General features: G+C 39.9%; 1 protein-coding gene and 1 long non-coding RNA gene across 2 annotated transcripts, besides 2 other annotated features; one reads left to right on the plus strand and one right to left on the minus strand.

Moving 5' to 3' along the window:
* Positions 6,034 to 30,648, minus strand: NDP (norrin cystine knot growth factor NDP). Its single transcript, NM_000266.4, has 3 exons — positions 30,562 to 30,648; positions 15,730 to 16,110; positions 6,034 to 7,284 (listed from the first exon to the last, which is right to left on the minus strand). The coding sequence occupies exons 2-3, from the start codon at positions 15,901 to 15,903 to the stop codon at positions 7,057 to 7,059; spliced, it is 402 nt and encodes a 133-aa protein (NP_000257.1). The 5' UTR covers positions 15,904 to 16,110; positions 30,562 to 30,648; the 3' UTR covers positions 6,034 to 7,056.
* Positions 6,667 to 7,184: an enhancer, noted in NCBI's record as "H3K4me1 hESC enhancer chrX:43808655-43809172 (GRCh37/hg19 assembly coordinates)". NCBI's record gives its function as "activates a minimal SCP1, AML or CMV promoter by ChIP-STARR-seq in primed H9 embryonic stem cells {active_cell/tissue: H9 hESC(primed)}" and the evidence as "EXISTENCE:reporter gene assay evidence [ECO:0000049][PMID:30033119]".
* Positions 6,990 to 28,810, plus strand: NDP-AS1 (NDP antisense RNA 1). Its single transcript, NR_046631.1, has 6 exons — positions 6,990 to 7,338; positions 10,577 to 10,660; positions 11,774 to 11,806; positions 18,043 to 18,152; positions 26,718 to 26,878; positions 28,703 to 28,810. It is a non-coding gene; the product is annotated as an NDP antisense RNA 1 (long non-coding RNA).
* Positions 7,185 to 7,701: an enhancer, noted in NCBI's record as "H3K4me1 hESC enhancer chrX:43809173-43809689 (GRCh37/hg19 assembly coordinates)". NCBI's record gives its function as "activates a minimal SCP1, AML or CMV promoter by ChIP-STARR-seq in primed H9 embryonic stem cells {active_cell/tissue: H9 hESC(primed)}" and the evidence as "EXISTENCE:reporter gene assay evidence [ECO:0000049][PMID:30033119]".

The following is a 72,089-nucleotide window of genomic DNA, read 5'->3' on the forward strand; positions in this document are numbered from 1 at the left end:
GTTCTTCCATCAGACTACTACCAGAACATACTTCAGAATGGGCTAACTCACATGTTAAAGAGGAATCGTTAAAGCTGAGGTTGGGGGAGGGGGGGGCGGTGCACAGTATTTTCGAGAATAATTGGATGATGAGAGGAAGAGAAGGTCATACATTTACTTAAGAGTGAAATAACTTCCTGAGAAAAATGTTCAGAAACTCGCACATTTCATTGCTTTAGTTGTTCTAATCTAAGCCTGATTCAGACGTGTAGTTGGGCACATGAAATAATCTCATAGGTGTTTTCTGCCACTACTATGAATGTTATTTGTTTTGTTTTGTTTTTGTTTTTTGAGACAGAGTCTTGCTCTGTCACCCAGGCTGGAGTGCAGTGATGCAATCTTGGCTCACTGCAACCTCTGCCTCCTGGGTTCAAGTGATTCTCCTGCCTCAGCTTCCTGAGTAGCTGATATTACAGGCGCACACCACCATGCCTGGCTGATTTTTGTATTTTTAGTAGGGACGGGGTTTCATTATGTTGGCCAGGCTGGTCTTGAACTCCTGACCTCAAGAGATCCACCCACCTCGGCCTCCCAAAGTGTTGGGATTACAGATGTGAGCCACCATGCCGGCCCATAATTCGAAGGAAGAACGCAAGCTAAAAATTAAGCTATAAAATAGCAACCAGCTCTAATTTTTTTCTATTAATTTAGTGCTATAACCTTAGAAAATGAAAACTTTTTACTGTAGAGTAATATAACAAGAAATGTCAAGAATGCATAATTTTTGCTGGAAAAAAAATGGTGGGGGGGGACAGTCAGAATAACATTCACCTTAGGCAAAGCTGTATTTGACAAGTTACAACTTGTTCAAACTATGACTCCATAATGACAATGGCAACTAATACTCATGAGTGCTTACCAGGTTCCAGGCATGGCTCTATTTCTCTATTTCTCATCATATGTTAACTCATTTAATCTTCAAAATGGTACCATGAAGTACAGTATATACATATTGTCCTTTTCCTTGACTTACAGATGTGGAATCTGAGGCACACAGAGGCTAAATAACTTGCGCAAACTCACATGGTTAATAAACAGCAGAGCAGGAACCTGTAAACTCTGGCAATCTAGCCCCAGAGTTCATGCTCTTTACAATGAAGACAAGTATAAATTGGCAAGTAATAGTGGACAAAGAGTCAGAGAAATTCACAATGTGTTGGTTTCAACAACAGTAAAGAACAGTTTTGGGTGGTCCATGGAAAACTGTCATGCAAGAAAAATCACAAACAATATTGGCCAGCGGTGTGAACATCATTTGGGAAGTCAGGAGACAGAGGATCAAAAACCTCTATAAAGTGAGAGAGTTGGACTATATGCCTTCCACGTTCCTTCTCAAACTAGCAATTTTGTTAGTGCTGTGGTTTCTTGTGGCTTCTTCCAACAATGGTTACCTAAAGAGTTATGAATTGCAAACGGAGTTGTGAAACCTAATAAGGGAAAGAGAAGGAGACTGTCCCAATGCAAAAGGGGAAATAATTTGATATATTAGGATTATGGGGGAAAAAAAAAAAACCACACTGCTAGAGCAGACCAAAGATTGAAGAGAACACATTGTTAAGAATTTAATGATTGAAGAGAACACATTGTTAAGAATTTAGCTATTTAAAACCACAGCAGGGTTTATAATGTCAGATCTTACAAGGATAGAACTTGCCTCTCTTAAAATTTATTTCCAGAGCATGTATGGATGCACAGATACTTTATCTACACTTTGTGATGATGATGGCAGTATTAGTGTTGGTGATCATTTTGAAGATAATGAAGAACTCTGGGATATTTTCAAAAAGCCAAAGTGATTGAGAACCATAAGCACTTATTCATACCATCTGTAAAGTGCGGGTAATATTAACCTCAAGGGCTTTGGGGAAGATTAAATGAGAGAAAGCAGGGAAAAAGCTAAACACAGTGTCTGCTCCATTATATGCTATTATTCAAGGGTAGCAATGATGATAGAGGGTTTTTTTTGTTTTTTGTTTTTTTGTTTTGCTTTGTTTTGTTTTGTTTTGCTTTGTTTTGAGGCTCGCTATTTTGCCCAGACTGGCCTTGAACTCTTGGGCTCAGGCTATCCTCCCATCTCAGCCTCCCAGGTAGCTGGGACTGCAGCACCAGACCCAGCCTCTGATAGAGTTTTAAATTCACAAGCATGGCTTTGTTTCACATACAATTTTTGAACATATTTATTTTCTTCAGAAATTCATATTAGAATAGGTTGTAAAGGTCTGTTGGGTCAGACCCTGTATACTTTATGTCAACAAGCTCCTCACATTCTGGGATCATAGTTTGCTAATGACAATTGGCAGATACCTACACAAGATGGTTTGGTGGTCCTTTTCTTTGTCCACATGCTTTAGAAAAAAGAAAAAGACGGTTTTTGGAATAACAAAGAAGACATAGACTTTGAGGTCAGAAAGTGACCTCAGGTTTCTTTTCTGTGAAACTTTTGTAATAATTAACTTATTCCATAAAGATATAGAATCTTTTGAGAACCAAGTGAGATACTATCTGTGGAAGTGCGATACAAATGCTAATGTTATTATTAAAAGTCATATCGCCTTATGTTAAAATGGTTGCTTTCAAACTAAGAACACCAGATTGTCTCTTTGTAGGTTACCTCTATATGTCATTAGCGCACTTATTATAGTCATCTCTCACTCTCTCAGTCTGTGCACATATTAAAAGCAAGGATAGGACTTTTTGATCTCAGTATCTCCAGCATTTAGTATTCTAGCTGACACATAGGAGGCACTGTCACATATTCTTAAACCATGCATTTAAGGAAGCAAAAACATTGATTTGAACCTTTAAATATTATGAGCCACACAATGAGACTAGATGGCTTAGATCCAAAATGAATGAATTTCTTTCTTTTTACAGATCCATAAATATATAAAATTTACTGTTGCAGGCTTGGTTCTCAAGAGTCACATACTGAGTTAAAGTTTGTGGTGCAGGATATTTATTAGGGATCAGCATCCATAGAAGACAAGTGGGGAAGCAAGCTTAGGTAGAAAGAGGAGTGCTCATTAGAGTTGTCCTTCACTGGGCCAAGATAGCCAGGCCTTTATACCCTGGCCTTCGTCAATCACTGGATATGAGCCATTCTGGAAGAGCATGTCCTTGGGCAAGGTGACTCCTTGCAGCTGAGGCCGTTCCTGAAGGGGTTGACAGCTGAGGCAACCCCTTTTTAAGGGGGATCTGGCTGGTGCATCTCTATGTTTGCCATAGTCATCAAATTTAAAATGTTCTGTGCCCCACATGAGAAGACGGCATAGAGCACAGGATGACTTTAATCAATGAGACATTTGAAATTAGATTTATAATTGAATAAAAGAAAAGGCTTGTACTGTCATAGATTTATGGTAGAATATACCAAAAATTAATGTACTGAAGACTTACAGAAAAACAAAAGGCTCTAACATTGATTTGTTGGCATGTGATGCCAATTTCTTATGAAATGCTGTCTTTTAGCAGGTGTTGCTGAGTACCTTTTTGTGCGTTGAAACAAGCAAAGAGTTCCTCCCAGAGTGTAATGATGCAGTGATGGGAAGAACTCTTCCCAGATTCAAGTCTCTCTACTGTTCTAGCTCCTGAAGAGAACAGGTGTGTCTGTCCACCAGGAGGTGTCTGTACCCTAGAGTCATGACGAGTGCAGCATCAGCGGGATATGGCTTCCCTTTCTGATCTAAGCTTTCTCACCCCTACCCACCCCTCAGCCCCAATACATTTGGTGTTTCATCTTGGGCAGCTCTCTTGCTCAAGTGTATAGGTTTCAGTGGTGCCCAAAGAAGTGAACAAAAGCAAACCCATACCTTAATTTATTCAAGGTCACAAAGAAGAAATCAACTTACTCAGTTTCCCAGTCATAACGTGTATGCGACCTGCTCTACCTAACACAAAATAATGTGTTGGGTGGACTAGCAAACACAGGAGTTTAGAAGAAAATCAACCACTATTTCCTCAGGACCTAGAAAGGTTGATTTGTCCTTCATTTTGAGCTTCTGGGGATAGTTCAGGAGCTTATGTGTATTAAGATTTAAGGTATTGGTCTGTAAAACTGGGATGTCAAGAAAATCAATTAAGTTCATAAACCTATCTTCCACTGCAGTACTAACTCATTATTATTAAATGCTTAAAAATGATGAGGGCAAGATCAGTTTACAGGAGGCTTGCCCTCCACCATTATAGATTATCAGACAGATTTCTAAGAGGTAAGCTACTAAAATTATAACATACTTTAATTTTCTCATGCATAGTAAATGGGGAAGCAAATGAACACTTCTTAGACATTCCAGGAGTAATGTTTTTAACTGATCAATGTTTTCATTTGGTTGTCTCTCAATCCTTAGGGGTAGACACCAAAATAAGGCTAAATATGTTTAATTTTTAAAAGATAGAAAACAAATTCCATAGTAACTTAATATCCAGTAATGTCTGAAATCTCTCAGTTCCCAAGGCTATTTTTAGGTCTTTAGGGAAAATATAACTATTTTTCCCCTTTCTCAGCCTTGCTATTCCCCTAAACTTTACCCTGTCTCGCCACACTCTAAGATCCTGAAAGGAGCCAGGCTCCTTTCACTGGTGGCAGGAAGGAAATTAAAGCAGTCAGGGTTGTGAGGAGCAGGAAGCGTGGGTTCGAGTTCCAAATCCAAGAGTGTCTGTGACTTTCAGCCAGTTCCTGGATTTCTACAGGCCTCCATTTGCTCATGTATTTAAGGAGAGAAGAGGATGTATGCTTTCTAATAGTTCTTCCAAGGCCACTGTCCTGTGATTCTTTAATGCTCCAAGTATATTCTGCTCATTTCCATGGGGGAAACTTTGTCAATAGACCATGTAATGGGATTTGAAGGGACTATTTTCTATGGCTTCCAGAGAATTTGGAAGATATGAGTCATATAACTGCCCCCTGTAGTCCCAAATTGGTAGAAGGAAATAAAGACTAGAGTTTAGGGTATAGATTATAGATTCTCAAAGAAAATTGAGTTTTTAAGGCCCAGAAAATACTTTTTAAGGCTGGAAGTATTATTTTTCACTTTTTGATTAGCAACATGAAAGAACAGTCATAAATGTGACCAACAGTTAATACTTTCATTATCAGTTAAAAATTATAACCATTTAACTTTCAGTATTAAATTTAATTCCATTTATGACAAAATTCTTCATGTAATGGTCCAAACTGCCATTTCGCATTTGCCTTCAGAATGAGGAGAACCTCCAATTTAGGAGACTGGCTGGCTGTGTCACCACAGAGATTAAGATCAAGGTCAAGATTTAATAGCATTAGTTTCATTCTGTTTCAAAGCCATGAATACAAGTATAACCCTGCTGGCTTTCTTAAGAATGTGTGAAAGCTGTGCCAAAGAGTGTTCAAAACCATTATCTCTACTGGAAAAGTAATTCACAGGTTGGCTGTACTAACAGTGGGGGAGTTAATATCATCTCTAGTTAACCAGGACAAGGTTGCCCTGGAAACTGAATTGCCAAGTCTGGATTTGTATTGAGATACCTAAGAGGGACATAGCACTGTGCTAACATCATGAGTATTCTTGTAATGCCCAGTAATATCATTCGATCCTGAGCACTGCACAGTCAATGGCACAGAAATGTTGTTAACTATTTGTCCTTCTGCTGGTTCTTCCAACTTCACTTATGGATATTTATTTTCTTCTGAGAAAAGTGAAGAAATTAAAAAGGAGGGGACTCCTCTGTTTCATTCCATAGCTTCCAAGGAAGCCAAAATGCATTAGATTTTGTGTTTATTCAATGGGCTAAAATCTAAAACTCAGAGTCAAATTTAATAAGCCCTCAACACCTTGTTACATTGATTTCAAAAAAATGTTCCCACAATGCATTCTGGAACCCCATTTCTGTCTCCTTTTTTTTTTTTTTGACTCTTTTACTATATCATAGGAGATGCTCAAGCACTAGCTACATGTATGTTCTAGTCCACATGATAGTAGGATATCAAGTAGGAAAAAAATACTTAAACAGTCAAAATTTTGAATATACTCTTTTTATTTCAAAACGTGGGAATAACTCAAAATTTGAGCCTCCAGGACCAAAACACATTTGAACCAAACGTTCAGAAGACAAGCCAGGCCACCATTTTGGCAACATGTTTCACATGGACAAGTGGATATTAGAGAATGATGCCCGTGACACGGCTAAAGCTATAGCACACCCACAAATAGATTCATACTTGGTTGTCTAATTTGCATGCATGAGTATGGTGCATTCTCCATGCCACTAGTACATATATGCCTTTTCCAGAGTCAGTGCAGGATCCGTATTTGTGCAAGTCTTTAAAAGTCTGCTCCCTTACAAAATTTTACCATAATTTATCTGAGACAGCCTTCCTGTGACAAATTCTTTATGCTGCTTTTACTTTCAAAAAGTCATTTCTGAATAATAATTATAGCTGTCAAGAGTTCCAGCATCACATAAAAGAATCTGTTTGTTAGTTATTTTAATGTCAGTTCGCTGGCTGTGAGTAAACGTAGCTAAACATATCCACATGCTTGGTATCTGGACTTTGAAATCGGTAACCTTTAGCAGCAATGGCAACCTTAGACCAAAATGACAAGGTAAAAAAAAACATCAACAATAACAGAAGATGTCCCAGGAAAAGCTGGGCTTTTCTACTTTCCAAAGTAAATTCTTCCCCAGCGTGCACCAAACACTGACAGCCTGACACGCTTGTGTATGAGGGCCCACTTTTTCCCACTAATGCTGAATTGTTGGAAACCCAAACAGCATTGAGAGCCAAGGGGGAAAATGCCTGAATCTGAAAATGAACCAAAAGAAATTGTACCAGAGAAAGGAGATGGGAACTGCAAAGAAGTTCCCAGAGTATCTCTCTCTGTCAACAAGCATGTAGAGTCTTTATTACTAGAATATGCAGAGTCCCGGGAGAATTGTTGCATCCTTTTTTGCCTTAACTCTTTTCTTGCCAGTCTTTCCCTGGCTGGTCGAACTGCCTCTACAGTTGTCCCATCCAGAAGCCACACACAGCAGCGGGCCTCAGGAATTGCATTCCTCGCAGTGACAGGAGAGGATGTACCGGTAGGTGGCAGTGAGTCGCATGCCCCCTGAGCATCGCAGCCGCAGTGCCTTCAGCTTGGAAGTCTGGGGCCGGCAGCAGTGACAGGAGGAACGGAAGGGTTGCTTGAGGACAGTGCTGAACGACACCAAAGGCTCGGAGCGTGACGCCTGGCTGCAGTGCCCCTCGCACCTGGCCAGGAGCACCATCTGGGGAAAGAAAAGGAGGTGGTTACTCTGTGGGCATGCCACAACCTTAGCCAGGTAAAACAGCATCTTTTGAAAGACCCTCACACTCGTTGCCAATTCCTGCTAGATTAGACCAGTGGCTCAATGCATGTTGCATTTTTTTTAAGTCAACACCCAGGCCTCATTCAGATCGATTGAATTAAAATCCTTGGAGATAGGGACCAGGCTTTCATGGTTTTCAAAGCTTCTTAGGTGATTTCTAAGTGTACTGAGGGTTTAGAACCACTGAATGACGCCCATCACTGTGATGTGCGAGTAAAAACCAAAGAACAAAAGAAATTTCTCCTGACAGGTAGTGGTCTACCACTGGCCCAATGCATTGCAATTCTACCAGTAGCAAAATGCAGAAAGTCAATCCAAATTGAAACCAAGAAGTAAATTAAAATGACTACCAAAAAAAAAAAAAAAAAAAAGAAATTGATTTGTGCAGGAAATAGCTAAAGAACAGGAATATAGTTTCTGAATAAGAAAATAGGATAGCCTGAGTAATGCTTAGGAAGAAATATTCTGGGTGCTGCAATTTGGGACAAGAGAATGAAGTAGAGACAGGGCATGTCTGGGGCCCTGAAATCACACTTCTGGGTTTATATGTTGAAGGAGCCTGGGATTTATGTAATTGCATCCGCATCTTCAGAGTCATTTGCGGCAAATATTAGGATGTACCCATTCTGATAATCTCTATTTCCAAAGATTGGGCTGGAATAACGGAGGCTATGTGTTCTTTATAGTAGCTCTTAATCTGGCTTTAGCAAACAGACACCTTTAAGAATCTGATGAAAACTACCAAAGTTATCCCCAGAAAAATGTACATAAGCACACACACAATTTGCATACAGCTTAACGGAATGGAAAAAAGGATCATTTATGTATCCCATACAAAACTCCTGGTATCCTGGGAGTGGGAGTAATAGGTGGGTAGGGTGGGACAGCTTGACTCATTAAGCTGCATAATCCTAATATCAAGGTGGGGAGGGGAATGGAGAATCTGAGATTATTGGTCCCATGGTTATGTAAGAGGTTTTGCTTGGTGAATTTCATGTTAAGTGATGGAGAAAAAAATCCCCTGGGCCAGGTGTATTGTCTCATGCCTATAATCCCAACACTTTGGAGTCTGAGGCAGGAGGATCACTTGACCCCAGGAGTTTGAGACCAGCCTGGGCAACATAGCATGACCGTGTCTCTAAAAAAAAAAATAAAAAGTTAACCAGGCGTGGTGATGTGCACCTGTAGTCCCAGCTACTTTGGCAGCTGAGGCAGGAGGATCACTTGAACCCAGGAATTAGAGGCTGCAGGAAGCTATGATCAAGCCACTGTACTCCAGCATGAGTGACAGAGCAAGGCCCTGTCTCAAAAAGAAAAGAAAAGAAAAGAAAAATTTGTCCTATAATTCCAGAACCAACAGCAAGATCATAAAAAGTGAAACTGTTCAAATGAAAGATTAAAAGATACATATATATGCATGAAACCTTTTGACGTTTACCTTACAATATTGTAGGAATTCGCAGTTATTATTAAAGACTCACCAGCTATTATCTCTGACATCATCCTGTAGGGCAGAATTAAACACCCAAGGTTTACAAGAAAAAAATAGCCAGTCCATCTTTCCAAAAGGGAGAAAAGATGAATTCTGGTAATTATAGATTATTGGCATAGTTATCTGAGAATATACTGGGGCTAAATCCAACAATCACTTAGCAACCACCAAGGCAATATGAAATACTAGAAAAAAAAAACAGCAGGGCTTAGGGAAGAATAAGTTGGACTAGACCAGTGAATTTATTTTCTCTGAATGATCGCAGAGGCAGAGAGAAAATAGCAGCTGTAAGCTGTTTTGATTTTTTTAAAGCTTTTGATTCTATCCTACCTGCTCTTCATTTTGACAGGCAAAGTAAACTATCAGAAATGATTGTTTGTTTGTTTTGTTTTGTTTTTAGAGACAGAGTCTTGCTATGTTGTCCAGGCTGCAGTGCAGTGGTTATTCACAGGCATGATCATAGCACACTACAGCCTTAAACTCCTGAGCTCAAGGGATCCTCCTGCCTCAGCCTCCTGTGTAGCCAGGACTACAGGCATGTACCACTGTGCCTGGCTCTGAAATGGGTTTTGAGAGACTATGCCATAGGTCAGTAGTACACAGGCTAGTCCCTAATTCCCACCCCCATTTCTCTAATGAGAGAGAGAGTCCAAGATCTTCCTTAGTCTGTTCTCCCCCCATCTCCCTGTATGTGGGAAGAGCTGCTTGATACCTCACCTTGGAGTAGTGTTAAATTTGCTAATCTCTCATCTAGATCATCTATTAGGTTGACTAAGCAGTTATTCACAGAGTCACCTTCCGTGATGGAGTCTTCAGAGGTGCAGTTTCAGTCTGGGTGGACAAAGTAAATCTGTGCCAACGAACTTAACTCAGAAGGGCCAACAATGATATGGGACATAATATCCAAGTGATGTATACACAGGTGAACCAAACGTAGGCCTAACTGACTGGGCCATTAGCACTGTCCATAAAATGACCAAGTCAACAGCGTAGGGCCATTTGTAAATGAGCTCATCTGATTGCAATCTCACTAAAAGTTTTCAGGATGTCCAGCTCCACCCCCAGCCCACTCTGAAGGACAAGAACTCCAGGCACTGAAGGACGTGGGGCCACCTCCAATGGGCTGGGCCCCTCTTCCTTGGGAGCTGGACTGTTTGTGCAAGAAGAATGCACAGACATGTACAATAAATGCCTTCAGTAGTTCAGAATAAAATCCAAAATCTTGAAGAGGAGTCAAGGCCCTTCATGACCCAGGTTTCACATGTATTTCCAGTCTTACTTACAACTATTCTCATCACTCTACTACCCACTCCCTACTCCAGTCAAACTTAACTACTTAGGAGTCCAAGAAAGTGCCCTGAATTCTCCTGCCTCTTGCCTTTGCTTATGTCTTCTGTCTCCCAAATATGTCCTTTCCACCTTGCTCTGCCTAATAAAATCCCACCTATCTATTCTCTGTAGCCAAATTCAAATGCTCTTTCCTGGAAGAAAAGACTATGAAGCAATTATTGAACCATTGATGTTCTCAACACACACACACACACACACACACACACACACTCCTAGAAGGAAATCTATCTCTGTTTTGTGTGTTGAAGTGGTAAAGCAGAAGTTTGAAAGATAAGATCCTTAAGGGATGGAAGGAATAACCATCTGCTCTCCTGGTTTACTCTCAATACTTCACATTTTAGCTTCTGCCATGCCTTACTTGTGTTTCAGCACTTGAACATCTCCTGATCTCTTCCGGATCAGAGCTTCTCAGACTGGAATGTGCGTGTGAATCATCTAGGATCTTGTTAAAAGGCAAGTTCTGATTGAGTAGTTCTGGCCTAGAGCCTGAGATTCTGCATTTCCCATCAGATTCCAGTTGATGTCAGTCCTACTGGGCTGGTGCCCACACTTTGAGTAGCAGGTCTCTGGACCCATTCAAGTTTGAGGGCTGTGCTCTAGATGAATCACTAGATAACCATCATTTCGCTAATAAGAACATTTATTGAGCACTTGCAATGTGAGTTATTTCATCCTTACAACAACCCTACAAGAAAGTACTGTTATGATCTACACTATTAGGACAGATAAGGAAACTCAAGCTTTAGAGAGTTCCAGTAACTTGCCCAAACTCACATAGGTGGTAAAATGCAGAGCTGGAATCAAACCAAGGTCTATCTGAAACCAAAGCCCTGACCTAAACCAGTATAATACCTGCCTCCTGATACCATGTTTTCCTCAAGCATATGCCAACTCACAGACTTCCTTATCTACATTGATTTGCCTCAGAAACCCCTGACCATATCCATAGACATACAAGTCTAACTTTTTCTTGTGGGCTTCTTGGGACATTAGCTTCACCATCCCCAAGCTTATGCAGAGCTGAATCTTCCAAGAGCCTTGACTGACCAGATGTCACCATTAGCATCAGAATAAAGACCCACCTGTCCCACCCTAGAAGAGCATTTTTGCGATTTTACTCCGACAGAGTGGAAAAGTATTTTGCCTTTTTCGCAGCAGTGAACACTATGCACCCTTATTTCCATGGCACCTCTTGAAACACCCTCTATAACCTCAGGAACAAGATTCACCCATGCTTCTTCTCCCATTCTTTCCCCACGGGCAGCCTCATAACTCCGCTCATCTTCAGGGACCCAGGTCAACCTCCAAAAGATCTGTGCTAGGCTGAGGGCACCAAGAAAATTGCAACCAGGGAACAAAGCAGCAGAGAGATGGTGGGGGCTTTGAAAGGGTGGATGGGAACTCAGCTCACTCCAACTAGAAACTGGTCCCTTCACTCCGGTCATGAATCAAACAGATACAAACTGATCTTTGTGCACAGAACACCCCTCCTCCCTCTCTCCCCATTTTCTTGTAAGCATCATGAAGGCAAAAAAATTGTCTCTTTTTTCTTTCTTTCCACTTTAGAGTCTCCAGCACCTTCCACAGCACCTGGACATGGTAGGCACTCAGTATAAATTTGTTCCTTTTAAAAAAATCAAATTATATCTCTCAAGAAGTCTATTGTATTATAAACACAATTTTCCTGACTCCCTCCATTTCTCCTATCACACCATGAGCTTGGTGGGTAGCAGTAGAAGATGGCTTGGGGGTCCTGTTAGGAAGCTGTTAGGACTCAGCCCTTAGCATACCAGGTCCTCTTTTCCTAGGTTTTGTCTCCCAAACCTCTTCCTCCTTATCCTTTGTTGTTGCTCTTCCAGTTCCCCACCTGCTCCTGTGGCCCTTACCGGTTCAGATAGTCATGCCCTGGTTCCATGCCCTGGCCTGGGGCCAGCATCCCCCACTCCTCACCCAACTGAGACTTTCCAGGTCTTCCCTGCCAGTTTGCTTTCCCACCCTCCATTCCTGAAATCCCCTCCCTGGCCCAAGTCCAAAACTCATCCCCCTCCAGCCCCTCCTTCCTCCACTCATCTGGGAAGGAAGGTTAGACAGATATCGGGGCTGTTTCTCTTTTACTTTTATCCTCCCTGTTAGCACCCAGCACAGTGGCTTACATTTACTTTGCTCTTCTGCCCCACCCTGTGCTTAACAAGAACTACAATAAGGTTCATTTTCCTAATCTTTTAAGGCTATAGGAGATCCCAGCAGTTATTGAGATCTCAGTTGTGACTGAAATAGAAAATTGAGTCTAAACACCTGCTTAGTTTATAACTTTATCATCAAGATCATAATATCTTCTATTAAATGGCTATTATGTGCTGGACACCGCTGGATGCTTTACAAATCACCAACACCCATACCCATACCCTCAGGTAGACAGCTCTATTTTGCATGGGAAGAAACTGAGGCACAAAGAAGGAAGTTACTGAACTTCCTCAAAGTCACTCATTCGGCAAGCCATGGAGCTGGAATTGGAAACCAGGTCTCTCTCACTTCAAAGCCTGGCATGCCTCAGTTCTCATAGAGATTCCACCAGGCAGTCTGTTTCCACTATCAACTGGTCTTTTGCCTGTTTGCTCTACAGCCTTTACTCCAAATTTTAGAGAAACTTAGTCTTCCATGAAGATTATAAATGAACCTGCTACTCCCAGGATCTTTTGTACCCAAACCCAGGAGGTGCCACCACTTAAAACTATCAGGCACATCCTAATCTGTGGCCACACTGTCCTCTTTGGTGGGCCACTGTGGCCAGTCTTTTCTGCCTGACTCCCTCTCAGTCCTTTCCGGAATTGCTAGGAGATGGGCAGCAGGGACCTAGGACTGGCCAGCTGCAAGTTCAGGGCTGGGATGAACAGTCTCATTGAAAGCTCCCAGAAAGGCTTTCACTATTATTTATTTTTTCTAGAAACATTGCTGAGTATAAATTATTACTGCCAGCAGATCAGAAGCAGAGCCTGAACTTCTATGTGATGGCTCCTACATTCTACTTGTGTTCCTCCAATATGAAGATCCAAGTAGTGGGAAGATGAATGCTGTAAGGCAGACATTGCCACTCCCTGGCTATATGATATCAAGCAATCTAATTATTTTGGGCTTCAGTTTTCCTTACCAGGATAATGGGAATAATAATGCCTGCCATCACAGGTTTCTTGGCAATGATTATAATATACAATATGAGGTGCCTGACACATATATTAGGTGTTCAAGCAGGTACACTCCCTTCCCTGAGCCTGGGTCACATTCTCCCTTTCTTGCCTTTACAAGGCCAGATAATGGATAAATGTGAGTCAGAAAGCATTAACAATTGGCAGGCAAACAGTAGGCACATGTTTAATAAATAATGACCCTTGAACATGATGTCAAGGGATAATTTTTATAGAGACAAAAAAATCTATCCCAGTCTTTTCTTTGTAAAAAGAAGCTAGGGTAGATTGTTGTTGCCTCTTTTCTAGACATAGGCTAAATGTTTTATCCAAGTCTCTAAAGGCAAACAATTTCATTAAGTGAGACCCATTAGAGAAAAGATCAGCCCGAGAATGTAAGAGTTAAGAATTATAGAACATTTCCAAATGAAAACAGTTTTGCTCCTGGATACATAGAGAAAAATCTAACCTAGAAAAGGTCTGGGTAGTTGAGATTTTGCCAGGCATATTTTATGGCCAGGGAAGAAAGGTTTATAATTGCAAGCACCATTTACATAAAACTATTGCTATATTTGGGATAGTTTGGGATGTTTGAAAACAGATTGTTCCCATGAAATTACAAACATTTCTCCTGCTATCACAATTTTGCGCTGTTATTTGCCATGGCTTTCTGGAAGAAACAAAGGTGAATAACAGTACACTAAAGTCTGTTTCTAAGACTCATGCTCAGAATTCACATGTGAATTTCTTCGGTTTGAGTTCATGATGTCTCTTCTTTGACCTTCGCTAGATTAATGTGATTGTTGCCAAAGTACTCCTCCATCATTTTGTCCAGTCTTTCCAGATTGTTTTCTAGTTTTTATAGATGCTCCTATTTCTTTGTTCCTTTCTATCATCATAGTGACACTTTCTTTGAAATAATTTTAATTCCTTTTTTTAAAAAAGAATCACGATTATGGAGGACAACTCAATACGGAAAGAAATTATCCATGGAATAAAATCACTAAATATTCATGCTGTCTGTTTCTGAAGGGGGAGGGAAGGAGAAACTAATAATTGCTGCAGTCAACCTTACATGGGCCCACAATTTCTGAGCAATCACACTTGTAAAAGCACTTCTCATGTTTTTTCTCAATTTGTTTTAGTTTCCCTTTCCTAAGAAGGAATTGTGGCCCTGCAAAAATTTATGTTCATCTATTTACTCCATTTTTTTTTGGTTCTACAAGCACAAATAAGAGCCAGAAAGTTTTTATTAAGTGGAAAATCTCTATTTTTTCCCACAGTCATAGATCTTATTAATATAATGGTTAAAATGATTTAACTCGAATTCTGATCCTCCTAAACTAAAATGAATCATCATCACTGAGCTATAATCAGAGAAATTAATGGAAATTTTCAAGGCATACAAAAGTCATAATGTTTTTGAATGGAGAGTGGAGGGATTGGCTTATATGGTCTTAATTCTGGTGATTGATACTATAAAAAATTCTTAATTATACTGGTAATTTCAAAAATTACTTGCCATACGAGAATGTTTAAGTGATTTTCATCTCAAAACTAAATGTAAAAATCTCTGAGGTTGGGCTAAACAAATTATTATTTACCAAGTGTGGACAAATTTCATTCATTGTGCCTGTTTAGGGGCAGTGACAGTCGTGAGATCTCGTATGTTCCACCCTACAATGTGCCTCCCTTCTGGGTGGTCCATGTAGCTGGCCACTCTTGGTGGCCTTTTAAGCATGATATTCCCTTGCACACCACTGAGGCACGGACTGCCTCTGCAAGAAACATGCATCCTTTTCCAAATGAGAACGATTTGGATAAGCAATGTAAAAATGATAAATGATCATATTGCCATCTTATCTTTTGAAATCATTTGAACAGAAATGTAGCACCTGAAGAAAGGCTCAGACCACAAAGCCAGTTATTTCACCAAGAATCTCTTTAAAGAGCCCTCCAAGAAGTATGTTCCACTGCTCAATCGCATTCTTTGCATTCTCTTCCTCTTTATTGATGATGGAGCTAGAGAGTTATGATGACTTGTAAACTCCATTTTTCTTTTTTGGAAAAGCACACTACCACTCATAAACATCACAGCCAGGGACAAAGGACACCTGTCCCACTGGATGGGTGTGCACATGATTGATTAGGCACTTTTACTGATAACAGTGCAAAGCACGGGGGGAAATTCTAAAAGCCTCATTCTCCCACAAGCCCTGTGGGCCAGCCACATCACTTAAGTTTGGGCTATGATCTTAGTTCTCCATCCCCTGACAAAGAAATATGGCTTCTTGCCTGTTTCTGAGGGAAATGCTCTCCTCACAGAGACCTTGGTCTTACCTTTGAGCTACACTTGTACAATGGGTGACTGATAGAATCCACATAGTGGTGCCTCATGCAGCGTCGAGGGTCCGAGTCCATTATGAATGAGCTGTCCGTTTTACTGTCTGTATCTCCCATTATCACCAGCAGGGAGAGCATAGAAAAGGATGCAGCTAGTACATGTTTTCTCATTGTTGTAAGGAAAAACTTCTCTAGAAGAACAGCAGAGGGAGGCAGAGGACAAAAAATTGGAAATGGCTTCACCTCCTAGGATCCAGTCCCGTTCAAGGAAAGGGCAGGATCGGGCTGAAGCTTTCTGGTTGTCATTGTCCTTTATGTGCTGGAGTTTTGTCTTACTCTTTGCACTTGCAATCCATCATCACAGTATCTGCTGCACAGCTGGAATGAAAACAGAAATTACTTTCCCCAGAATTATTTACCCAGAACCACTAATGGAACCCAGGAGGTATTAAGTAGAATTTTTCCATGTTATTTTGAGAGGAGAATATTGGTTTCTAGAGCGTCATTAGCAAAGGCTGTCATCCATTCCACCCCAACTCCCATAGCTTATGCTACATATTTATAACCATTTGGAGGTGGACACAATGGTTTAATGGAAGCACATGTTGACTTTAATTGCTGAAGTCCATGTTCCTAGGGCCAAGAATAGTTTGAACCCATGTTAAAGATTAAACATGTTGTTCTGGCAACAACGTAACCGAATTGGGTGGTCTCATCTTTGTCCTTGGTTGGTCGGGGCGGGAGGGTCTATTCAGTTTCTCAGCAAGCTTTGGTGTCAGCGTCAGCTTACAGGGCTAGAGAGGAGGCAGGTCAGCACTAATGAACACAAGCCATGTCCCACAGGGAAGCACATTTTCCATTTCCAAGTCCATACTCACCCACCCACCTAATTTTCCACTTCTGTGCTCTAGGCTCATCCTGTTTTTGTTTTAAGCCCCATAGCACCCAGCACTGATGACAAACTGCATCTGAAATACACATTATGCTAACTGGCCTCCAGCATGGTTAAGGTATCACACGCGTATTTGCCAACAGAGTCACATTTCTGCAGAGCCTTTGTAGCCTGGGCACATGGTGTAATTCGAAAAAGAAAGCAGTTGTTGGAACAGACTTACCATTAAAATAGGATCATATTATACCGGTTTTTCTGAAATTTGCTTTGTTCTTTTGACCATACCTCTTGGACAAAGGACTGGGGTCCAGAGATCTCTCCAGATTACCTCACTAACTCCCCAGGCATAGCCAACACTGGTGCCTTCTTTTTTTTAACCACAACAGAAGACAGAAAGTATCAAAAATATTTTCAAACATTTAGGAAAATTGGGAGGGCCTGCTATTACATCCAAAACAAAAGGAACATGATAATTAAAGCTTCGGGAAAACTTTCAAAGGTATTTCAGATAAAAGTTTGATCATTTTGTTCATAGGCAACATTTTCCTTAACTTCCTACTCATGAACAGTCTGAATAAACAGGGCAAAGTGTTGATAAAATCAAGATTAGGAGTTCAAGTTGGCATAAGCCAATTTATTTTGCACTAATAGAATGGCATCAGACCCATTTAGCCTCAATTAGCTGTCTTGGAAGTGTGAGGTAGGGGATCCTAAGTGGAAAGGGGTGTGTGAGATAGGGCTGTTTCAGAGCACAGAATCCCTGGCAATAGCAAAGCCTCAGCACATGTGCCTCAGGGAAGTCCTATAAATTGCAGGAAGGGCAAGGACCAGTAATGAGGGAACCCACCTGGACTTGAGTCCTGGCACTGCCATTAATTAGCTGGGGAAGCCTTACACAAGTCATTCAACCTCCTCTAGCCCAAGTTTCCTCATCTGTAGAGGGAAGGAGTTGACAGAGATGGCATCTGCTGTCCCTTTGTGTTCTAAAATGCCACCACTTGATAACTATGGATTCAGTTACTATCATCTCCATATGCAGACAGTGAGCCCAAAGTTGACGAGACCATATTCCAGCACAACTTTGCACCACTTTATGTTCATGCTAATAGCAACATCTCATTGAAATAAATCAAACCTGTGCCCAAAGTTTCAAATCTGCAAAGGATGCAGAAGAGCATGTTTGTTTTCTTTTCATCTGCATAATCTGGGTTTTCCTATACACGTTACCCTGAAAATTACCAAGACAACAACTCAAAGAGCCAGAACTTTCTTGGGGTCCACTTTCAGAGGATGAAATATTACTGACCATTTCCCAAGTTTCACTGTGACTAAATTATCCCAAGTGGTTATCTGTCTCTTTGAAGCCTTAATTAGTGTCAGAAAGAGAATTGATTAGATTTCACTGCTTCGGTCTACAGATATTTCCCCCAGGAGTCAATGGCAAAAGGATGAAGAGAGAAGCAGACATTCCAGTCCTGGCCCTTCTTCTGCACTGCCAGCAACTTCTCTTCAGAGCCATGGCCAGGAGGTATGGTTAAATGAGCAAAGCAAATTAAAGAACATCATGTACAGCATGATGGCAAAAACAAGCTACATCAATAACAAAACCCTATACATGTGTATGCATCGTTGTATTTATTGGCATTTCCACTTTCTCCACAGAAAAAGGAAATATAAAGGGCCCTTAAAGATAGAAGAGAATTTAAGAGAATAAAAGTCTCATTTAAGAGAATGAAAATTAAAGTACTTTGAAATACATTGTTCAACCAATCAGATTTACAAAGATTCCGAAGTCTGATCATGCACCCTATTGGCAAGGCTGTGGGAAAACAAGTCCATTTTGGAGAAAGTTCAGTATAAATTGGTCCAAACTCTGTAGAGGCCAATCTGGCAATACCTTTTAAAAATGCAAATGTATATAATTTAGACCCAGCAATTCCACTTCTGTGAATTATCCTACATGTGAAATCACATGAGCACATGGCTGAAATAGCATAAAATTGGAAACAGCATGAAATATCCATTAATAGGGGACTGGTTAATTATATTCTAAAATGTTCACACAACAATATACTAACCAACTATATATGGAAGGATGCAGAAACTCTATGTATTGATTTGAGTTAAAATGGAGAGAGATAAAAACACATATTTGTATAGCAAAGCTCTGAAAGGATACCCAAGAAACTAACAAAATTAGTTACCTGTGGTAGTTGAGGGACAGGCATGAGAGAAAGACTTTTCACTATATATCTTTTCGTATTTTTAGATTTTTGAGCTTGTGAATGTATACTTTATTTAAAATTTCATTAAAAAATAAGGCTTTCTCTTTTAAAAGCTCAGCTTAAATATGGTAACTAAGTTAATGGATGTTTACTGTTTGTGCCAGTTTGAGTATTTTAAAAATATTATATTTTTATTTCTTATAATTACGGGAAGGCATGCTAGTCTCTTAGTCAAATACTCTTCCAGGGCGACCACATAGTTCTTGTACATTACTGCCACCTAGTAGCACCATCCTGAATTGCAAGCACAGTTTAAAATTTTTTCCTAAAAATGAATAAAACACTTTGCAAGCAGATATTATGACATTTACACAGATAAAGAGATAGTTAATGTCACATACAATGTAACTTGATCATCTGGCTTTCTCTTTAGAGATGGTGAGCTGAACCCAGAAGTAATATTAAAGAATGAAAGATTGACAGGAAATGTTGCTTTACCATTAATTCTAAGAAACAGATTTTTCATTTCAACACACTCAGAAAACGTGAGAGTTGTTGCCCAGTTTTTATCTTAAATTCTGAAATAAGAATGTAAGCAACAATGTAAATATGCCACAAAACTCACAGAACCCTCAAAACAAAAACAAAAAGGTAAGATTCTGAAAACATAACCTGGGATTTTTTTTTTTTTTTTTGCCTTGAGTGTTCAAATTGAATGAACCAACACTGTTGTATTGAAGAAGAAATGAAAACAAAGCTTAAGAAAAGAGCAATGCTAAGTCAAGTTGTCAACATTGTGTTGCTCAGGGTGTGCATAGGTGAGAATGTGCAAAGTATGGGAGTGGGAGGAAGACCTCACAAAGAGGAAAATCAGGAATTAAGAAAATGTACACCACTGAGATCACCACTTTCTGGCAGCCTAGAATTATCTCTGCCTTGTAGCAGCTTCTGTTGTTTTCTCAAAACTAAATTAATTCCAGTTTGCCTTAATTTTTTAAGACGTGTCATAAAATCAAATGCTGCCTACGAAGACTTAGAACCTTGGCCCAGGCAATAATGGATTGAACAAGAGAATGACTCTCTTGCTGAACTCAGTAGCCCTGTGGCCACGCTATGCTCTGGATACAGTCTCTGAGACATGGACTTGGCCGACGTACAGAGCCCACATTCTAATAGCTCCAATGTGGAGCCTCTGCCGGCAGGAGAGGCACGTAGGCTGGCGTGCCCGACTTTGGAGCTACCTTCCAAATGATACCAGTGGAAAAGAACAACTGGTGCCCAGATTTCCCCACCTGTCATCCTCAGGGAAATAATATAGCAGAGCTTACAGCGGGCCCAGCCTCCTGGGTGAGAGATGGTGTTGTGCCCACAGATCAGCTCACTCTTGGGCTGACCTTCTGGCTGGCAGAGGGTAAAGTGCTGGTTTCACGCAAGTTATCTCAGCAACAGGCTAAGTGGTATGTGCCAAGAATGGCCTTATTCTTGCCTTGCTTGCCAGGCACAGGAGGGTGGTGCTTCAGTATCCATATTTCCCCCTAGGCTGTTTTCAATACTAATGTATACTGATATTCCCTTCTGTGGCTTCTTTCAACAAATATTTTTTAACATGTATTTATTGAGCACCTACTGTGTGTCTCCTTTTGCTCTAGCAGATAAGAGATAGGGTCAGGGGAAAAATATAGTTCCTATCCTCGATCCCTCTTCTAGCTCACTGACTCTGCAGGCAGAGTCTTGGCCTGTTGTTTTCCTGGATGGTTTTTAGACACATTGATAAACTCTCTGAACATCTAATTTGTATCCAGTATTCATTGCATCATTTCTAAGAAGACCAAGTTAAGCAAATAAAATATAATGACCTTGGAATGGAGTCAGTATATCAGCCAGAATTACTTGATATTTATTGTAATTTTTTAAAAAATTATGGTATGAAGCATAAATAAAGTGAAGATAGTAGAACATAAAGCCTCTATCAAAGAAATTGCAAAAACATCAAAGATTTATAAGTGGAAGAAAGCTTGCTAGATAACCCTAGATAAAACTTCATACAGTACTAGGATCAGAAAAGCAAGAAACTCTAGGTCTAATTTAGAAAGTGTGAAGTGTTAAGTAGCCCCTTCCCAGGAACTCAAAGGATTCCAATTGGATCTAGTCAACTAGATGCCTTGGAGAATAAGTCAAATGCCTCTTCCCAAGGCAGTTAATTTATAAACTGTAAACAGCATGTTGGATTTTATAAAGCATCCTGTGCGTTCAATGAATGGTTTTTAATATTCCTAGCTGGCAGCACATCAGTAGCAGCCAAGGAGCCAAGCCTGGGCTGACCCAGAGGCAGCGGCACTGACTGCAAATGCTGCTAGGCCTCCAGCCTGCCAACTCCAGGTATCTCCAAGGATGGGCAGGCAAAAGGTCAGTGGGGAGGAAGCAGTTCTTGCTCCTTTCATCTCAGAGATAGGCACATTTCATGTGTCTAATCCAGTGCAGGGGTGGTGGGGGGGTGAGGGAATAAAGACAGCAATGACCGTCCCCAGAGTGCTACCTTAGGAGAAAAAAGACAACATTCTTGTGATTAAATAATAGTCCTCCAGTCTGTGATAGGACTCTGTGTTCTCCCAACCTGCACTACTAGCCAAGTGTAGCCAAGCTCAGCAGTGGGGGTGATGGAGGAAGAAAAGAGATGGGAGAAACAAAAAGGATGGAGGAATATGGCCAGGGAAAGAGGCAATGAATTACAATCCTGGGGTAAATAGGAGTGCTAAACTGAAGGACTAGAAATATAAATAATTTGGAGGGTGGGGAGATGAGCCAACTGTCAAATGCCCCCACCTATATGTATGTCCTTGGCTTGAAAAGTTTTACTGTCTGAGGAGGGACTGGAGTGGGAGGACTCGACCTTGAGCCTGACTGAAGCTTAAAATCCTGACTTTTTTTTTCAGGCATTGTCAGGAACTCCAGAAAAACATCTCATTGTTATCCAAACTCCCACTTACCTACAGCTTTCATCTTTTCCTCCCTAGACCCATTGGTCGCCTATGTTGTTAGTGTTCCGTGTCCCTATACTGATTTGAAAGAAATATGGGATAACAATTTCACTGCATTCTGAAACTGATCCTCAAGCCCTGAGTCCTACCCTCCCATCATTGGCTGTGTGATCTTGAACAAGTCACTTGCCTTTTCTAGGACTCAATTTCCTCATCTGCAAAATGAACAGATTGGTCTAAATGCTTTTATGTGTCTATCCATTTCTAACAGTCTCCAACTCTACCCAAGCTTCTCAGAGTACAGCCCCTGCCTTGGGGCTACATATTCCCCAAAGCAATCCTACAAAAAGAGTTCCCTTCTTACTTAAGGAGTTAATGATTGCAAAAAACTTCTAAGGTGGTGTCTGATCCAACACTGAAGCCCAAGCTATAAGTATTTGCCCCTTGATGAAGCTATATTGGTGGCCTGAAATAAAAACAGCCGTTAATAACCATTTGACTGAGTGCTTGCCATGTACTAAATAGTTTCTAAATTAATAATATCCTGTTAATCATAGGAAGTGGGCCAAGTGCAGCGGCTCATGCCTGTAAACCCAGCACTTTAGAAGGCAGTGTTGGGAGGATCACTTAAGCCCAGGAGTTCAAGATCATCCTGGGTAACACAGGGAGACTTCATCTCTACAAAAATAATAAAAAAATACTAGCCAGGCATGGTGGTACACGCTTGTCATCCCAGCTACTTGGGAGGTTGAGGTGGGAGGATCACCTGAGCATGGGTGGTTGAGCCTACAGTGGGCTGTGATCGCATCACTGCACTCCAGCCTGGGCATCAGAGTGAGACCCTGTCTCAAAAAAACAAAAGTTAACAGTAATATCAATAATAATAATAATAATTTGAAGTAGTGAGGATATTTAACCAGTTACTATTTCTCTTAAAACTGTCTTAAAATTTGTGGGGTTTCTGTCCAGTACCCACCAAAGCATAAACGGGGAGAGAAGAAAGGCTAATATTAATAAATCATGCTAGGATTAGACTTCTTGCATTTGATAATGACAATATAGGCTGAGTTCCACCCTCTTGCACCTTTCTTTTGAAAGACGCTTATTTCTTAACTGAGCTTGAGCCACAGATCCTCGTGCCCTAATGGGACAATCTCTGATACTCTGGTTCAGGATAGAAGAGAAAGATTGATTAGAAAAGTTGTCTTCTCTGCAAGTAGAATCAGTAGTCTTGGGGTCAAGAGCGAGGCCCTGTGCTTGGTAAAGTATCTACTACAGAGCTTCTCTGCTAGGGGAGGTACATTCCAGAAGCCCTGGGCTGAGACTTACGTCTAAAAGAGTTGACCACTTGGTATGGCACTTGGATCCTGTGCTGAGTATCTGTGGGCTTCTATGGCCCACAGATAATCAGAAAAGAGTCATTCTGAAGAATGGAAAGACTCATTCTGAGTTTTTAACAGTTGACATAACTAATTGACTTTTAGAATACAAATCTTGCATAAATTGGAAATGACCAAGTCAGGTTACCCAAGTGTCAGGAGGTACTTTTCTGTTGAAGTCTTTTCCTCTAGGGATTTGATTATTTCTGTAAATCCAGCTACCCAAATAAAAGCTGTGACTGAGATGGGGATGAGCTGTCAGAAAATGCTTAGGGGTGGCCTTTCTATAGTGCCACAAATCAACAGTAGCCCTAAACACAGAGTCCTCTTCTATCCTTTCTTCAATGGGGAATTAAAGTAGGGAGAGAGCAGGTCATGGGAGAAGTAACAAAAGAGGAGGAGGAGGAGGAAGGATTCATTTTGAAGTTCAAAATCTGCCACTGCCCTTTCAATTTTTTCAAATAGCACAATTTCAGTCAGGGAAGGATCCCTTCATTTCACCCACTCCCTCCCAGGAAGGGGATTTTTTATGAGGAATGAGACACACTCTACTGCTCACCTTACATAAGACCCTTTAGAAGGAAAATAGGAGAGTTCCGAGACACCCAACTCAGAGGACTCAGTCTTGCCAAAATGCATGAATGTACATTCTCCCTGTGGAAAAGAAAAGGTGCCAGGTGTTCTGGGGATACCTGTGCTGAAACAACTAAACACTTGTTCTGCTGCTGTACTGCTGGCTGTGGTATGGCCTCAGGAGGAGAGGTGACCAATGTTAGCTCAGGGTACAGGCTCTCTTTTACCCTAGAGCCAAATGAGCATGTTGGCCTTTCTTCAAAGAGTGCAGCAAAGTGTTTCCAAAGCTGCGTTTGAACCTCCTCACCCGCAACAACACTTTGGAATGGTGGGTAGTGATCTCACCTAACAGCTGTAGAGCCCTTAGTTAGGAATGGGGCATAAACAATAGGAGCAACTCAGTCTTTCCATTCCCCATTCAATTTGCCTTTTCTGCCCAATGGTGGGATTTGAATACTGAATTCAATCCCGTTGCAATCCGGAATGCTCCTAGACTCAGACATATGTCAAAGGGGCAAGGTTCTCATAAAAATCACATAAAAATACGTGTCCCTATATTGCTGATAACCCTGAACTTGTTGGGGTGGTGGTTTTCTGCTTGTCTTGATTTGCTTAAACCATGCATGCTGCAGCTATGTCTATGTCTTTTGACTGCCAGCTTCCCTGTAACAATACTATTCTGCTGCCTTTGGATTCCACATCTCAAAAGAAAAATTTAAATTCTGAAAAGGAGTAATTTTTCATAATTTGGTGGGGGGCAGTGAAATCACAGCAATGCAATGAGCCCTAAAATATCCTCTCAAGTTTTAAAGAAAAATTGGACTTTGATTAAGGATTGGATTTCTTTGATTCTTTACATCCTTTATAGTTTGTGGATACAAATTATATTTGTACCCACATAATTAGGTACAAATGTGTGTACCTCCATTTTACTTCGAGTTGAAGATAGGGGATGTTTTTTCACTTGAGGAGTTGACCTCCTTTTCAGGTAAAGACAGCAACTTCAAACACCTTCCTGGGAGGGAGAGTGGGTGAAATAAAGGGATCCTTCCCTTTCTGAAATTGTGATATTTGAAAATATTGAAAGGGCAGCAGCAGATTTTGAACATCAAAAATAATCCTTCTTACTTCTCTTTTGTTACTTCTCCCCTGACCTGCTCTCTCCCTATTTTTATTCCCTACTGATGAAAGGATGGAAGAGGACTCCACGTTTAGGGCTGTTGTTGGTTTGTGGCACTGTAGAAAGGCCACCCTTGAGCATTTTCTGACAGCTTATCAACTTTCTTGAATGTCTTAGCCTGTTGCCCTTTCATTTTTAAAGGATACTGCAATTGGTTGGATCATGGCTTAAAAGAAAAAGTTGGGATTGATCCAGGCCTTGGAAGAGAGCAAATTGTCTGAAAAATTCTTAGCTTTTGTGGAAAAAAAAAAGAAAAAAGAAAAGACAAAAATGTTATCTGTTGCAAATCTTATACCCAGTTTAAAGCTACTAGTCAATGTTTATGTCCAGATTTTGCCATGAGGGTGAAATGGACCCCAACTGGATGAATTCCTGATTATGAGCACTGGGGATATGTCGCCAACGGAAGTTACCCATTCTTTGAATTTTCTGAGTCAGCACTCTTCCTAACAAGAAAGTAGTTGCTTCAGATTGCAAACCCCATCCAGGGTTTCACGTTCTTACTGTTGAAAATGGGTCTGGGGGTAAGACTCTAGTGACATATCCTTGACCATCAGGCTCTGAGAACCTCTGATGAAGGGGACAGTGCACATGAATGGTGACAAGCAAATGACTGCCAGAGACACAAGAAAAAAGCTTTGCAGATGCAAGGGAAGCTGGCATCAGAAATAATGCCATCGGCACAATCTTCCTCAACAACTCAACTGTGTGGGTGTGTGAATTTGCAGCATGCAACCTGCACAGCCAAGAGAGTACTGATTCCAGTTCCAGCCTCCCCTGCCCTGCTGCACACACATAGGGGTTTCGGAAGGATTTCCCACCCTTTGTTTTCTCCTGAAATTAAACACAGAAGTTCATGATTGCTGACCTGATGGGCGAGGAGTGGATACTACCAGCTGGAACATTGCCACTGGCAGGGGCAGACAAGAAAACAGGAATGCTCTTAATGTCCTCCCAAAGAAAACCTTTGATGGACAAAAGAGTGGTTGTATTTTTACCCTCTCCCTTCATGCTGCCAGGCGTCTTTAAATAGATCCTCTAGCCTAGGGACTTGTATGGAATAATTCATATTAAAACCCAAGAAGTGGTAGTGGAGGGGAATTGGTTCTTTCTTCTCTTTCTTTCCCTTTCTTCCTTTCTTTTTTTCTTCTTGTCAGGCTAACAGGGAAAGACTCATTTTAATTCAGCTGCTTTAAATTTTTCCTTTTGGGTCCTTTAATGAATTTTAGCTAATTTGAAAAAGACGACCAAAGCCCCCAGAAAAAGAAAAGGAATAGGAAGCCGCCTGGTGGCTTGCTGTTTAATACCTTTTGGTCCCAGGGACATTAGCAGCATCTTTTAAGGATGTCACAGGGAGGTTTACATTGAGGCTCTTAAATGGGAATCTCTAATTGAGAGGTCCACTTCCTTCCATTTGCAACTCATCAACGAAACTGTTGTTCTGCTCTTAAGAGACAGAAAGAAAGAAAGAAAAAATCCCGCCCCATCTCCAAAGCCCCATGCATTTTTTAGTTCGGATCAACCCAGAATATATTTCTCCCCTCTTTCTTTCACTAAATGGGTTTCATAAAGACATTCGGGTCTGTGCTGGCCAAATTAGAAGTCCTGTCTCTCTTTCTTTCTGTTTGGGGAGGGAGGGATGTGGGAAGGACAGACCGGGAAAGGGGGCAGGGAAGGGGCCAAGGATCCAGAGGGCTTTGTTTCAAGCCGCTTGTCTCTCCCCCGAAACAGAGAATAACCACATTTCTCTTAATGTAGGCCGAAGTGCATCCAGGCATTCCCATAGCGCTCCCACCCCAAGGCCTTTGCCGGAGATGTTCGGGTCACTGTGATGGTATGCTCGTTCCTGCCAACCCGGTCACTCCAGCCCCGCTCTCGGCAGCCCAAAGGGCAGCTAAGCCATGTGGCTGCTCCTCTCTGTGAGTGGATTCAGGCTCGGGACTACAAAAAGCCCCCCAGTCCTATCAGCCCGGCAGAGCTGGTGCCAAGAATGACATCCTGGGAATACTATGGAGATGGGGAGATCCCATGGGCTGTTCTCCCCGGATGGAACAGGACCCAAGCTGTCTGGAAAACAGGCAGAGCAAAGAGCCAGCTGACAAAGGAAGGAGCTCAGGCGAAGGGAAAAGGGGGCGGGCTGGGAGCAGTGGTGAGCAAAAGAAAAGAAAAGCCACATGCCACCCAGGAAGATTCCAGGACTGGCGGGAGGAGGTGGAGGAGGAAGGACTTGCAGGAAACAAGTACCCAGACATGGCACTGCCAGTCTAGCTGGATTCTTTTCTGAATTAGATTATGCGAAAGAAAGAAGGGAAATATATAGCCAGCCAGCTGTTCAAAGGCTTACAACCTTGCTTTTATTGTCCGGGTAAGTTGGTGAGGTGGGGCATCAGAGGAATTCCAAACATACCATCCCAGAGAAATTTTAATATGTTCCACAGTGTCATACACAAAGAGGAAATGACAGCTGATCACAGCCAGGGCAGGCCACAGCAACCCAGGCCCTGGAGCTCACCCACCCTGTCTCACAGCCCTGCTTCCCCGCTCTGCCTTAGCACTTCACAGTCTGTCCACCTGCCTTCCCATCCCCTCTGCTCCCACTGGCTGCTGGCCTAGTGCAGAGGGCCTGGGCAAAGAAGCAGTCACTGGCCGTCATGGGAAGAGGTGAGGATGGGCTCGAAGGCCGCTGGCCAAGAAGCTGAGGGCTGGCTAGGGTGAGTCAGGCACCCCAGGGAGTCAGAGGCATTTTAATCCAACCACGGGGGATTATCTGCTGATAAGGACCAAGTCAAGGACCCTGGTGATGCTGTTTTCAGGGTTTTTTTTTTCCCCCAGTAACCTAAACACGTGATAAAACACCATACTGGGTTATTTGAAAGCAACACTGTGTGGCTATGATGGAGACCTGGGTTTGGGGAAGAGTTTCCAACAGCTTCTTCCCAGGGGCCTCTTGAATTTAGGCCAGGCCCAGAGGTCATTTGTTTTGATACTGGGGGTGGGACAAGTAAGTGGTGAGGGATAGTGACTGCATCTTCCTCCATATGCATGTTTCTAATTCGATGATTCATCAAGTGGCCCTGATGTTAGCTACTGAGTAGGCGACTCACACCCATCCCCAATAGAGACAGCATATGGTCCTTTCCACAGGGTGCTCAGGAGAGCAGAGAAAGGATAAACTACTGTCTTTTTCCGGGATTCTTCTACCCAGGCTGGAAAGATCTAGCCGTGTTAGCTGTGCAAATGACGTGTACCCAGGATCTGGTGAAAAAGGCCAAAGGGGAATCCCTTAATCATAAATGGAAAGAAAACCCACTGATGAGTGAGAATCATTTCAAGTAAATCTAGAAACCAGTAGCTGTTTTAAATAATTCTTTATAACAGGAAAGTTATTGCCCACTTTACCCATTGGCAATGCCCATTTCAGTTCCAAAATCTAACTAGAGATGGCATATGGACTGAGAATTAGAGTATGGGACAATGTCTCATTCACCTTTGCATCCATCGGGACTAGCATAGCACTGGGCATCTAGAAAATGCTTAATAAATATTTATTTAAAAATTGATGAAATAAATAATTAACCAGAGAATAATAGTACTTGAATTGTGAGTTCTTAAAATAAAGATTGCTGGCCACCATTGGTGGCTATAATTCCAAGAAACTCACCACATTTTTCAAGGGCCCAGGAAAATAAATGAGTTGGAAATTGTTAAATGTATTGAAAAATGATTTATTTTTCCCTTGACAGTGTCATTGGAACTCGAATTAAGATTGAAAACTCCACAGGCACATTTCCATCTGTGGGTGTCAGCTGCTTGGTACACAGTCGTAAGAAGGCCTCAGCCAGTTCTCCCGTTACCTGAACCAAATGTATTTTAAAATAAATGATGCAAAACATTGCATTTTGTGTTCAAATACTCTCATGTAATGATCTGAATAATAGTCTAAGAAAATTGTTTTGATTCAGCTAAATGCTTTGCTAACCGCAGTTTTTTTAAAAAAAAATTACAATAAAATTTTACAGCAATGGAATCCATAGTGTCTTTTATGGCTTTCTTGACTAATGAATACCCCAAAGTTGTAAATTAACCTATTCAAATATCAGATTTTCATTCAGCGATGCTTATTGGGCTGGTTATCAGAGAAAATCAGAAAAGTTTTGCATAAACTGTGTACCAATTTGCAATGAAAACTGGCAAACAGGACCATAAAGTTTCCTTGAATTAGTAAGACTGATGAGAAGAAAATGAGCAGATATTTGCATCTGGTTTAAACGCTCAGTTGAGAAGCATTGTGCCGTCCCCGCTGTATTTGGTTGACACCCACAGCAACTCCCCATTTCAGTCATCTCTCTGTTTTCAAATGCACCTGGTATTTAATCTTATGTGTTGGGGTAATTTGCCAATGCCAGCTCCTTGTAATTAAAATACACTAATATTAGAAATGAAAAGAGACATGTTTCACAGCAGCCATATCTGTTATTAATGAGTTACAAAGAACTGTACAAGGGACTCCCATCTTGCCAAATAGCTTCCTTTCCCGCACCTGAATCTCAGTAAAGATGGGAGTCTGCCTCTCATGGAGGCTTATCTGGGTTTGTCTATTACAATGAGCCTCAGTTACTGGGCGTTCTGAGTCATTAACATTCTGTACACAATCAAACTTCCCGTCCCCCAAGAAAGAGTTATGCCCAGGCCTCCTACAGCTCAATTGTTCATTTAAAGAGAGAACTTGTATTCCAAAGTTTGAAAGAAACCTCGGAATATCCCGCAGGTAGGAGTCATTCCTACAGGTCCTGGTCTCTGTGCTGGTGGGAGCATCCTTTCCCGGTCACTCCTTGAACATCATGCTGCAGGGACGAGCTGATGACTAAAAATAACCCCCTGCAATAAGTCCAAGGCAAACAGCATGCATTTCCTCGGACTTTTTGCCCAATCAAAATCATACAGTAAATCCATCCTCATCTCCTCCCGGTGCTCCCCAATGCATCTATGGAAGCGAAGACCTGCACGCTGAAAGAAGAGTGCAAGGGAGCAGGATTCCTGCAAAGCGTGACACAGAAAGCTAGAAATAAATGTTGCCTATTGTTTGAAGTCATTCTGAGCACTCCGGCAGAGCCCTGGCAGGAGATCAGCAGCATACATAAGTAGTAATAAAAGTAAACAGTGCGCTTTTAAACTCGCAGTCTTGCCTGCGTTAATAGTGCCCCCATTGTAAGTGGGATGAGGGTGCTGGGGAAGATACTGGGCTCCATGAATCCATGTTGGCAAGTTGCTGCTTCGCAGCCCCCTTTCACGGGGTCAACTATAAGAACCATCACAAAGTTACATCTAACTACGCAGAGAGTTTGAAAAGAAAAATCTCTTTAAGTCAAACCAAAAGATATTTTCAAGCTTTTCTAGGAGGCTCCCTGCTCTGTCACAGACTTCAAAGACCCGTTCATTTAAGAAACACAATGCTAGCATGCTACAGATTAATGCAAATTAAAGTAATGCAAATTTAAGTGGTATTTAAAGGTTGTCTCTTTGTCTGAGAGGAGGATGAAATGCTCGGTTTGGAAAGAAGCGATTTCCTAGGCAAGCCGGCAGCGCTTGTTTTCCTGCTTACCTTAGGGGAACGCAGGGCTCCTTTCTTCTCAGACTTTTCTGAGAGCTAGAAAGAGGTCCTGTTACTTCCAAATGCTTTTGTTCTTCTGTCCCTCTGTCACATGGCTTGCCTTTTATATTTGCAACACACAAAAGTTAGGACTGTTGTTTAAGCGACACAGGGAGAGAGAGAGAGGGAGAGAGAGAGGGAGAGAGAGAGAGGGAGAGAGAGAGAGAGAATGTCAAATGGAAAAGTGCCATTGCAGTCATATATCAATCAGGCGTGCGGCCGCAGCAGCGCACTAGCAAATGGGAATGCCACGGAAATGTGAGGCGCTCGTTATCGGGGACTCAGCCTCTGCCCACCGCTCGGCTCCCTTCCACGGAGCATCTTACGATGGGAACAGCGTAGCAGAACAAGGGCGAGGAAGTTTCTTTCTTTCTTTCTTTTTTAATGGTATTATGGAACTAATAAGAGGCCAAATGAATATTCTGAATTTAATTCTTTTTCAAGCATGTGGCTGCCATAAAGATGTGCCGTCCGCAATAGAGACGTATAGTTTTGGAAATACAAAGGCAGTGTGGCATTCTGTTGAACGATTCGGCAGCTGACTGTGATGAAGTTGAAATTTTAAGTAAGAGAGGGGAAAGATGGGAACCAGAAATTTTTTTCTCAGGCGATGCTGTTAAAGCAAGTGCAAAACGCTGCCCTATTTTATCACGATGTGTGTGGGTGGTGAGAGTTCTTTTTTTCCGGGTTGTTCATCCATTAAATGATTTTTAGCAGCATATACATGATTAAATTCACAATGGCACTTTAATAAGCCCCTTCATCTGCATCATTTAGAATAAAACTTTAGGTCTGATTTAGAAACAATGAGAACGTGTATTCCTTGACTCCTTGAGCTATATGAAGGAGAAACTAATAGATAAAGCTAACCCATTACACAACAACTAGTAGAAAAGTGACAAAGGTAACTATGTGTGTGGGTTAAATACCTGCAGCTGAATCATGCTGTGTTATGAGCTGTGGGACTACAAAGGCAAATATTTCATAATTCTTGCCCTTTGAAAGCTTAAAATTAACACAGAAAACCGTCAGGGATTTTGGAGGAAAATACAAAGAACATTTAATAATTATTTTATGTCAGGTAAATCAGACCCAGAATAATTTGTTTTATTAATACTACTGATGAAGAATTAAACTGAGAATTTAAAATATATATATTTCGTGGAAAAAATAATACATTATAAAACTCAAAAAGAAATTTTTCTTGGGAGCTTCATGTAATTGTTGATGCTGAAACTGTCTTGTTCAACTCTGTATCAAACTATTTGTTATTCATTAATAAATTTACATTCACCTTATTACTTTTCCATGGGACCTTTACTCCAGTCACTGATATTTGCAAGAGGTGTCTTAAAACTTTCAGTTTTATTGCCAGAAATCCCTTTTCTTATGCTCCACTTGGAAAAAAAAATACCCTGTCTACCTTGGACCAGCCAGTCACAAACAGAATCCACCTGCGAAGATCATGGATAAATGACAAATTCAAAGCCTTGAAAAAAAACCTGGCACTTGGCTGATGATGATATTGGCTAAATATCTTAAAAGCAGAAGATCAAAAAGCAAATGGAAATTGGGCCTTAAAACTGGAAATAATCTGAAAGGGGAAATGACTTGTAGCTGAGTAAGAGCCATGGAAACAGTCAGGAATACATTTTCTGGCCTAATTTTGTGGGTCAGATTGGGAGGGGGAATAAACTCTTTGGCCACCAACATTTTCAAATATCAGAACTTGACATCCGTCCACCTTCTCATTTCTCCCAAGAAATAATCTGTGGCTTTCTCAACATATGCTCGCCACTCCACCCTGCCATCTTTCGCCTTCAGGTTGTCAGGGTTGCATGAATTCTGCCCAGTTCCTGGGCAGAATTTTCCAGCATTCTACAATCTGCCCTTCTGAAAGAGCACCACAGAAAGTGTAAAGATTGCAAACACATTGACTGCTTGGCCACAGAAGACAAGATCTCTCCCAGATGGAGTCCTACTGCTTCTTCCAGCCGTTATTTTGTCAGGAGTGGCGAAGAATACCATCTGCTGCCCCATTCAAGAGGAAGGCTTTGCCTCCCCACATTGGGCTCCAGAGAACCCATTTCTAAGCCTGTCAATAGAGAGCTGGCAACAGCAACTGTTTTTATCTCATCACCATGCTTTTTAGAAAGGTCACTGTGCCACGTGTAGTTTCTTTACTGGCCATCATTAATGTTGCTGAGAAAGAAGGACTCCCTTTAACTTTGCCAAAGGGATGAAGGGACCCCTGCTGTTATTTCGTATGTATTAAGGGAGAGAAGAGTTTGCAGAAGGAGATGTCTATCAGCTGGCTGAGAAATCCTTCAAGGGATCACTTCTCAGCCTTTTATTTCTGGTCCTGTTTCAAGTTGGGTTTCTCTTTCATGGTAGCCCTAGTGGATATTTACAGGAGTCACCTAGCATTCAAACACCCCTGGGGGGATGGGTAGTCCCAAAGCAGGTGGGAGACAGGACCCGACTTCTTGCTGCAGAACCTGAAGAAGCAGGTGTTTCCCCTCCCCTCCTCAGGACAGCTGGAGGAGCCAGGTGTAACCAAGCCTGGTTCACCAGATGAGCCATCTGGGAGGAATGACCAAGGCATGCCGATTTTGTGGTTCCACAGGAATCGAGATCCCAGAGGTTGCAGCAGCTGGTGTGGGGAGCTACAGAGTCCAGCAGTGTGACAGTGAGTAATCTGGGGACACAGGGCCTGTGGCGACATCCTCAGTAGTTTCGTCTCTTTGATTGCATCTGTGTTTGCCACCATTTTATGAGCCTGGGGCTCCAGCTTTCCTGGTGATTCTGTGAACTGCACCCCATCCCCACCCCCACCAAGATCCTACCAATAAATTCCTTTCTCCTTTAATTAGCTAGAGATAGTTTTTGAGGTTGGCAACTAGGAATCCTAACCTGAATATTACATTTTCCAAATTTAGGCAAACTAACATCATTAACATACAGATGGAAACACAGTCTCCACTTCCTCATAGTTACTTTCCCAAACAAATAAATGGCTTCAGATTCATTGTCAGTCTGCTCTAGTCTCTGCTATAGTATTGCAAAAGTAGGAAATTCCTTTGTGGGTGTATGAGAAGATCCATGGTGTATGTGCATTTGTGTAATCCCAGTATACCAGCATAATCTATGAGGCACAGTTTATAATTTTCTGTGAGAATGCTAATTTCTATTGTCCATGAATATGATAGTATTCATTCATTCAAAAATACCTGTTAATAGTAATAGCAACCACTTAACGGGTGTTTACGCTCTGTCAGCCTCTGTGCCAAATATTCTATATGTATTATCTCTTTCAAAGAGATATACAACAACTCTATAAAGGAGATACCATTAATGTCTCTATTTTACAAATGGAAAAACTGAGGCTCTGAGAAATTAGGTGGCTTGCCTGTGGTTGACACAGCAGGCAAATGGTAGGTATGAACTTTGGCTTTCTTGTCTCCAAAGACCATGGCTTACCTACTATGCTCTGCTGCCCCTATTCAACAGAAACTCCCTGAGCAACACCTACATAGTAACGCTCTGCTATTTGTTGGGGAGACACATAAAAGTAGGACATGGATCCAGTTCTTAAAAATGTTTATGATATTATAGGGAAGAGAGAAATGTTCACTTGTGAAGACACTGCAAGGTAGAGCATGGTAAGTGCCACAAGAAAAGCAAAAGGTACAATAAGAGGAAGTGGTACATCCAGGAGAACGCCATTGGATCTGGGCTTTGACGGCACAGAGTGGGAACTAGAGGACAAATGAGTTTTTGCAGTGACTTGCAGCCATACATTTTGCCTGGGCTTAAATTTAGGCTACCGTAAGCCAGGAGGGTGTGATGAGCAGAGTGAAACCAGGCCACGGATCTGGGGCCAGATGAGGTTAAAAAGGAGAGGATAGAATGGCAAGCCAGACAGTTAAAGAAGAGGTTATATATGTGGAAGGAGATTAAGCAGAGGAGCAAAGGTAAGTAGCCTGGCAGGGGTGCAAACAGGTATTTTCTTTCATCCATGCATTCATTCAACAAATATTCTTTTATGAAAAAAAAACTTTTTCAGAAAGCATGACCATTTAAAAGTCATTATCACAAAGCCATAATAAATAATTTGAAATAAACTTTGAAATACAGAAAAAAAAATTTCTTTGAGTGCCTCCTAACTGCCCGAGCTGTGTTCATCCCAGGGGATCTGGCATTGAATAAGACAGACAAAGTTTCTACGGTTGTGGTGTAGGAGTATGTCCATAAGGACACATTAAAGACAAATGACAAAACCTTGAGTATCAATAGCTTAAAACATAAGGACATTTATGGTGCTCAATCTGGAACTGGGCAGTTCTAGGGCTGGTATAGTGGCTCCATGATATCATCAAAAACCCAAGCTCCTTCCACTTCCATGATACTCAGCACTGTTGGCTTCCGTTTTCCTCTGGCAGGTCAATTCGTGGATGCCAGATGGCTGATGGAACTCTAGAAATCACACTGAGATTCAGGAGTCTAGAGGGAAAGAGAGAAGAGTTTGCTCTTTGTCTGTCTCTTCAATCAGGAAGCTCACTCTGGCTCATATGTCAAGATGGATCATGTGCAGATAGGGAGGTGGGAAGGAACAAAGTGTGGCAGGAGAGAAGTCACTGAAGTCTCCTAGACAAGAGAAGGTGGTAGCTTGCACCAAGGTTGAAGTAGTGGAGATAGAGTGAAGTGAACAGATTTCAGATATATTGGCCTCTGCCTTGGACGTGGGAGTTAAAAAAAAGGAGAAAAATCAAGGGTGATTCCTGCCCCATGGTGGAGTGAGGGAAGCACAGGTTTGGTGAGGGGTGGCGCTGTATGCATTAACTCCATTTGTAACAGGTTCAGTTTGACATTCTTGTAAGACATCGAAGTTGAAAGGTAAAGAAGATGGGTTGATATACAGGTCTGGATTTCAGGGCCAGTTTCAGAGCTGGAGCTATACATTTGGAGGTTGTCAAACTATGGAGCGTATTTAAAGCTATTTGATTGAGATCACCCAGAAACAGATTCTAGCTAAAGAAGAAATGGTGAACTAGGAGGAGTCCTGGATCTCCCCTACACTGAATAAGACTGAAAAGAAGAAGTCAAAGAGGTGGGAGGAAAGCCAGAAAAGTAGACTGTCACCAGTAAAACAAATAGTAGCTTTGTTTTTGCTTTTAATCATAGAAAGCTACTGCCTGAAACTACAGAAAGGTCTCCACGGCTTTAGACTTGTACTTTTAAACTTTAGGACTGAATGGAGAGTTTAAAAAATGCTAAGGCTCAGGCCTCACCCAGGCTAATTAAAATAAAATGTCTAAAAGTGGGGGCTGGGCATTTGGTATTTTTAAAAGCTCCCTTTACAACACCAAAGGCCCTGTCCATGAAAGACATAACTGATAAGCTTGACCTCACTAAAATTAAAAACTTCTCCTCTGTTAAATACAATGTCAAGAGAATGAGAATAAAAGCCACAGACTGGGAGAAAATATTTGCAAAAGACACATCGGATAAAGGACTGATATTGAAAATACACAAAGAACTCTTAAACTCAACAGTAAGAAAACAAACAACCTAATTTTAAAAATGAGCAAAATACTTAAAACAGATATCTCACCAAAGGAGATATACAGATGGCAAATAAGCATATGGAAAGATGTTCCACATCATATGTCATCAGGGAATTGCAAATTAAATCTGCAATTAGAAGCTCCTACACACCTATTAAAATGGCCAAACTTCAAAACATCAACACCACCACACCACTCAATGCACCACTCAGTGCTGGTGAGGATGTGGAGAAACAGTAACTCCCATTTGTTGCTGGTGGAAATGCAAAATGGCACAACCACTTTGGAAGACAGTCTGGTAGTTTCTTACAACACTAAACAAAGTCTTACCATAGAATCCAGCACTCACATTCCTTAGTATTTAACCGAATGAGTTAAAAACTTATGTCCACACACGTGTATGTCTGCACACAGATGTTTATAGCAGCTTTATTCATAATTGTCAATACTTGGAAGCAACTAAGATGTTCTTCCATAGGTGAATGAATAAATAAACTGTGGTACATTTAGACAATGGAATATTATTTAGCATGAAAAAAGAGCTATCAAGCCATGAAAAGACATTGAGGAAACTTAAATGCATATTACTAAGTGAAAGAAGCCAATCTGAAAAGGCCACATACTGTATGATTCCAACTACATGACATTCTGGAAAAGGCAAAACTATGAAGACAGCTAAAAGATCAGTGGTTGCTAGGGGTTAGGGAGAGAGATAAATAGATGGAGCACAGAGGATTTTTTAGAGCAGTGAAACTACTTTGTGTGATACTGTAATGGTGGATGCATGTTATTATACATTTGTCCAATTCCATAGAATTTACAATATGAAGAGTGAACCCTAATGAAAACTATGGACTCTGGGTGATAATTATGTATCAGTGTAGGTTCACTGACTATAACAAATGTACCACTCTGGTGCAGGATATCAATAGTGGGGGAGACATTGTGGGTGTGGAGACAGAGGATACATGGTAACTCTCTTTACTTTCCACTCAATTTCACTGTGAACCTAAAACTGCTCTAAAAAATGAAGTCTATTTAAAACACACACATACACACACACACAAAGCATGGCATGTTCTCTCCCCTCCCCCTAAATGTTACCTGATTAAAGAGACAACCTCAGGGAAAGAAACAAAAACAGAGAATGTCAGATGATACCAAAGAGCAGTTTTTACCCATCACAACTGTACCCAATGTTTAGCTATTACACATGTACATAGTCAATCAGTTAATAAACAATTTCATAGTGTAAATTCAAGCCAATGAACCACTAGATATGCACTAATTTTTTTTTTTTTTTTTTTTTTTTTTTTTTTGAGATGGAGTCTCGCTCTGTCGCCCAGGCCGGACTGCGGACTGCAGTGGCGCAATCTCGGCTCACTGCAAGCTCCGCTTCCCGGGTTCACGCCATTCTCCTGCCTCAGCCTCCCGAGTAGCTGGGACTACAGGCGCCCGCCACCGCGCCCGGCTAATTTTTTGTATTTTTTTTAGTAGAGACGGGGTTTCACCTTGTTAGCCAGGATGGTCTCGATCTCCTGACCTCATGATCCACCCGCCTCGGCCTCCCAAAGTGCTGGGATTACAGGCGTGAGCCACCGCGCCCAGCCGATATGCACTAATTTTAATGAATGATTTCTTTTGGCATCTTTTCCACCATTTTATGAGCTTCTTCAGAGCACTGAGAGAATATCTTTTTTTACAACATACTGTACATCTCATCAAAGGCATAAATAAGGCACACTCTTTGGTTTATAAAAAGATGACAAAAGAAAAAAGACTTGGCTCTAAATTGAAGCACCTTTTGAACTTTGTAAAAATCATTTTAAGAGCAACATTGTTATGTAATAGAAAAATTAAGATTATTATCTAACTCGTTGCTTTTTAAATAAATTATCTGTGAGTTACTCCATAAAGATAATGAAAAAATATTTTATACACAAAATTAAAAATGTAAGGATTCAAGTAGGTCCAAAGAACATTTGAGAAAAAAAGACTTGTCTTTAAGTGGGAAAAATATCCTGTAATAAAGTGTGTCATCTTGTTTCACTATGGTTCTAAAATTAGCCCTTCCTCATTTAGGTGAGAAACATGGTTATTAAAATCATCAGTTAGTACGCTGCCAAACTTCTGGGGGCCTCCATGCAAGGAAAAGATCCCTGATGTCCATTTTATTTCAAAGGTCTTATTTTTACCCCAAAGGACCCCTCAATAGTATCTGACACAAATAAGCAACTCTTCCTTAAAGTTCTTTCTTCCCTTAGTCTTCATTATGTTATAGGATCCATTACTACCCTGGCATTCCTTTCCTCCAAGGCCTCAATTCTCTTCTCCACTCACACACACCTGATGATTTATTCGATTCACCATTCAAATGTTTGTTGGATGTCAATTTCTCTTGACCCACTTCCTGAACTCCAGAATGAGAATTTCACTTTCTCCTGAAAAAGTCTCCATTTAAGTATCCCATTGGCATCTCTCACTGGTAGCAGTCAGGCCGATCATCTGCTACTATAATGCTGCTACATTTTTTTGTATCCTCAACTCAATTGTATCACAGTTGCCCCAGCCTGGAAACTGATTTAGGTCTGCAATTTTGGGAAAGTTATTGACTTCTTACAGCCTCAGTTACTTCATCTGTTTTATGGGTAAAGAAAACCGATTTAAGAGGCTCAGTGTGAAGGTTATTTGAGACATTGAACTGCCACTTCTTTTGATTTCAGACATTATTGCTCTGTGTTGTTGTTAGACAAGGCCTTGCTGTAGAACACCTAAGGAAATGGTGAACTTAGTTCCAGCTATAAACAGACCCAAGGCCTTTGACTCCCATATTATAATGCCTACAAAACTACTGGCAGGCTAGGAAGTAATAACTTCCTCCATAGAATGAGACAGAACTGTTTCTGTCGTATTTGAACTTCAATTTCTTATGTTCTTGCTATAAAATAATAGACACTACTGTCAAATCTTATTTGCTCAAATTCTTAAAATTTTACAGGATTAAGAAATATTCCCCTACTTTTGTATAAAATACGAAATTCACTTAGAAATATATTGTTAATTAACTTTGCATGTTTCAGGATCACTATTTTCATTAGTAGCTCAACAAATTCCTATAAGGTTCATTTTCATCTTACTTAAGGTCAATCTCACATAAAAGCAATTATTGTTAGAGTTTGTACAGACAGCTTATAATTAATGTACACTTTTGAAACAATGAATAGCCATTGACGGGATATTCAAAGAAAAATTATATTTCTTGATCTTCCCCCAGCAAAAAAGAAAATCATACTAGTCATCATACTTGACACTTCTTTATTATTCTCAAAATAATTTTTTCACATATTGAACAGTTTCTTTGTCCCAAATTTATGGATGACTTTCTCAATTAAAACTTAATCTTAAAAAAACATATTTGGTGGTTTGAGGCAAGAAAAAATAAAAGGCTTCAATTGCAACAAAAACAATAATTGACAAGTGGGACCTAATTAACCTAAAGAACTTCTGCACAACAAAAGAAAGTATCAATAGAGTAAACAGACAACCTACAGAATGAGAGAAAATTTTTGCAAAGTATGTATTCAACAAAGGTCTAATATCCAGAAAATATAAGGAACTTAAACGAATCAACAAGCATAAAACAAATAATCCCATTAAAAATGGGCAAAGGGCATGAACAGACACTTTTCAAAAGAGGATATATGCACAGCTAACAAGCATATGAAAAAAATGCTGAACATCACTACTCATTAGAGAAACACGAATCAAAACCGCAATGAGGTATCATCTTACACCAGTCAAAATGGCTATTACTGGCCAGGCGCAGTGGCTCATGCCTGTAATCCCAGCACTTTGGGAGGCCAAGGCAGGCAGATCACCTGAGGTTGGGAGTTTGAGACCAGCCTGACCAACATGGAGAAACCCCGTCTCTACTAAAAATACAAAAAAAAAAAAATTATCTGGGAGTGGTGGCGCATGCCTGTAATCCCAGCTACCAGGGAGGCGGAGGCAGGAGAATCACTTGAACCTGGGAGGCGGAGGTTGCAGTGAGCTGAGATCACACCATTGCACTCCAGCCTGGGCAACAAGAGCGAAACCACATCTCAAAAAAAAAAAATAATAATGGCTATTACTAAAAAGTAAACAAATAACACATGCTGGCAAGGCTGCAGAGAAAAGGGAATGCTTACACACTGCAGGTGGGAATGTAAATTAGTTCAGCCACTGGGAAAAGTAGTCCGGATATTTCTCGAAGAACTTAAAACAGAACTACCATTTGGCCCAGCAAATCTCATCACTGGGTATATACCCAAAGGAAAATAGATCATTCTACCAAAAAGACACATGCACTCATATGGTCATCATTGTGCTATTCACAACAGCAAAGACATGCCATCAACCTAGGTACCTATCAATGGTTGATTGGATAAAGAAAATGTGGTACATATATACCATGGAATACTACACAGCTATAAAAAGGAATGAAATTAAGTCTTTTGCAGCAACATAGATAGAACTGGAGGCCATAATCCCAAGCAAACTAATGCAGGAACAGAAAACCAAATACCACATGTTCTCACTTATAAGTGGGAGCTAAACACTGAGTACACATGGACATAAACATGGGAACAATAGACACTGCACACTGTTAGATGGGGGAGGGAGGAAGAGGCTGTGGGTTGAAAAACTACCTATTGGGTACTGTACTCACTACCTGTGTGCAATATACATATGTAACAAATCTGCACATGTATCTAAAATATCTAAAATAAACGTCAAAATTTGAAGCAAAACAAAACAAAACAAACCCTTCAGATGGGAGACTGATGTGGGTGGACTGCTTGAGGCCAAGAGTTTGAGACCAGCTTGGGCAACATAGTGAGACCCCATTTCTACAAAAAAAAAAAAAAAAAATTGCTGGGCATGGTGGCACATGCCTGTAGCCGTAACTACTCAGGCTAAGGCAGGAGGATTACTTGAGCCCAGGAGTTCAAGATTACGGTGAGCTATGATCATGCCACTGCACTCCAGCCTGGGTGATAGAGACCCTGTCTCTAAAAGCCAACAAACAAACAAAGTACCCATTAGAGTCCTTTCTCTGGCAGGCATCAATTCCTTCTCTCATGACAATAACTTATAAAGACTTATAAGAAAAGAAAACAAACAAAAACCCAAGAAATATTATAAAGGAAAGAGAAAGGCCAGAACTTAAATATTAAGATGCACCCAATTCATGTACCCTTGAGAAAGCCATATTGCTGGATTCATGGCCCAGCAGCTGGGTGACAGCCAGGAATTTGGTACACCTCATACTCCCAGAGTTTCCTCTGAGATGTGCTTCCATTTGCCCCTGGTTTCCCCCCTGCACTATTTTAATTAAACAACAAAAAAAAGAACTAGTAAATTTAGAGTGTAAATCAAAGAGTTTGTCTTTCATTTCAATGAACAGTGTTCCCATCGTGTCCACATCAGTAAAACGGTGATCAGAAATAACTATTTTAAGAATTATTTATTTATCGTTTAGGAAAATAACTGAATATTTTTTACTGCAGCATGACAACATACTGCAGAATGTTTCCTGCTGACTCCAATTGCATGTATAAGCATTTACTTGAAGGAAATATTAAAAAGTATATTATTACACATTTTTGAAATATATTAGAAAGTATTACCAAAACCACTGAGAAAGACAGTTCTGAAATCTGGTAACTGCTATAACTTTTTTACTATTCTGTTCCTTCAACATATCTGTATTTATCCTTTATTTACAAAGTATATAAATAGTCTTTATTAAAAAATGAAAAAAAGACTTAAAGGTAGTCCACAGTTTTTCTATGAGATAAATAGAAGCAACTTCATTTTATTCATTTGTTGATTCAATCTGCATTTATTAAGCGCCAATTAAATACAGAAAACCCTATCTTTCCTTACTGAGTTGATGAATAATAAGATTTTCAGAAATGCTCCTTGATTTTCCCAGGTATCTGAGAAATGATTTTCCAACCTTTTTTCAGTCCCATTTATTCAACAAATAATTTTTGAGCAGTGTCAAGCCCTGTTTTAGGCCTTAAGATTAGAATAGCAAACAAGATAGACAAGGTCCCAGCTCTCATGAAACTGACATTCCATTAAAGAGACAGACAACAAGCTCATAAACAAATAGACAATAAACTCTCAGGTCATTATAAGTGCAATGAAGAAAATCCAAAAGGATAAGGGGATACGGAGTGAAGGGGAGTGCTATTTTACATTGGGTGATCAGGAAATGCTCCTAGGAGGAGGTGGTATTTGAGCAGGGATATGGGTGAAGTAAGAGAGGTCATGCAAGGGCTAGAAGAAGACTACTCCAGGCAGAGGAGACAGCCTTTGGAGGGGAGCATAAAAAGGAGGCCACTATGGCTGCAGCAGAGTGAATAAGAAGAGCAAGAGTAGAAGGAAATGTGTCAAGGGTCAGATCATGTCAAGCCTCTGGGCACTGTAAGGCATTTTCAGTGCATTGTAATGTGATAGGAAGCCACTGGGGAGTTTTGAACTAGAGGATGACCTGATCTGGTTCATGTTCATAAAAGATCACCCTGGGTCTTTCGTGGAAATAGGCAGTCTGGTTAGGAGGCCAATGCAGTGAAACATGATGGAATTCTGACTATATTTTGAAAGTAGAGCTTTTGCAGAACTTGTTGATGAATTGAATTTATGGCCTGGGTGAGGAAAAGGAATTAGTAATGGCACTTGGGTTTTTGGTGTGAACAACTAGTGATTAATCGGAGTTCCCATTTAACTAAAATAGGGAAGATCAGAAAATACGTATAGTAGATGTGGGAGGCAAAGCCAAGAGCTCTGATTTAGACATATTAGAACATCTATTGGGCAAGAAGGACAAATGTTCTGATGACAAACAGAGCAGACCTGCTGGAACAGTATTTATTGCAGATCTGTGAGTTTCCCATTGTACCTCACCCTCTGGGGTAGCTCCCCAAAGTCAGATGTGGAAAAGAGACATGACTGTTGGGACATGAAGCTTTTGTGCTGAATAATTTAGGGAAGAACCAGGCTCTATTCTGATATGATGAAGGGCCAGGATGTAATAACAGTATTTACATAGTAGAACCATGCTCCATCTCTATCTTGCCAGTCTTGCCTCTGGTGTGATTGGGGACCAGGATATAATAACAATATGATATAGCAGAACCTTGTCCCACGCCTATCCTGCCAGCTCCTCTTCTAGTGTTACGAAAGTGCAGGAAGAATCAAAGCTCCATGCTGCAGCTGTATAACACAGAAAGCTAACAGCAAGATTTGCCGCATCTGTGTTCATGACTGGAGAAGCATCGGCCCCTATTCGGGCATGCTTGGAGGGCTGAGGTCCAAGCCTCATGGTTGACCAAGATTGATTGCCTTAAGTACTGGCCTTGGCCAGTTTCTATGGAGATTTGCAAGAGGCTACTTTTCTCTCTGCAGGAAATAATTCATGGACAAATTAACAGTTCCTCTTAGTAAAAACTTGGATTCAGTTTGTAGTGGTGGAGTGGTGAAATGTGGTTGGATTCTGGAAATACTCTCAATATAGATTTCTTAAGGAACTTGGTGATGGGTTGGCTTTAGAATTTAAGGGGGAAAGGGGGAATCAAGGAGGATGTATAGGTTGTTGTCCTGAATAACTGATTTAATCATGTTGTCACTGACAGAAATAAGGAAGATTGAAGAAGTGTATAGTCGGGGTGGAGGTGGAACCAAGAATTCTGCTTTGTAAATGCCTAATAGACACACAAATAGAGAAATGGACAGCACCTGGAGTTCAGGGGAGAGATCTAGACTGCAGATACAAATTTTGGAGTCATCAGCATGTAGATACCTTTGAAAGCCATGAAACTGGATCATCTTAGGAGTGAATACGAAAGGGAAAAGGGCTTCACGCTGTCTTCTGCCCAGATTGTGTCAATATTTAGAAGTCTGGAGCAGGCCTAGTGTTCACTTCTATTCCAGGCAGACTCTTGGTTGCTCACACCAAGAAAAGAAGAAACATTCAAGCACAATGTAATCTCAAAATGATACCTGTGATTTACTGCACAAGGCAGGCTTGATATAGACCTGAAGCATCATGTTCCAAGGCAATGGGGGAATATTTCTACAAATACAGACACAAAAGATGATGAAGGCACAATATTAAAAGCACAGCTTTCTCCTCACTCCTCTAAGGAGAATTCCCTGCCAACTAAACATGAAATTGACAAAAACACATATTTTGCCTACTCTTCCAGAGATTTCAATTAAAATTATATAATTATTTCAAAGCTTTTTGAGCAAGGCTTGTTTTCTTTTGAACACAACATTTTCTTCTATCTTTAATATGGCTATATTTTACTCTTTCTTCCTTCCAAACTACAGAACTCTTAAATTATTGGACATTCCTCTCACATGATATGTCTATTTTGTGCTTCAAGTTTAGGTTTCTCAGACCAATGTTTCAAGTAGGCAACAATGATGCTTCAGATATAGTTATTCCCATACAGATCACTTTTATATTCTTTATTGCTCTAAAGAGAAATTATCAAGGAAATCTGAAAATGTAATTGTCCTTTCCTCAGCTTTTGGGTCTAGAGCCAGGAATTGGTTATGGCCCAAGCTAAATGAACGAGGCATTAAATCATGATCTATAATACTTAATCAGGAATCAAAAGGGTCTTGGTTGATAGGGATGGTGGAACAGATAAAAATGTCCAACAATGTGAAACATGGAATTATTTGGGTTCCTCTTTGTTTTAGCTTATTTCCTGCTCCTCTTCCCCAAACAAAAAGATCTGTTTTGGTGCTGGAGAGGATGTGGAGAAATAGGAACACTTTTACACTGTTGGTGGGACTGTAAACTAGTTCAACCATTGTGGAAGACAGTGTGGTGATTCCTCAAGGATCTAGAACTAGAAATACCATTTGACCCAGCAATCCCGTTACTGGATATATACCCAAAGGATTATAAATCATGCTACAATAAAGACACATGCACTCGTATGTTTATTGCGGCACTATTCACAATAGCAAAGACTTGGAACCAACCCAAATGTCCATCAATGATAGACTGGATTAAGAAAATGTGGCACATATACACCATGGAATACTATGCAGCCATAAAAAGGATGAGTTCATGTCCTTTGTAGGGACATGGATGAAGCTGGAAACCATCATTCTCAGCAAACTATCGCAAGGCCAGAAAACCAAACACCGCATGCTCTCATAGGTGGGAATTGAACAATGAGAACATTTGGACACAGGGTGGGGAACATCACACACCGGGGCCTGTTGTAGGGTGGGAGGAGCGGGGAGGAATAGCATGAGGAGAGATACCTAATGTAAACGACGAGTTAATGGGTGCAGCACACCAACATGGCACATGTATACATATGTAACAGACTTGCACGTTGTGCACATGTAACCTAGAACTTAAAGTATAATAATAAAAACATCTGTTTTTTTAAAAAATAAAAGTAATTAAAACTTAGTACATTGGATTATAAAATTTTTCAGGGCCAATATTTGGATAAGAATAACTAAGAAATTTCTAGAAAAATAAACAATGAATAATGAAGACACGGCAAGAACACTTATTGCTCACTCAGTTTCCATGTGTTCCTCCACATTACTCAACCCCCTTGTTGTGGATGGGACCATGGAACCAGTTCTGGCCAATGGGCAGGAAAGGTACCACTTCCGAATCAGTGTTTAAGATCGTGGGCATAAACTCTCCAGCTCTCTCTTCTCATACTTCAGTGACATGAAGGCCATACATGAAGATTGCAGCATCAAAACATGAAAACGGCCTATGTCACTGAATCTCTACATGAAACAGAACTGGCCCAGAGAGTTGACTGACCCATGGTGGAATGTGTGCCACTGTGAAATAAGTCTTTGTTGTATTAAGCTACAGAGTTTTGGAGTTTTGTATTTTACCATAGCATTACCTATGTATATACTAATACAAAGGGAAACTTTCCACAATAGATACTACTAAACAGATCAATGAATATGAGGGTTTATAAATCAATCTATGTATATTTTGAAGTTTAGTATATGACAGTGGTGTCTTAGTCGGGAAATATTACTGTGCATGTCTCAGTTAGCAAATCAACCCTATACTTAGAGGTTCAAAATGTCAATAATCATTTATTATCTCATGGATTTGGTGGGTCAGAAATTCAAGGCATAGTAGAAATAGTTTGTCTCCATACCACAATGCCTGGAGCTTCAGCTGGGGCAGATCAGAGGCTGGAGGCTGGAATCCTCTGAAGACTCATTCACTCACATATCTGAGGCTGATACTGGCCATTGGCTTGGGGCCTAGCTGGGACTGTCAGCTGAAACACCCACATATGTCCTCCCTCCATAGCATGGGCTTCTTCACAAACTGATAGCTGGGTTTTCAAGGGTGAATGTAACGAGAGAAAGAGAGAGAGAGTTACAAGCTAATATATAGATAAAATTTCCATATACATTATTTTATTTAGTCACCTTGCACTGTTGGAAATAACTTACTTTGAGTCCATTACTGAGATATTTTTAATGGTATAAAGCCTTGAAAAATTCCAAGCTAAAGATATTTTTGTTACATCGTCTGGAGTAGAGCTTCAAGCTTTTATGTCCCATGTGTATATGCACTGTAGTAAATGAAAAGCAATTTTCTAGGAGAATCTTAGCCTGGTCCACAGTTTTCCCATGTCTCACCTTAAAGCAGAGGTGATATGACTTACTATTCAGGTACGTAGTCTTGTTACGCTTTTTGCAAAAGGAATTCAGATATCGACCCTACTCCCAGGCCATTAATCTTCTACAAAAGTATTCCAACATAGAAGGACTGACTGTCGGAAGTTATCAGTGATGGTTAATGTTAGGTGTCAACTTGACTGGATTAAGAAATACCTAAAGCATTATTTTTGGTTGTATCTGGGAGGGTGTTTCCAGAGATTAATGTGTGAGTCTAAGTGGACTAAGTGAGGAAGATCCACTCTCAGTGTGGGCCAGTACCATCCAATCAGCTAGGGGCCCAAAGAGAACAAAACAGAGAAAAGACAAATGTGTCCATTTATCTGCAGGAGCTAGAATACACTCTTTCCCTCCTGTTCTCAGACATCAGAACTCTGGGCTTCATGGCCTTTGGACTCCAGGACTTACACCAGTGGATCTCCAGGTTCTCAGGCCTTCAGCCTTGAACCAAAGGTTACATTATTAGCTTTCCTGGTTCTGAGACCTTTGGACTTGGATTGAGCCACTCTACCGATTCCCAGGGTCTGCAGCTTGCAGACGGCCTGTCATGAGACTTCTCAGCCTTCATAATCACGAGCCAATTTTTGTAATAAATTCCCTCATAGCTCTCTCTCTCTCTCTCTCTCTTTCTATATATATATATTCTATTGGTTCTATATTTCTGGAGAACTCTGACTAATACATCTTGAATCCCTTTTAACAGCATGTACTCTCCCTCAACTTCTGCAACTATTTGGGGGAGGATTAATCACAGGCTACTGGAGCCAATTTGTTCACAGGCACTAGAGCAGTAAGTACCTGGGAGTTTATCTCACGTCTACCCACTACTGGACCCACAGTCTTTAACCAATGACTGATGGGTACAGGAGAATGAAGCCCAGGTCTTTTGTCCCCATCAGTATAAACTCTGAGTTATAATTTAACCCTCAGGGCTCCCTGCAAAATCAGGCTGAGGCTATGATGTTATCTGTACTTTCACCCTTGCTTGACTTTTCCCCTTCTCTATCCTGCTTCCCTCACTCCCCTGCCAGATTTTTTTATTTTTTATTTTTAGAGGTCCCACTTTGTTGCCCAGGCTGGAGTGCAGTGATTCAAACATGGCCCACTGCAGCCTCAACCTCCTGGGCTCAAGCACTCCTTCCACCTGCTGCACTCCAATATAGCCACTATGTTCGGCTATATATATATTTTTTAATTTTTGTAGAGACAGGGTCTCACCATGTTGTATAGGCTATCTTGCCAGATTTTTATGGGAGCACTTTTTAAATAAAATCACATAAACATGAATCCTCAAATCTAGTCTGCTTCTGGAGAAGACCTTAGATACTCCACCTCTGTAGCTATTCTGATGTCTTTCTCTAATTAAGGTAAAACACTAGAGAGTGGGATACTTGGATTCCATGGTATACTCCTGCTGAATCAGATTCTATACATTAATGAGATCCCTAGGAGATATGTGTGCACATCAACGTTCCAGAAGCACTTTTCTGAGAAACAGCCTTACAAACTGGTTCAAGAAAAAGTAAGATATTGGAATAGACCAGAAACCATGGAATAAATTACAAGACTTGTGGAAGAAGAATTACTGGGTTATTTTCATTTTTATAATATTCGAATGTGATTTAAATAATTCCAAAGTAGAGAAAATGATGGAAAGTTTCCAATTCATTTCATGAAGTTAGTAAAACCACAGTATGAAAACCTGATAAAAATTAAACACTCAGAGAGAAAAACTCCATTATATATAGTGGTGAATATATAGAAATAAAAATTCTAAACATAGCATTGGCAAACTAAGTCCAGAATGAAAATAAAAGAATAACGTACCACAAAAAAGAGCCTATATATATCAGGAGTGCAAAGGTTATTTAATATTTTTAAATCTACTAACATAATTTATCATATCAAGGAAGAAAAGCCAGAATTTCAATAGAATTAAATAATTAATCAATGATAAAATAAAATATCCAATAATTATAAATAGAGTTTATGTGGTATACTGGATGAAATAAACTTTCTTAACATGATAAGTGGTGTATAAGTGAGGAGTGATAAGGAATAAATAAGGGTGCCTAAAATCACAACTATTCTTTTTCTTTTCTTGTGCATTCTGAACAACACAATAAAACAAGAAAAAAAAATGAGGTATCAACAGTGAAAAGAGGACAAAATGAACATATTTTCAATTTTTTAAACCTACTTTGAAACTTTAAGGAAATCATCCATGGAATGTTATAACTACTTGGAAGTGGCGCTAACATAAAGATACAAGCGTCAATAGCTTTCATGTATTTACAACTAAATATTATTTCATACACAAAGTGAACAAAAAAATAACATTTTACAAATGATATTAACAAGAAGTGTTCAATACTGGGCAAAGAAAACTCAAAAACACTAAAAGCAAAAGTTTAAAATAGAGAAAGACAATGTTTCTCAATAAAAGAAACACATTATTGTTAAAGTATGAATTCTTCTCAGCTTGCTTTACAAATGTAATATGTTGCTAATCTAATCCAATACCAACTGAACATTTTTGCAGCTTGACAAAATGCTTTTAAAGTTTATCCAAAGGAAGAAATGTGCAAGAAGAACCAAGAAAATTCTAAAAAGACAAATGAGAAAAGATGAAACCAACTGTTGAAATGTCTCATAAAGCCGTGATAATTTGAACAATGTGGTACTGGTGCAGGAATAGATAAACAAATCAAAATAACAAAAATATAAAGTCCAGAACAGACATTTAATTAACAAGAATATTTAAGAATTTAGTGTATGATAGTTATAGCATTTAAAATAATATTTATTATAGAATGTGACTAAATATTTGTGTGAAAATTAACCTCATATTCCAAAATATCCTCCCCCAAATAGTTGCAGAAGTTGAGGGAGAGTACATGCTGTTAAAAGGGATTCAAGATGTATTAGTCAGAGTTCTCCAGAAATATAGAACCAATAGAATATATATATATAGAAAGAGAGAGAGAGAGAGAGAGAGAGCTATGAGGGAATTTATTACAAAAATTGGCTCGTGATTATGAAGGCTGAGAAGTCTCATGACAGGCCGTCTGCAAGCTGCAGACCCTGGGAATCGGTAGAGTGGCTCAATCCAAGTCCAAAGGTCTCAGAACCAGGAAAGCTAATAATGTAACCTTTGGTTCAAGGCTGAAGGCCTGAGAACCTGGAGATCCACTGGTGTAAGTCCTGGAGTCCAAAGGCCATGAAGCCCAGAGTTCTGATGTCTGAGAACAGGAGGGAAAGAGTGTATTCTAGCTCCTGCAGATAAATGGACACATTTGTCTTTTCTCTGTTTTGTTCTCTTTGGGCCCCTAGCTGATTGGATGGTACTGGCCCACACTGAGAGTGGATCTTCCTCACTTAGTCCACTTAGACTCACACATTAATCTCTGGAAACACCCTCCCAGATACAACCAAAAATAATGCTTTAGGTATTTCTTAATCCAGTCAAGTTGACACCTAACATTAACCATCACTGATAACTTCCGACAGTCAGTCCTTCTATGTTGGAATACTTTTGTAGAAGATTAATGGCCTGGGAGTAGGGTCGATATCTGAATTCCTTTTGCAAAAAGCGTAACAAGACTACGTACCTGAATAGTAAGTCATATCACCTCTGCTTTAAGGTGAGACATGGGAAAACTGTGGACCAGGCTAAGATTCTCCTAGAAAATTGCTTTTCATTTACTACAGTGCATATACACATGGGACATAAAAGCTTGAAGCTCTACTCCAGACGATGTAACAAAAATATCTTTAGCTTGGAATTTTTCAAGGCTTTATACCATTAAAAATATCTCAGTAATGGACTCAAAGTAAGTTATTTCCAACAGTGCAAGGTGACTAAATAAAATAATGTATATGGAAATTTTATCTATATATTAGCTTGTAACTCTCTCTCTCTCTCTCTCTCTCTCGTTACATTCACCCTTGAAAACCCAGCTATCAGTTTGTGAAGAAGCCCATGCTATGGAGGGAGGACATATGTGGGTGTTTCAGCTGACAGTCCCAGCTAGGCCCCAAGCCAATGGCCAGTATCAGCCTCAGATATGTGAGTGAATGAGTCTTCAGAGGATTCCAGCCTCCAGCCTCTGATCTGCCCCAGCTGAAGCTCCAGGCATTGTGGTATGGAGACAAACTATTTCTACTATGCCTTGAATTTCTGACCCACCAAATCCATGAGATAATAAATGATTATTGACATTTTGAACCACTAAGTATAGGGTCTTCTTACTGCTTCATCTCATGGCAGATGGCAGAAGAGCAAGCAAGCACAAGAGAGTGCAAGAGAGCAAGGGGGGGCCAAACCTTGCTTTTAGAACAAGCTCACTTTCACAATAACTTACCAATTTCAGCAATAATAATATTAATGTATTAATGAGGGTGAAGCCCTCATGACCTAACCACCTCTTAAAGGTCCCATCTCCCAACATAGTGGGGATTAAGTTTCCACCACGTGAACTTTAAGGGACACATTCAAACCACAGAAATCATAAAGAAAAGTACTGGTCTATAAGGGCCGGGCACGGTGGCTCACGCCTGTAATCCCAGCACTTTGGGAGGCTGAGGCGGGTGGATCACTAGGTCAGGAGGTCGAGACCATCCTGGCTAACATGGTGAAACCCTGTCTCTACTAAAAATACAAAAAAATTAGCCGGGTATGGTGGCGGGCACCTGTAGTCCCAGCTACTCTGGAGGCTGAGGCAGGAGAACGACATGAACCCGGGAAGCAGAGCTTGCAGTGAGCCGAGATCGTACCACTGCACTCCAGGCTGGGTGACAGAGCGAGACTCCGTCTCAAAAAAAAAAAAAGAAGGAAAGAAAAGTACTGGTCTATTTGACTATGTAAAAAATTTTAAGTTCATATACATTAAAAAATCAATATATAAAAAATCTTAAGCATACTATGCTCTTCTATTGGAAGAGCACAAACAAAATTGGGAAAATATCATTACTACCTATGAAGCAAAAAATATACATTTAATAAAGAGCTTTCACAAATAAAAAAAAAATTAAATTGAAATTAGCAAAGGCCATAAGGAGTAATTCACAAAATTGCAGAGCCAATTATTTTATTTTTAAGAAACTTTAACTTTTTTAGTAATAAAATGCACACTAAAATAAAAATGAGGTATATATCACCTTTTGTGTATCAAATTGACAAGAATTAAATAAGACTATGATATACCAAGTGTTGGTAAGTGTGGAAGCAACTGATACCCTCAAACACAGCTGTCCAGAGGATACATTTCATGACATTATATAAGGAAAAGTTATCTTTCATATCAAAAACTTTCAAATTTGACCCTTGATCTTCTGGGAATTTGTCCTAAGGAAATAATTATAAATTTTCCCAAAGATGGGTCTATAAATAGGTCCATTACATCATTTCTTATAGTAGCCAACTTTGGAAAAAAAAACTAAATATCCAACAACAAAGAATTGGCTCAATAAATAAATGCTTTTATTTTTGTTTCTTTTTTTTAAGTAATCTAAAGAACACTTAAATTTTAGTAGTAATACTATTTCTTAATAGATATTAAATTTTTTTATTATACTTTAAGTTCTAGGGTACATGTGCACAATGGGCAGGTTTGTTACATATGTATACATGTGCCATGTTGGTTTGCTGCACCCATTAACTCATCATTTACATTAGGTATATCTCCTAATGCTATCCCTCCCCCCTCCCCCAACCCCATGACAGGCCCTGGTGTATGATGTTCCCCTTCCTGTGTCCAAGTGTTCTCATTGTTCAATTCCCACCTATGAGTGAGAACATGCGGTGTTTGGCTTTTTGTCCTTGTGATAGTTTGTTCAGAATGATGGTTTCCGGCTTCATCCATGTCCCTACAAAGGACAGGAACTCATCATTTTTTATGGCTGCATAGTATTCCATGGTGTATATGTGCCACATTTTCTTAATCCAGTCTATCATTGATGGACATTTGGGTTGGTTCCAAGTCTTTGCTATTGTGAATAGTGCCACAATAAACATATGTGTGCATGTGTCTTTATAGCAGCATGATTTATAATCCTTTGGGTATATACCCAGTAATGGGATTGCTGTGTCAAATGGTATTTCTAGTTCTAGATCCTTGAGGAATCACCACACTGTCTTCCACAATGGTTGAACTAGTTTACAGTCCCACCAACAGTGTAAAAGTGTTCCTATTTCTCCACATCCTCTCCAGCACCTGTTGTTTTCCTGACTTTTTAATGATCGCCATTCTAACTCGTGTGAGATGGTATCTCATTGTGGTTTTGATTTGCATTTCTCTGATGACCAGTGATGATGAGCAATAAATGCCTTTATTTAATGAGATACATAGAAGCTATTAAAATATTTGTAAAAGAATAATTAACATGAAGAAATATGCATAATATGTAGTTTAATTTAAAAACATTGGAAAATAATATGTAGTTTGAATCCTTTGCTAAAAATTACATTCATGCACAATAAAAGGCAAGAAATATACACAGGCAAGAATGTCCACACTGGTTTTTTCTAGGTTCTGGGATTTTAGACTATTTTTAATGTCTTTTCTGCTTACCTGTATATTTCAGATTTTCTTGAATGAACATGTGCTGTTTTATAACCAGAAATTATAAATAAGTCACAATTAACTTTTAAAAAAGTCAAAAAAGAGAAACAAGCAGTCTTGTAGACTTCTTAATGTGTCTTACTGAAAATATGTTATCAACATGTGTTTGTCATGATACGCAGTGTCTCCTTCAGAAGAACACCCAGGAGAGATTCTTCTCCATTCTCGACAACAGTGGATGATAGTCACTATAGTCCTGAGAAGTTGACCTGTTTTTATCTGATGCACCCTATGAAGCATGTAAACTAGAAAGCTTGGAGACAACCTAAGTTCACTTCTGTAAAGAAGGGTATGAATCTATGTGACATGTGATTGTTCTATTTTAGAACCTTGTCATCTTGCACTCTAATAGTGAGCTTAGTCTTTTCAGGAAAGATGCAAGATCTGTATAAAGTAATACGTACATCCACTAAGAGTCCTGAAGCAATAAGAGAATTTCCCAGAATGCAAAAACTGCAGTGAAGCGTCTGTGCTAGGCCTACAGGAGTATTCACTCCTTAAACAACTAGGAAGAGTAGGTAATTCATTAACTCAACTAACATTTGTTAAAGGTCTATATGTGCCAGACACTGTTCTAGGTGCTGAGCAACCATACACCTGTTTTGGTGAGAAAATTACCCAACTCCATTGGGTGAGAAAGTTACCCAACTCCTTTATGGGATGAATTCTGGCCCCTCCGTTTATATGTTGAAGTTCTAATCCACAGAACCTCAGAATGTGACTGTATTTGGAGATAGAGTCTTTACAGAAGCAATTAAGTTAAAATGAGGTCACAAGGGTGGGCCCTAATCCAGTATGGGGAAATTTGGACACTAACACACAAAGAGGGAAGATGATGCGAAGCCACAGGGAGAAGACCTACAAGCCAAGGAGAGAGGCCCCACAAGGAACTAACCCTGCTGACACCTTGATCTCAGACGTCCAGCCTTCAGAACTGTGAGACAATAAATCTTTGTTGTTTAAGTCACCCAGTCTGTGGTACTTTGTTGCAGCATCCCAAGCAAATTAATATACCTGCCATCAAGGGAATAAGGGGCAAATAAGGAAACAAACAAATACACAATTACAAATTGTGAACTGCCCAGATCAAATACTCAGGAAAGGCTGCCCTGGGGAAGCACAGATTAAGCTGTAGAAGGAACAGACCTGTGAAGAGTGGGAAGCATCCCAAGTAGAAAGGCAGCAGGCATGCAGGCCTAGGCAGGGAAGAACTGAGCTGGTTCCAGAAACCAAGAGTTAAATGAGGTTGAATCAGTTCTGTGAGGAGGCATTAGTGACAGACATCAGAACCCACTCTGACTCTTCTGTCAATTGTCTTTGAGCAGGTGTGGAGAAGAGTAATGAGTCCTCAGTACCGAATGTGTGCTCTGTTTGTATTAGTTCATTTTCACACCGCTATAAAGAATACCCGATACTGGGTAATATATTAAGGAAGGAGCCTTAATTGACTCACAGTTCTACGTGGCTGGGGAGGCTTCAGGAAACATAATCATGGTGGAAGGCAAAGGGGACGCAGGCACCTTCCTCACAAGGCGGTAGGAGAGAGAGAGAGAACATTTGAAGAAGGAACTGTCAAACACTTATAAAACCATCAGATCTCATGAGAACTCACTCAATGTCACGAGAACAGCATGGGGGAAACCACCCCCATGATCCAATCACCTCCCAATAGGTCCTTCCCTCGACACGTGGGGATTATGAGGATTACAATTTGAGATGAGATTTGGGTGGGAACACAGAGCCAAACCGTCACTGTCCTTCATTATTAACTCAATTTCTTGATAAAGTCTCCCATTATAGAAAGTCTTTTCAATCACAGATGCATGAAGCCAGAAAGTCAGGTTATGAGAATAGAAAAACCTCCTTTCAGAATTCATCGCTAATTTTGGTAAGAGTGTGCTTCATGATACTCATTCTCTGTACAATTTTTCCAGCTCTTTCCCCCTTCCTAGAAGCTCTTGTTTTTCTTGGTGCCTCTAAAACTTCTAGGGCCCTACCTAATCTTGATGATATACATGACTGTGTGGCAGTCACCAACTCAGCTCTTAACATGAAGAAAGCAGGCAGAAAAACTGACTCCATGGCAGTGCAAACCTTCATCCATATGTTTATTTATTTATATTTATTATATATTTATTCTCTGTGTGTCCCCACAGTCATCCATTAATCAGTAAGCTTCACACATTCAATTACACATAGCCCCCCCTTTCTGTCACTGAGGACTCACTTCCTTGTCTTGCTCTGAGGTGTATCTCCCAATAACTCTGTGGAGTGGTTATCCAACTCTTGGGCAGGCAGGTACTTGACTCAGCTTTAGTGATGTCCTCTGACTCAAAGCAAGGTTTTATTCCTATCGCCAAGTTCCAAAAATGCTTATTTAGCTAGCAGCAAACATCCACCATGCAGTTACTTCAAAATCAATGTTATTTAAGATTCTATCACATACCAAACTGATCATTCAGTAAGTAAATTAAAATAGACTGGGCACTTTAAAGCTGTAGATTTTTATAACTCATGATTTTGAGCAGATTTTCTGTATTCACTTTATATACAGTACAAAGATGAGACTAAAATGGCTTCAAGACATTCATTCTAGTTGAACTAAACTCATTTTTAAAAATAATCCAGTGCAAGTCACTTTTCAAATAAGTTGAACAAAAAGGAATTCTTTATAAAGAAAAAAAACTGATCTAAGAATATTATGAATATGCTACACAATTTAAAATGTAATATTGCAGCTAGATTCTCTGCTAATCCTTTTGTGCATTTCTACTGTAGATATGTGGCCTTGAGAGCCAATCCAGAATACCAATAAATAATGGTTGAGCACAGCTAATAGAACTGCCAGTTATAAGCATGGATTAAAGTATGGTTGATTTTGAACATTGTACCCTGCCAGTTTGTAATAGGATGCTAATATTATTACTGCTTCTCATTCGCATGCTTATTCAGAATCTTACAGCCCCCATTTCCAGGTATAAGGTTAGAGATACAGAGCAGTGGCGACCGGTACCCATGGGAGGTGGAAGTGTCTTCTGGAAGTTTTCTGGGTCAGTGACCATTTTCCAACATGACTCCAGCATTTTTTTACCTTTCTCTGCCCACTCCTACAATCTCCATTGTACTATATGTCAGCTCTATTGAGAAGTCCATAAACTCTGAAATATGCAACGATGTTAGTGGATGCCCTCCCAACACCAATATGTGGGAACTTTCAAACTAATGCAATAGTCTTTTCTCAGTTAGTATTTGCTTTTACTTCTCTATAGCTTTTAATGCTTGGCCATTTCCTCCTTGAGACCCTTTCCTCCCCCAGCTTCTGTAACACCACATTGCTACAGCCATCCTTCTAAAATTATAAACATCCCCTCCATGGACACACCTTGTATATTCCCATTTCTGTAGTTCAATGTGGAATCCATTACATGTTTCTTTCCACTGATTTACATATTACAAATCAATCAGTGCCCCCTCCTCTTTGACAACTCCTCAGACCATCCCATATTGATCTGATCTGCCACTGACTGAAGAGTTTTTATACCGTTTTAGTCAATAATCAAATATTGCTCTGTGACATTTCTTGTAATGTAGCCTTATATTTTAGTTAATTCTTATACCCTTCTTATAGGGAGAAATTCTTACACCTTCTGAAAGACAGAGTGAGAAAGAGAGGTAAACAATTTGAAATGTGACCTGAGGATCTTTTCCTTGCTCTTCCTTGTACACACTGCTCTTCTCCCCTTTCAGTCATAGTTATCATCAATTAAGGGAAGAAAGAATTGTTACAGCAGAGTAAAGAAAGCAAATGTACTCAGTTTTGGTTAACAGACTTCAAAATAGGCTTTTAAACTAGTGACAGAGACAATAGGTTGAGAGAAAAAGGGTTTAAATTCCAAGAGTCTAGTCTTTTTTCAGTTTTAAGTGCCAAGGAGACTCAGAACACAAAGTTTATGCTAAACTAAAGGCATGGAGTGTATGATTGGCTTGCGGAGGAGATAACAATGACCTGGACTGGGCAGAGGGAAGAAGAGTCAGCAAGGGAGGGGGCTTCTGTAGTGGATGACAGATGAGGACTGGAACATGTGCTCCCTTTCAAGGTGGAGAAAACTATAGCAAGCAAGCTCCCCATACCTTCTGCCGTGTAGTGAGGACAGACAGATGACCATGGCTCATGAAGGTTGGGGATGTCCAAGCAGAAAAACCTAAAGGAGACTCCAAGAGCCTCCATGTGCTCCAGCATGGCAGAAAAAGCAACTCAGGTCTCCCTAAGCATAGGTACAGCCAAGAAAGCCAAGAGAACAATGATGGAACTTGAGTATTCTTTTTTTTTGGAGACGGAGTCTCGCTCTGTCGCCCAGGCTGTAGTGCAGTGGCGGGATCTCCGCTCACTGCAAACTCCACCCCTGCGTTCATTCCATTCTCCTGCCTCAGCCTCCCGAGTAGCTGGGACTACAGGCGCCTGCCACCAGACCCGGCTAATTTTTTGTATCTTTAGTAGAGACGGGGTTTCACCATGTTAGCCAGGATGGTCTCAATTTCCTGACCTCGTGATCCACCCGCCTCGGCCTCCCAAAGTGCTGGGATTACAGGCGTGAGCCACCACGCCCAGCCGAAACTTGAGTATTCTAAGCTCATCTAAGGATGAGACAAGAGACCAGCAGAGACCATTGGTCGAAAAACAGATGGAAATATCTGGGCAGGTACCAGCAAGCACAAATGCCAATGACATGCAGAGACCAGTGGGGGCAGGTCCATACTGGCTCCTCTGCTGAAGCTCTTTCCCTAAAACTTGCTTTATGCCAAGCCCGCTGGAACTTGGCTACCACCCTGAGAGACAAAGGCAGAAAGGGAACGCTTTGAAGTAAGCAACAAAACCTTGGATTGACTAAATTTATGTGGACTTAACTATAGTTAAGTTTCTTTTACAAGGCAAGATGGTAACTAGAGATAGCCAGATATGGAAAAGAGTTTTGGAAAACTGTAGTAGAAAATCAAATGAAGTTGCATGTTTTAAGCCTAAGGAAATTTATTCAGTATTATGCATCATCTCCCTGACTAAGACAGCTAGCTATCTTTTTTTTCTTACATTTAAGGTTTTCTTCTAAAGCTAGAAGACCTGGAGATGGCTAACAAATAATCACGGAATAACTGAATGATCATTCAATTAACTTCAAATTTAACATTAGTGGCTAATTTAAGATTTAAAAAACAATGGCCTGAAGTTTAGCATTTCACTCAAAGATTGAAGGCTACATTTAAAAACTAATCGATCACTCTTCTTCCTACAACACATTTATTATTTAGCCCAAGAAATAAGTTTTGTGTTTCAGGGAGGTGAAAAGGTGTAATGTATGCTTAATAATGTCTTTTACTTTCATGAAAGTCATAATGTCAACCTTGGAGAGAAGAGAGGGACCCAACTCCAAAGGGTTACCTTAGCACCCGTAAAGAAACATTCATTCAGTCCATCATCACAGTCATAAAGTGGAATGTGATGATGTAGAGGGGTAGGGGAAAAAAACTCATGTAGATATCATTTGGGGGATAGAAAGTAATAATGCTAAAAGTAGAACTATAGAACAATTCTTTAGAAATTTGCTATGGATACTCTTCCCACATAAACTATCTCCGTTATAAAAACAAGGCTTTGAAGAACCTTTTAAAATGTCCCATTAAAAATCCAACACAGGATTGTAACAAATGTACCTCTCTGGTACTGGATGTTGATAGTGGGGGAGGTTGTACATGTGTGGGAACAAGAGGTGTATGGGAACTCTCTGTACTTTCCACTCAATTTTTCTGTAAACCTAATACTGCTCTAAAAACTAAAGTCTATTAAAAAAAACAAAAAAAGAAAACAAAAAAAAAACTACCATACTAAACTAAACCCGTAGAGACAGAAAGCAGATTGGTGGTTGCCAGGGGCTTACAGGAGATAGAAATGAAGAGTGGTTGCTTAATGGGTATGGGGTTTTATTTTGGGGTCATGAACATGTTTTGGAACTAGATCGAGCTGGTGGCTGCACAACATTGCACTACATGCCACTGGATTGTTCATGCTAAAATCATTAATTTCATGTGATGTGAATTTCACCTCAATTTTTAAAAAGCCACCATACAATAGATGAGCTTCTTCAAAAATACATTGCAAAGAATTATAGTCTCCCAACGTGGTCCTGAAAAAAGGACTTTTGCGATCCAATTTGTTTTGAAGCAGCGCCCATGTATCTTCTTGGTGATGCCTTCTTGGCATTAGCAAATATACAGAGCAAAAGCTCTGAGGGGCTGTGATGGTTAATTTTATGGTCAGCTTGACTGGGGCTGTGGTAGTGCCCAGATTAAACATTGTTTCTGGGTGTGTCTATGAAGAGGTTTCAGGATGAGATTAGTATTTGAATTGGTGAACTCATTAAAGTAGATGGCCCTCTCCTATGTGCATGGGCATTACCCAATCCCCCGAGGGCCTGAAAAGAACACACAGCTGAAGGAGGAACCCACCCCTTTCCTGTCACATTGCAAGATCTGGGACATCTCATCTCCTCTTTTCTTGCTCTCAGACAGGGATTTACATCATTGGCTCCCCTAGTTCTCAGACCTTTGGACTTACTGGAATTAAACCACTGGCTTTCCTGGGTCTCCATCTTACAGACAGCAGATTATGGGACATCTCAGCCTCCATAATTGCAGGAGTCAATTCCTTATAATAAATCTCCTTGTGTGTGTGTGTGTGTGTGTGTGTGTGTGTGTGTCCTATTGGTTCTTTTTCTCTGGAGAACCCTGACTAAGGCGGTAGTCTTGCAGTAAAGCTTTTGTTCATACAAGGATCCTCACTACCCACTCTTTGCATCACACCTTATAACATCACACAGGGCACATTTTGGAAAATACTATTCTAGATCTTTCCATGCAAATAAAACTCCAATCCATTTTTACTTTAACTGCTCAAAGAAAAAAAAAAGGTTTTTGCACGTAAACTTTCTTTTGATATTTGTTGAGAACAACTTATCCTTCAAGTAGAAACATGTTTTTTGATGAGGTCCTTTGATAAGTCTCAAGACAACAATAGGTGGCCTTAGTAAAGCCAATTGTAAATAAAGATGAGATGTTAGAGTAATAAAGACATAATACGACTCTTCAATACTACTCAGTTTGTAGTCAGGAGTGCCACACTAAGAAAACTTATTATCCCAGCTATGTATAGATCAGCTAGCCACAGAGTTTGAGATTTTATTCATTTGCACAAATTACATTTGCTATATACTTCAGAAAGTATGACACAGTATGTGGGCACATATAAAATACCCGACTTTTTAACAGCAGATATAAAGATGTTCAATACAATGGCAATTTAGTAAAATGAAATGGCCCAAGGCTATTTCTTCATTTCAAGTAAATACATCCTCATGAATCTTCACTCAGGCCATTTCTTAGATTCTAAAACTGTTGATTTAATAATAATTAACACTGATAAGAATATCTGTAGAATGGAATTGACTGTTTTAGGATTGAAGTCAGTTATTCTAGACCAGAGGTGGGATAAAACAGGTGTGGAACAGAGGAAAACGCATTTCCTTCTCCCAGAGACATGTATCAGAATCTTCTGGAGGCATGTTTATTTAAAAATGAATTGTCAATATTATAATTACAGATTTTATTTTAGCCACACTCCTCATTAATCTACTTTGACTATGTAATCACAATTAAGAGGGTGTGGGATTTTAGATTCCTCCATTGGAGGCATGCATCAGGAAAGGTGGAGAAGCATAAAGGGGCATGTTGTCTACAGACAGATTAAACCCAGACAGCACGTCTATTTCTTCACCACCCACACAACACGTACAGTTTCCTGAATGCCCATGTCCCAAATGTCCCAACAGTCTGGACTTCCCCGATCTGAGTGTGAGTGGGTGGGGTGTGAGAGTTCCAGGAAGCAGCATCCCAGGAGCCCATGCTCTGAGTCAGGCTTTCCCTGGAGGAGTATCTGGCTCTGTACTCCCAGAATTCCTGACTTTGGCATCAGGAACCACCTGTCCTGCTCTTCTGACTTTCCTAAAAGTTATATTGCCCAGGCCAAAGAAATTATTATTGCCTCAAAGAACTGGGTTATAAAAACATTGGTAGTGTGTCTTCCTGCCTCGAAATGTCAACATGAGTGCATGCGCACACACACACACACACACACAAACACACAAAGACCTCGTTGGCCATGTTTGTATTAGTTGATGCTAGCCTCTTGGCCACTAAAGATCGGACCAGGCCTGCATAATTGGCCCACCAGGACTACTTTCTTTCTCCAAGGAATTTCGAATTGAAGCTCAGAGGTCAGTGTGCTGGGAGCATGGATTGCAAACTAAGGAAAGGTTGGGCTGGAAATATCTTATTTGACCATGAATGCCTAAAGAAGCAGAGGAAGTCACTCTGGAGAGAGAAGGGGGGAAAGGAGAGGGAGACGAATAAAACAAATACATAGATTACAGTAGGTTCAAGAGAGCATGTGGCCCTAGAGGGGCAGGGAAGACCTGCTGTGCTTCTGATGGCTTTTCAGGTCCTAGTTCATAACCCTCTTGTATCCTGCCTTCATTTCCTGGTTTCTGAGACACTTCTGTATTGTTATAATAAATCCTCCCCAAGCATTCTTGGTTTTCATCTAAAATACCTCATGGGCTTTTCTGTTACTTGCGGACAAAAGGCCTGTCATGTAGATATATATACATTTATTTTTAATCAGAGACGTTCCCCCATGACAACAACAATTTTGAAATTCTCAAGATTCTGTGGATCGACTGGGTGTTTTTCTGATCTATAGGATGTCAACTACATTTAGCTCATGGGTGAGCTGCAGTGTTGACTCATATTAATTCTCTAATCCTGCTATAACAAGTTATCACAAATTTTGTGGCTTAAAAAACACAGATTTATCACCTAACAGTTCTGGAGGTCAGAAATCTGACACAGGTGATTCTGGTCTAAAATCAAGGTGTCAGCAAGGTGGCCTTCCCTTCCGCAGGAGAGAGAGGCTGCTCAAATTCCTTGGCTCATGACCTCCTTCCATTTTCAAAGCCAGTAATGGCTGGTCAAATCTTTCTCATTAAGCCATCTGGCTGGTTCTGACAGAGTCTCCTGCCTCTCTCTTTCCCTTATAACAGTCCTTATCCTACAATGGGTCCACCAAAATAATCCAGGATCACCTCTCCATCTCAAAGTCAGCTGATTAGCAACCCCAATCCCACCTGCAATCTTAATTCTGTTACATCAGGACCTGCTACATAATCTGCAAGGCCCAGTGCAAAAGGAAAATGTGAGGCCCTTTATTCAAAAAGGTGGGGGATCTTACTTTTTTGAGAATATCACTAAAGTTACTTTCTTATGTGGTGTCTCTCTTGAGTTGCCATAGCATTTTTTATTTGCAATTCGATGTCATTCTAAATTTTCAAAAATTCTAAATTATTATATAAATTTTACTTTTTATATTGTGCAATAGCAGTTTTAAATGCACATATAGCAGCATCTAATTCATATGTGAAATCACCATACTAATTCACATTTCACAGCTTGTTAAATGTATATGTATTTTCTTCTTACCAGAACAGTGGAAATGCTGCTCAAAATTAACATGTAATATAAAATATTCGCAGGTTCCAGGAATTAGGATGTGAACATCTTCATGGGCCATTATTCTCTTTAATGCAGCCAGAATACCTTGATTCTTCTCCACGTGGCTCACTCTTATTCTCCTATCAGCTTCCTGATGGCATAGTGATCTCAGAACAGTCAGGTCTTTTATATGGTGGTTGATTGGCGTCTTAGAGTGAACTTTCCAAGCAGAAAAGCCTCAATGTGCAAAGGTTTATCAAGCCTCTGCCTGTGTTGAGCTTGAGAATGTTCCATTGGCCAATAGAAGTCATATGATGAAGCCCAGGGTCACTGTGGAAAGGGACTTCATAGAGCAAGAATACCAGGAGGAAGCATTGATTATTCAAGGCCACTATTGGGACAGTTACCACAATCACAATTAGAATGTTCTTTCCAGTAAGCTTGCACATCATCCTCAAATGTCCAAAATTACAAAAGAGGGGGGCATTGTAAATGTTGCAAAATATTTACTGATTCAAATTGTCTCCATTTACTGATAGCATGATCTTATATATAGAAAACCCTAAAGACAATAGGGTTGATAAAAAAGTGTTAGAACTAATAAATGAATTCAGTGAAGTTGAAGGATTCAAAATAAATATGTAAAAATCATTAGCATTTCTATACACTTATAATGAACTATCCAAAAAAGTAATTAACAAAACAGCATCATTTATAATTGCAATAAAAATAAAATAAAATCTTAGGTATACATTTAACCAAGGAGGTGAAAGATGGAAAACTATAAAACATTGATTTTAAAAACTGAAGAAAACACAAATAAATGAAAACACACCCTGTGTTCATGGACTGGAAGAATTAATGTTGTTAAAATGTCCATAGTGTTCAAAATATCTAGATTCAATGCAATCTCTATCAAAATTCCAATGTCATTTTTCACAGAAATAGAAAAAACAATCCTTAAATTCATAGAAACCACACAAGACTGAATAGCCAAAGCAGTCTTCGGCAAAAGGAACAAAGCTGGAGGCATCACACTCCCTGGTTTCAAAATATACTATAAAGTTATTGTAATCAAAACAGTTATTGTAATCAAAACATGGTACAGGCATAAAAACAGACACATCAATCAATGGAAGATGATAGAAAGCCCAGAAACAAACCCACAACTTTACAGTCAAATGATTTTTGACAAAGGTGCCAAAACACACAATAAAGAAAGGACAGTCTTCAAAAAATGTTATTAGGTAACCTGGATATTCACATGCAGAAGAATGAAAGTGGATGCTCATCTCACATCATATACAAAAAAAAAACCTCAAAATGGATTAAAGACTTAAATATAAGACCTGAAACTGTAAAGCTACTAGCAGAACACATAGGTGAAAAGCTTCAATACATTGATCTGGGCAGTGATTTTTTTTGTATAGGTCCCCAAAAGCACAGGGAACAAAAGTGAAAATAGGCAAATAAGACTGCATCAAACTAAACAGCTTCTGCACAGCAAAGGCCACAATTAACAAAGTGATGAGACAACCCATGAGTGGGAGAAAATATTTGCAAACCATCCATCTGGTAAAGGGTTAATATACAAAATATCTAAAGCATTCATACAGCTCAATGGCAAGAGACAAATAACCTGATTTTTTTTAAATGGACAAAGGACTTGCTATGGTTTGAATTTGTCCCCCAAAGTTCTTATGTTGGAACTTAATCACCAATGCAACAGCGTTGAGAGGTAGGACATTTAAGAGGTGATTAGGTCATGATGACTCTGCCCCCAATAAAGGGATTAATGCTGTTATCCTGAGATAGGTTGGTTATAAAAGCAAATTTAGTCCTCTCTTGCTCTCTGTCTCACCATGTGATGCCTTCTGCCAAGTTATGATGCAACAAGAAGGCCTTCACCAGATGCAGCCCCTTGATCTTGAACTTTCCAGCCTCCAGAACCTTGAGTTAATAAATGCATGTTCTTTATAAATTACCTAGTCTCAGATATTCTGTTATAGCAGCACAAAATGGACTAAGACAGACCAGACAAGAACAGATATTTTTCAAGAGAAGGCTTACATGTGGCTAACGAGTTTATGATAAAATGCTCAACATCACTAATCATTAGGGCATGCAAATTAAAACCACAATATCATCTCATACCAGTTAAAATGGCTATTATAAAAAATATGAAAGATAAGTGTTAGCGAGGATACAGGGAAAACAGAACTCTTACACATTGGTGGTGAGAATGTAAATTAATACAACCATTACGGAAAATGGTATCAAAGTTCTTGATAAAACAAAAAATAGAACTACCATATGATCCAGCAATCCCACTTCTGGTTACATATAAAGGAACTGAAATGGATATGTCCAAGGGAAATCTGCACCCCCATGTTTATTGCAGCATTATTCACAATAGCCAAGATATGGAAACAACCTAAGTGTCCATCAGTGGATGAAGCGATTTAAAAAATGTGGCATATATGCACAATGGAATATTATCCAGCCATAAAGAAAGAAAATTATTTCATTTACAACAATGTAGATGAAACTGGAGGACATTATGCTAAGTGAAATAAGCCAGGCACAGAAAGACAAATACCACATGATCTTACTCATATGTGAAATCTAAAAAAGTCTAACTCAGTGAAGTAATGAGTAGAATGGTGGTTATCAGAAGCCAAGGGGAAGGAGGAGAAGAGGGAGGGAGGGAAATGGGTAGTTTTTGGCCAAAGGGTACAAAGTTTCATTTAGAAACGAGGATTAAGTTTTGAGATCTATCTCACAGCAGGATAACTATAGTCAATAATAATGTATTGTATATTTCAAAATAACTAAGAGAGTACATTTCACATCACCACAATAAATATCAGAAATTCCACCTAAAGAACTTATCCATGTAACCAAACACCACCTGTTTCCCCAAAAACTATCGAAATAATAATAATAAATAAAATAGACCGGGCGCGGTGGCTCACGCCTGTAATCCCAGCACTTTGGGAGGCCGAGGAGGGTGGATCACGAGGTCAGGAGTTCAAGATCAGCCTGGCCAACATGGCAAAACCCCGTCTCTACCAAAAATACAAAAAAAAATTAGCCAGGCATGGTGGTGGGCACCTGTAATCCCAGCTGCTCAAGAGGCTGAGACAGGAGAATTGCTTGAACCTGGGAGGCGGAGGTTGCAGTGAGCTGAGATGGTGCCACTGCACTCCAACCTGGGCGACAAGAGCAAGGCTCCATCTCAAAAAATAATAATAATAAATAAAATAAAAAACAAATGAAAAAAATAAAGACATTCAAATTATCATTATGTCAATCAGTTTTCTAAAGTTAAATTTAGATAAATGACTGAATGCAGCAATATATTAAATGAACTTAAGTTCATATATGTTACAAAAGTGTATTACAAATAAAATAATAAAAGCCTTAAAAGTTAAGTAAGCGAAGTGATGAACATGTTAATTAGCTTTATTTAATCATTGCGCATTGTATACATATATCAAAACATCACACTGTACCCCACCTAAATGTATATAATTATGATTTATCAATTAAAAATTATAGTAACATTAGAAAGAAGAGGTTTTTCTTTTTTTATTTAACTTTTAAGTTCAAGGGTACATGTGCAGGTTTTTTATATAGGTAAACTTGTGTCATGGGGGTTTGTTGTACAGATTATTTCATCACTAAGGTATTAAACCTAGTGCCCATTAGTTATTTTCTTTATCCTCTTTCTCCTCCCTACCTCCACCCTTTGATAGGCCCCAGTGTGTATTGTTCCTCTCTATGTGTCCATGCATTCTCATCATTTAGCTCCAACTTATAAGTGAGAACATGTGGTGTTTGATTTTTTTTTTCCTGCGTTAATTTGCCAAAGATAATAGCCTCATGCTCCATCCATGTTCCTGCAAAGGACATGATCTTGTTCTTTTTTTTTTTTATGGCTACACAGTATTCCATGGCGTATATGTACCACATTTTCTTTATCCAGTCTATCATTGATGGACATTTAAGTTGATTCCATGTTTTTGCTATTATAAACAGTGCTGCAGTCAATATACACATGCATGTATCTTTATAATAGAATTATTTATATTCCTTTGAGTATATATCCAGTAATGGGATAGCTGGGTCAATGGTATTTCTACGTTTAGGTCTTTGAGGAATCACTGCACCGTCTTCCACAATGGTTGAATTAATTTACACTCCCACTGACAATATAAAAGTGTTCCTTTTTCTCTGCAACCTCACCAGCATGTTATTTTTTGACTTTTTAGTAATAGCCATTCTGACTGGTGTGAGATGGCATCTTATAGTGGTTTTGATTTACACTTCTCTAATGATCAGTGATGTTGAGTTTTTTTTTCATATAATTGTTGGCTGCATGTATGTCTTCTTTTGAAAAGTGTCTGTTCATGTACTTTGCCCACTCTTTAATGGGGTTTTTTTTTCTTGTAAATTTGTTTAAGTTCCTTATAAATACTGGATATTAGACCTTTGTCACATGAATGGTTTGCAAAAATTTTCTCCCATTCTGTAGCTTGTCTGTTTATTCTGTTGATAGTTTCTTTTGCTGTGCAGAAGCTCTTTGGTTTAATTAGATCCCATTTGTCAATTTTTGCTTTTGGCATCTTTGTCATGAAATCTTTGCCCATTCCTATGTCCAGAATGATATTGCCTAGGTTGTTTTCCAAGGTTTTTATAGCTTCAGGTTTTACATTTAAATATTTAATCCATCTTGAGTTAATTTTTTTCTTTAATTCATCTTGAGTTAATTTTGTATATTCCCAGAGTAGTGTCCTCATTGCAGGGGCAAAGAGCACACACTCCATCCTCATTCCAGCCAGTGGAAAGGAGGAAATGGAATAGGTAAACATCTTCCCTTTAAAAGTTTCTACATATTAGTCCAATTCACATGCCATTGACTTGGACTTAGTCATACGGTCATACCTCTAAGCAAATGAGGCTGGGTAGCCCTTACCAGCCGAAAAATTCCTTTAGGATGGAAGAAGAGAAAAGCAAACATGGGGGTACAACTACCCATATCTTCCACATTGTTTAACTGATATTCCTCATTTATGTTGATTCATGGTTTTTTTTTTGCTTGTAAAAGTATCTTGTTTTTTGTCATGTGTGATTCTTTGGAAAGAAAATATTAAGTTCAGGACTATTTCTATTGTATGTGTTGGTTCTTTGTGAAAGAGAGACAAAGAAATTAGCAACACAGAAAGTCATCACATCTGCTGGTTTCCACAGCTCAGTTTAGCTGTCCTCTGGTAATTTGAGGTCACTTGTGATTAGGGTCCTTGAATCTTTAGGTTTTGTCCCCTCTCCAAAGCTCCTCCTGAGTCTCAGCTTCCAGCTTCCTTGCTTCATATTCACCTTCTCCAGTGTGTCTTCAACTCTTGATGTATCTATCTTCCTCAGCTAACTTGCTGGCAACAGCCCGCCTGAAACAGACCTAAAATAGGACCATCTCCTTAGTCCTTACTTTCATCACTCTAGGCATTCCTTTTCTATTTACTATTACAGATGATCACAAACCTAGTGGCTTAAAAGAACACCAATGTATTATCTTACAGTTTTGTAAGTTAGAAGTCTGACACAGGTCTCACTGGGCTAAAATCAAGGTATATACAGGCCTGCATTTCTTCTGGATATTGTAGAAGAGAATATTTCCCTTGCCTTTTCCACCTTGTAGAGGCATCTGCATTCCTTGGTCACGAAACCTTTCTCCATCTTCAAAGCCAGCAACAGCAGGTCCTGTATTTCTCACATCACTTCACTCTGACCCCTTCCAGAGTCACATCTGCCTCTGACTTCCTCCTTCTGCCTCCTTCCACTTTTAAGGGCCGTTGTAATCACATAGGGCTGACCACATAATCCAAGACCATCTCCAAATCTTTAGATCAACTGATTAACAACTTTCATTCCATCTGCAACCTTCATTCCCCTTTGCCATGTAACATAACGTATTCACAGTTTCCAAGGAATAAGACATGGACATCTTGGAGGGGGCATTATTTTGCCTACCACAATCCCCATTTTTATTTTACTTCCATTGTGGCCAAAAGCACAGATAAAAATCTTTTCTTCTCCTCCTGGCTTTCCTCCACTCCTACTCCCAAGTCAGGTCATTATTCAGCTCAAGGACTGGTACTTGAGAACCAAGCTTCCTACCAATTGTCACCTTAATTTGTACATAATCACCTATTCAATTTTAAGTTATTCTATAAATGAATGAGTCACTGTTCAATGTGCTTAATTAAAAGACAGCGAAATGAAGAGGTGATCTTTAGCAACCTTTTTAAGCTGCCTTGTACTTGATTGCAAGTTCTAACCACTTGACTTTGGGTTTACGGCACTCTGTGCAAAGTTAGTAGCCGCTCTTAAGAAATGAAACAACCTCACTCAGAATGTTTTGTCAAACCTGGGAAACAGAAGCATTAATATCATTAATTTTGGAAGTTAAGTCTGGGGCTTCAAAGCTGTTTCTGAACAGAGGAACGAGTGAGGAGAATCAGTAAGAGAAGAATGAGAATGTCCTTGAAATGTTTTTATATTCAAGTCATTTTACTATAATTAGCCAAACTGCAAATGCATCATCATGGCCTGAAGCAGTGGGATTTAGTAGCAAGATCATGGGAAGAAAAGTAGAAGGGCTGGATTCCCACCCAGCTTTTATCACCAACTTGTAGGCACTAACCATGATGAGTTCAAGTTTTATCTTCTTCAGGATGAGGGAGGAAGGCTCTTGGCGCCAACCACCTGAGTGCTAATCAAGGCCAGGAAAGCAATTCTTGCTCCTCCTAGAGTTGAAAGTAGATATGAGAGAATGGTCTCTTGCTTGTAACTCCGTAAAAATTTACATCTGATGGGACTGAGTAATGGAATGAGTTGGCATGGATGGTTGCCAAGGCACCAGTAAGCTGTGCCCATCTGGGGGTTGGTGACACAGTCCTTACTCAACTAACAGCCACTACTCTGCCCTTGAACGGCCCCAACCTCTGCTGCACTCTGGGACCAAGTCCTCACTGTGGCCTGGGTTGCGGTTTTACACTGTACTTCCCTCTTCCTTCCTGAAAGATGAATCAGACTGACATGATTTTTGCCATTCTCTGAAGGGAACTGAGCAAATGTGGGTGTGTCTTTGTGGGTGTTTCTTTTCCCAAGAACCAGACAGTGGCATTTAAGATTAATCAATTTTATCAGATAAATATACTACATGCTTTATTTTCTTGATTAGAAAATGACAAGCCAGTGTACTGCCTATTTACATTTTACTCTGTGTGTTTTAATACTGTAACACGGAGTTTGTGAATAAATAATCTACAAATGAAATTCAGGGATAAAAAAAACCCTACAATTTTGTATGTATGCATGTGAGTATACATCTTTCTGATAAGAAGGTCTATAACATATCAGATTTTCAACAAAATCCGTGAACCAAGATAAGACCAACTAATATAGAAGAATGTTCCATTGCTAGAGAGTTAACATCAATTATTGCTGTCCACTGATGGAGGTAGCTAATATCCTTAATAATTACAATCATTTAATATCAAGCATCATGTGGTAAAAGTTCTCTTGACCAATCACTCCTTAACAGATTGGCCAGATTAAGCACTGTTCTCTGTTTCATCTGTAAAATACATTCAAGAAAAATATACTCAAGAAAAAGCCTTGGCCCTTCATCAAAGGATTGGGAGATTAATGCAAATTTATATATTTTGAGTTAAACTTAAATGTTTAAGAAATGTATGAATCATTTTTATGATTCCCAGATTGAACTAACTTTTTCCATGAGCCAAACAACCATCAATTCCCATTGAATTAATTTAGAAGAATTATCCTATGTTGGGATCCCAAATAGGATGGAAAAAATGGGTTTCAGGACCCAAAATTTTCAAGGATGTTAATAGTGTACTTTCACTGACCCAGAAAAAGAAAATGAATGGATATATTCAACCTTATAGATGATTCCATACTCAGTATCAATATGTTCTTTAGATAAGAGTTGGGCTTTTTTGACTTCAAACTATACTAAAAGGCTACAGTATCCAAAGCAGCATGGTACTGGTACAAGAACAGACATATAGACCAATGGATCAGAATAGAAAACTCAGAAATAAGACCACACACCTACAACCATCTTCAGAGAAATATGGGAGGAGGTGATATGGCTTGGCTCTGTGTCCCCACCCAAATCTCATCTCATCTCAAATTGTAATCCCCATCATGTCGAGGGAGATGGGAGGTGATTGGATCATGGGATGGTTTCTCTCATGCTGTTCTCTTGATAGTGAGGAAGTTCTCATGAGATCTGGTGGTTTAAAAGTGGCAGTTTCCCCTGTGCTTTGTCTCTCTCCCACCACCTTGTGAAGAAGGTGCCTTGCTTCTCCTTTGCCTTCTGACATGATTGTAAGTTTCCTGTGGCCTCCCCAGCCATGCAGAACTGTGAGTCAATTAAGTCTCTTTCTTTTATAAATTACCCATTCTCAGGTAGTATCATCTTCATAGCAGTGTGAAAATAAACTACTACAGGTAGAGTAAAACTGCATAGCACTTCACAGTAAATTGAGAAAATGTCCACTGTACCTACCAAAGAATAGTAGGGTGGACTGAGGGGGATAATGGTGATTATGTGGTGATTAAAGTGTCTCCAACTCCACTACCTCTCGTCCTCATTTATGTATTTATATGCTTATAAATACAGCATCACCACTGTATTTATAAAAATCACCATGACTACTGTGTAAAGAATGAACACAGGGGAGCAAAAGTAGATGCTTGATATGAGGTTTGCTGCAGTGGCACAGGTAGGAGATGATAGTGACTTGGAATTAAGGAGATAATGATGGGAATGAAGCAAAACAGACTTATTGAAGATTACTGTTTTTCTGTAAGAACATAATTGACTGTCACCAGTTCTGTGGCATCCTGGGAA

This window comes from Homo sapiens, chromosome X, assembly GCF_000001405.40.
Source record: "Homo sapiens chromosome X, GRCh38.p14 Primary Assembly".
Classification (NCBI taxonomy): Eukaryota; Metazoa; Chordata; class Mammalia; order Primates; family Hominidae; genus Homo; species Homo sapiens.

What these genes read in the sequence shown, in the direction of transcription:
- NDP (NM_000266.4), bottom strand. Translation starts at nt 15,903, where the DNA reads ATGAGAAAACATGTACTAGCTGCATCCTTTTCTATGCTCTCCCTGCTG. An exon ending in TGTACAAGTGTAGCTCAAAG is followed by an intron (nt 7,285 to 15,729) that starts GTAAGACCAAGG and finishes TTCTTTCCCCAG; the next exon opens with ATGGTGCTCCTGGCCAGGTG.